This window comes from Quercus robur, chromosome 5 (assembly GCF_932294415.1).
Source record: "Quercus robur chromosome 5, dhQueRobu3.1, whole genome shotgun sequence".
NCBI lineage: Eukaryota > Viridiplantae > Streptophyta > Magnoliopsida > Fagales > Fagaceae > Quercus > Quercus robur.
Genome location: NC_065538.1, coordinates 76803401 through 76875489, shown reverse-complemented (window position 1 = coordinate 76875489; position 72089 = coordinate 76803401). Strand labels below are relative to the sequence as shown.

General features: G+C 35.5%; 5 protein-coding genes across 8 annotated transcripts; 4 read left to right on the top strand and 1 right to left on the bottom strand.

Moving 5' to 3' along the window:
* The first annotated feature begins 21087 nt into the window (after positions 1 to 21087).
* On the top strand, positions 21088 to 23164 carry LOC126727174 (pentatricopeptide repeat-containing protein At4g21170-like). The gene is given in 1 exon segment (XM_050432720.1): positions 21088 to 23164. A coding segment is annotated over 1 exon segment (1716 nt). The 5' UTR covers positions 21088 to 21131; the 3' UTR covers positions 22848 to 23164.
* A 9007-nt stretch (positions 23165 to 32171) lies between these two features.
* On the bottom strand, positions 32172 to 36797 carry LOC126727176 (vacuolar sorting protein 3-like). Of its 4 annotated transcripts, none has more exons than XM_050432722.1 (6): positions 36695 to 36797; positions 36267 to 36555; positions 35993 to 36048; positions 35521 to 35660; positions 35218 to 35322; positions 32172 to 32647 (listed from the first exon to the last, which is right to left on the bottom strand). In XM_050432722.1, exons 1-4 carry the CDS (start codon positions 36724 to 36726, stop codon positions 35537 to 35539), a joined length of 501 nt encoding a protein of 166 aa, XP_050288679.1. In that variant the 5' UTR covers positions 36727 to 36797; the 3' UTR covers positions 32172 to 32647; positions 35218 to 35322; positions 35521 to 35536. The 4 variants fall into 4 exon arrangements, 2 of the variants coding, with proteins under 2 accessions (XP_050288679.1, XP_050288680.1); XM_050432723.1 differs by having other exon boundaries at positions 35241 to 35322; XR_007656171.1 differs by lacking the exon at positions 36695 to 36797 and having other exon boundaries at positions 36137 to 36688.
* A 9520-nt stretch (positions 36798 to 46317) lies between these two features.
* On the top strand, positions 46318 to 47315 carry LOC126728739 (uncharacterized). The gene is made up of 2 exons (XM_050434525.1): positions 46318 to 46743; positions 46920 to 47315. The coding sequence occupies exons 1-2, from the start codon at positions 46318 to 46320 to the stop codon at positions 47313 to 47315; spliced, it is 822 nt and encodes a 273-aa protein (XP_050290482.1).
* A 1730-nt stretch (positions 47316 to 49045) lies between these two features.
* On the top strand, positions 49046 to 49972 carry LOC126728738 (uncharacterized). The gene is made up of 2 exons (XM_050434524.1): positions 49046 to 49346; positions 49488 to 49972. Exons 1-2 carry the CDS (start codon positions 49046 to 49048, stop codon positions 49970 to 49972), a joined length of 786 nt encoding a protein of 261 aa, XP_050290481.1.
* Positions 49973 to 57799: 7827 nt separating this feature from the next.
* Positions 57800 to 61934, top strand: LOC126727172 ((3S,6E)-nerolidol synthase 1-like). The gene is made up of 7 exons (XM_050432717.1): positions 57800 to 58091; positions 58186 to 58450; positions 58761 to 59133; positions 59247 to 59465; positions 59721 to 59859; positions 60486 to 60734; positions 61436 to 61934. The coding sequence occupies exons 1-7, from the start codon at positions 57891 to 57893 to the stop codon at positions 61733 to 61735; spliced, it is 1746 nt and encodes a 581-aa protein (XP_050288674.1). The 5' UTR covers positions 57800 to 57890; the 3' UTR covers positions 61736 to 61934.
* Positions 61935 to 72089: the final 10155 nt, after the last annotated feature.

Sequence of the window (72089 nt, the reverse complement as noted above, 5' to 3'; positions counted from 1 at the left end):
AACACAAATTTTGAATTTTTTCGATAGAAATCAAGAGAGTTATTGTCCTTTGAATATGTCGCATCGAGTTACTCAAAATACGGATTCCAATTTTGTAACGTTAGAGGGGCATAAAAATAGAAGTCTAATGATTCACACATGAATTTGGCTAGCAAATATTGTTCCTATATCGGAAGATCAATAACCTCGAAATCAAATTTTGGGTAAAAAATATGTTATTGGCTAGTTATTCATGAGACATGATCACTTAGAAAATGTGTTGAAAAGTAACTTTTGGTCACCGTTTCGACTATAACTTTTGAACTATAAGGAATTTTTGGACGTAGCCCGAATGTTTTAGAAAGTAAACACTCGAAACTTGAATTTGAGTACAAATTTTGAATTTTTCCGATGTAAATCAAGATAGTTAGTTTCCTTTGAATATTTCCCACCCATTTACCCGAAATATGGATTCCACTTATGTGCCGATGGAGATGCGTAAAAAAGGAAGTCTAATGATTTGCTCACGAATTCGGCAAAGAAGTATTTTTCCTATATCCTGAGATCAATCATCTCGAAATAAAATTTAGGATAAAAAATACATTAGTGGCAAGTTATTCATGAGAAGTAATCGCTTAGAAAAAGTGTTGAAAAGTGACCTTCGGTCACCGTTTCAACAATAACTTTTGAATGGTAAGGAATTTTTGTACGTGGCTTGAATGTTTTAGGAAGTAAACATTCGGTGCATGAATTTGAACAAAAATTTTGTATTTTTTCAATGGAAATCGAGAGAGTTAATGTCCTTTGAAGATGTCCAACCGCGTTACCCAAAATATGGATTCCACTTATGGGCCAATGGAGGGGCGTAAAAAGGGAAGTCTAGCGATTCGCTCACAAATTTGGCTTGGACGTATATTTCCTACATCGCGAGATCAATCATCACGAAATAAAATTTTGGGTCAAAAATGAGTCAGCGGCAAGTTATTCACTAGCCGTAATCGCTTAGAAAATGTGATGAAAAGTGACCTTCAGTCACCGTTTCGACAATAGCTTCTGAACGGTAAGGATTTTTTGGACGTGGCCTAAACGTTTTAAAAAGTACACATTTGAAGCTTGAATTTAAACACAAATTTTTTATTTTTTCGAAGGAAATCGAGAGAGTTATTGTTATTTGAATTTGTCCCACCGAGGTACCCGAAATACGGATTCCACTTATGTGCGGATGGAGGGGCGTAAAAATGGAAGACTAATGATTTGCTCACGAATTTGATAAGGATATATTTTTGCTATATCATGAGATGAATAATCTTGAAATCAAATTTCAGGTAAAAAATATGTAAGTAGCTAGTTATTCACGAGCCGTAATCACTTAGAAAATGTGTTGAAAAGTGACCACTGGTCACCGCTTTGACAATAAGTTTTGAACGGTAAGGAATTTTTGGATGCGGCCAGCATGTTTTAGAAAGTACACATTTGGAGCTTGAATTTGAACAAAAATTTTGTATTTTTTTCGATAGAAATCAAGAGATTTTTTGTCCTTTGAATATGTCCCATCGAGTAACCCGAAATACGGATCCCAATTATGTGCCGATGGGGGGCATAAAAATGGAAGTCCAGTGATTCGCTCACGAATTTGGCAAGGAAATATTTTTCCCATATCATGAGATCAATCATCTCGAAATAAAATTTTGGGTAAAAATACGTTAGTGGCGCGGCATTCACGAGCAGTAATCGCTTAGAAAATGTGTTGAAAAGTGACCTTTGATCACCGTTTCGACTATAACTTTTAAACGATAAGGAATTTCTGGACGTGGCCTAAATGTTTTAGATCGGAGCTTGAATTTGAACACAAATTTTGTATTTTTTCAATGGAAATCGAGAGAGTTATTGTCCTTTGAATATGTCCCACCGAGTTACCCAAAATACGGATTCCACTTATGTGCCAATGGAGGGGCGTAAAAATGGAAGTCTAACGACTTGCTCATGAATTTAGCTAGGAAATATTTTTCCTATATCGCGAGATCAATCATCTCGAAATAAAATTTTGGGTAAAAATACGTTAGTAGCAAGTTTTTCGCGGGCCGTAATCACTTAGAAAATGTGTTGAAAAGTAACCTTCGATAACCGTTTTGACGATAACTTTTGAACGGTTAGGAATTTTTGGACATGGCCTGAATGTTTTAAAAAGTACACATTGGGAGCTTGAATTTGAACACATATTTTGAATTTTTTTGAAGGAAATCGAGATAGTTATTTTCGTTTGAATATGTCCCACTGAGTTACCCAAAATACGGATTCCACTTATGTGCCAACAGAGGGGCGTAAAAATGGAAGTCTAACGACTTGCTCACGAATTTAGCTAGGAAATATTTTTCCTATATCGCGAGATCAATCATCTAGAAATAAAATTTTGCGTAAAAAATACGTTAGTGGCAAGTTTTTCGCGGGCCGTAATCGCTTAGAAAATGTGTTGAAAAGTGACCTTCGGTAACCGTTTTGACGATAACTTTTTAACGGTTAGGAATTTTTGCACATGGCCTAAATGTTTTAAAAAGTACACATTGGGAGCTTGAATTTGAACACATATTTTGAAATTTTTCGATGGAAATCGAGATAGTTAGTGTCGTTTGAATATGTCCCACCGAGTTACCCAAAATACGGATTCCACGTATGTGCCAACGGAGGGGCATAAAAATGGAAGTCTAATGACTTGCTCACGAATTTAGCTAGGAAATATTTTTCCTATATCGCAAGATCAATCATCTTGAAATAAAATTTTGGGTAAAAAATATGTTAGTGGCAAGTTTTTCGTGGGCCGTAATCGCTTAGAAAATATGTTGAAAAGTGACCTTCGGTAACCGTTTTGAGATAGTTAGTGTCGTTTGAATATGTCCCACCGAGTTACCCGAAATATGGATTCCAATTATGTGCTCATGGAGGGGAGTAAAAATAGAAGTCTAACAATTCGCACACGATTTTGATTTGGAAATATTTTTCCAATATCGCGAGACCAATAATCTTCAAACCAAATTTTGGGTAAAAAACATGTTAGTGGCAAGTTATTAACGAACAGTAATCGCTTTGAAAATGTGTTGAAACGTGACCTTCGGTCACCGTTTCAACAATAACTTGTGAACGGTAAAGAATTTTTGGGCGTGGCCTGAATGTTTTAGACACTTTCAGAGCTTGAATATGAACACAAATTTTTTATTTTTTTGATTGAAATCAAGAGAGTTATGGTCCTTTGAATATTTCCCACCAAGATACCCAAAATACGAATTCCAATTATGTGCCGATGGAGGGGCGTCAAAATAGAAGTCTAACATTTAGCACACGATTTTGGCTTGGATATATTTTTCCTATATTGCGAGATAAATAATTGCGAAATCAAATTTTGGGAAAAAAATATGCTAGTGGCAAGTTATTCACGGGCCGTAATCGCTTAGAAAATGTGTTGAAAAGTGATCTTCGGTCACCGTTTCGGCAATAACTTTTGAACGGTTGGGCATTTTTGGATGCAACCAACATGTTTTAGAATGTACACATTCGGATCATGAATTTGTACTCAAATTTTGTATTTTTTTGATAGAAATCAAGAGATTTTTTTCCTTTGAATATGTCCCACCGAGTAACCCGAAATACGGATTCCACTAATGTGCCGATGAAGGGGTGTAAAATTGGAAGTCTAATGATTCTCTCTGAATTTGGCACGCAAATATTTTTCCTATTTCGTGAGATCAATCATCTTGAAATAAAATTTTGTGTAAAAAATACATTAGTGACATGTTAGTCACGAGCAATAATTGCTTAGAAAATGTGTTGAAAAGTGACCATCGGTTACCGTTTCAAAAATAACTTTTGAACGGTAAGGAATTTTTAGACCCGGCCTGAATGTTTAAGAAAGGACACATTTGGAGCTTGAATTTGAACTTAAATTTTGTATTTTTTCGAAGGAAATCGAGCGAGTTATTGTCGTTTTAATATGTCCCACCGAGTTACCCAAAATACAAATTCCAATTATGTGCCAATGGAGGGGCATAAAAATAAAAGTCCAACTATTTGCACATGATTTTGGTTTGGAAATATTTTTCCTATATCGCGAGATCGGTAATCTCCAAATCAAATTTTGGATAAAAAATATGTTAGTGGCTAGTTATTAACGAGCCATAATCGCTTAGTAAATGTGATGAAAGTGACCTTCGATCTCCGTTTCGACAATAACTTTTGAACGGTAAGAAATTTTTGGACGCGGCCTGAATGTTTTAGAAAGCAAACATTTAGAGTTTGAATATGAACGCAAATTTTGTATTTTTTTTTATTAAAATTAAGAGAGTTATTGTCTTTTGAATATGTCCCACCGAGTTATCCGAAATACGAATTCCAATTATATGCCGATGGAGGGGCATAAAAATAGAAGTCTAATGATTCGCACATGATTTTTGCTTGGAAATACTTTTCCTATATCGTGAGACCAATAATCTCGAAATAAAATTTTGGGTAAAAAATATGTTAGTGGCAAGTTATTCACGAGCAGTAATCGCTTAGAAAACGTGTTGAAAAGTGACCTTTGGTCACCGTTTCGACAATAACTTGTGAACGGATAGGAATTCTTGCACACGGCCTGAATGTTTTAGAAATTAAACATTCGGAGCTTGAATTTGAACACAAATTTTGTATTTTTTCGATAGAAATCAAGAGAGTTTTTTCCTTTGAATATGTCTCACTGAGTAACCCGAAATACGGATTCCCCTTATGTGCCAATGGAGGGGCGAAAAAATGGAAGTCTAATGATTCTCTCATGAATTTGGCAAGGAAATATTTTTCTATTTCGTGAGATAAATCATCTTGAAATAAAGTTTTGGGTAAAAATACATTCGTGGCACGTTATTCACAAGCATTAATCGCTTAAAAAATGTGTTGAAAAGTGACCTTCAGTCACCGTTTCCACAATAAGTTTTAAACGGCATGGAATTTATGGACGCTGCCTAAATGTTTTAGAAACTACACATTGGGAGCTTGAATTTGAACCCAAATTTTGTATTTTTTCGAAGGAAATCGAGGGAGTTATTGTCGTTTGAATATGTCCCACCGAGTTACCCAAAATACGGATTCCAATTATATGCCAATGGAGGGGCGTAAAAATAAAAGTCTAACTATTCACACATGATTTTCGCTTGGAAATATTTTTCCTATATCGTGAGACCAATAATCTTGAAATAAAATTTTGGGTAAAAAATATGTTAGTGGCAAGTTATTCAAGAGTAGTAATCGCTTAGAAAATGTGTTGAAAAGTGACCTTTGGTCACCGTTTCGACAATAACTTGTGAATGGTAAGGAATTTTTGGACGTGGCCTGAATGTTTTAGAAATTACACATTCGGAGCTTGAATTTGAACAAAAATTTTGTATTTTTTCGATAGAAATCAAGAGAGTTTTTTCCTTTGAATATGTCCCACCGAGTAACCCGAAATACGGATTCCACTTATGTGCTGATGGAAGGAAGAAAAAATGGAAGTTTAATGATTCTCTCACGGATTTGGCAAGGAAATATTTTTCCTATTTTGTGAGATGAATCATCTCGAAATAAAATTCTGGGTAAAAAATACGTTAGTGGCAAGTTATTCATGTGCAGTAATCACTTAGAAAATGTGTTAAAAAGTGATCCTCAGTCACCGTTTCGACAATAACTACTAAATGGTACGGAATTTTTGGGCGTGGCCTAATGTTTTAGAAAGCACACATTGGGAGCTTGAATTTGAACACAAATTTTTTATTTTTTTGAAAGAAATTGAGAGTGTTATTGTCATTTGACTATGTCCCACTGAGTTGCCCAAAATACGGATTCCAATTATGTGGCAATGGAGGGGCGTATAAATAAAAGTCTAACGATTCGCACATGATTTTGACTTGGAAATATTTTTCCTATATCGCGAGATCAATAATCTCGAAATTAAAATTTGGGTAAAAAATATGTTTGTGGCTAGTTATTTACGAGCCATAATCGCTTAGAAAATGTGCTGAAAGGTGACCTTCGATCATTGTTTCGACAATAACTTTTGTACGGTAAGGAATTTTTGGATGCGGCCTGAATGTTCTAGAAAGTACATGTTCGGAGCTTGAATATGAACACAAATTTTGTATTTTTTTGAAAGAAATCAAGAGAGTTATTGTCCTTTGAATATCTCCCACCGAGTTGCCCGAAATACGGATTCAAAATTTGTGTTGATGGAGGGGCTTAAAAATTAAAGTCTAACATTCTCACACGATTTTGGCTTGGAAATATTTTTCCTATATCGCGAGATCAATAATTGCGAAATCAAAAGTTGGGTAAAAAGTATGATAGTGGCTAGTTATTCATGAGCCATCACTTAGAAAATGTGTTGAAAAGTGACCTTCGATCACCGTTTCGACAATAACTTGTGAATGATAAGGAATTTTTGGATGCGGCCTGAATGTTTTAGAAAGCACACATTCGGAGCTTCAATATGAATGCAAATGTTGTATTTTTTTCGATTGAAATCAAGAGAGTTATTTTCCTTTGAATATGTCCCATCGAGTTACCAAAAATACGGATTCCAATTATGTGCCGATGGAGGGGCGTAAAAATAGAAGTCTAACGATTCGCACATGATTTTGGCCTGGAAATATTTTCCCTATATCGTGAGACCAATAATCTTGAAATAAAATTTTGGGTAAAAAATATGTTAGTGGCAAGTTATTCACGAGCAGTAATCACTTAGAAAATGTGTTGAAAAGTGACCTTCGGTCACCGTTTCGAAAATAACTTGTGAACAGTAAGGAATTTTTGTACGCGGCCTGAATGTTTTAGAAAGTACACATTTAGAGCATGAATTTGAACAAAAATTTTGTATTTTTTTGATAGAAATCAAGAGAGTTTTTTCCTTTGAATATGTCCCGCCGAGTTACTCGAAATACGGATTCCACTTATGTGCCGATGGAGGGGAGATAAAATGGAAGTCTAATGATTCTCTCACGGATTTGGCAAGGAAATATTTTTCCTATTTGGTGAGATGAATCATTTCGAAATAAAATTTTGGGTAAAAAATACGTTAGTGGCAAGTTATTCACGTGCAGTAACCACTTAGAAAATGTGTTGAAAAGTGACCCTCGGTCACCGTTTCGAAAATAACTTTTAGACGGTAAAAAATTTTGGATGCGGCCATAATGTTTTAGAAAGCACACATTGGGAGATTGAATTTGAACACAAATTTTGTAATTTTTTGAGGGAAATTGAGCGAGTTATTGTCATTTGAATATGTCCCACCCAGTTACTCGAAATATGGATTCCAATTATGTGCCAATGGAGGGGCGTAAAAGTAAAAGTCTAACAATTCGCACATGATTTTGACTTGGAAATTATTGTCCTATATCGTGAGATCACTAATCTAGAAACCAAATTTTGGGTAAAAAATATCTTAGTGGCTAGTTATTCACGAGCCGTATTCGCTTAGAAAATGTGTTGAAAAGTGACCTTCGATCACTGTTTTGACAATAACTTGTGAACGGTAAGGATTTTTTGGACTCGCCCTGAATGTTTAAGAAAGCACACATTCAGAGCTTGAATATGAACTCAAATTTTGTATTTTTTCGATTGAAATCAAGAGAGTTAGTGTCCTTTGAATATGTCCCACTGAGTTACCCGAAATACGGATTCCAATTATCTGCCGATGGAGGGGCGTAAAAATAGAAGTCTAACGATTTGCACACGATTTTGGCATAGAAATATTTTTCCTATATTGTGAGACCAATAATCTCAAAAGAAAATTTTGGGTGAAAAATTTGTTTGTGGCAAGTTATTCACGAGCAGTAATCACTTAGAAAATGTGTTGAAAATTGACCTTCGGTCACCGTTTCGACAATAACTTGTGAACGGTAAGGAATTTTTGGACGCGGCCTGAATGTTTTAGAAAGTACACATTCAGAGCTTTAATTTGAACACAAATTTCGTATTTTTTCAATAGAAATCAAGAGATTTTTTTCCTTTGAATATGTCCCATCGAGTAACCTCAAATACGGATTCCACTTATGTGCCGATGGAGGGGCAAAAAAATGGAAGTCTAATGATTCTCCCACGAATTTGCCAAGGAAATATTTTTCCTATTTTGTGAGATGAATCATCTCGAATTAAAATTTTGGGTAAAAAATACGTTAGTGGCAAGTTATTCACGAGCAGTAATCGCTTAGAAAAGGTGTTGAAAAGTGACCTTCGGTCACCGTTTCGACAATAACTTTTAAACGGTAAGGAATTTTTGGATGCAGCCTGAATGTTTTAGAAAGTACACATTGGGAGCTTGAATTTGAACACAAATTTTGTATTTTTTTGAAAGAAATCGAGTGAGTTATTGTCTTTTGAATATGTCCCACCTAGTTACCCGAAATACGGATTCTAATTTTGTGCCCATGGAGGGGCATAAAAATAGAAGTCTAACAATGCACACATGATTTTGGCTTTGAAATGTTTTTCCCATATCGCGAGATCAATAATCTCGAAATCAAATTTTGGGTAAAAAATATGTTAGTGGCTAGTTATTCACAAGCCATAATCGCTTTGAAAATGTGTTGAAAATTGACCTTCGATCACCGTTTCTACAATAACTTGTGAACGGTATGGAATTTTTGGACGCGGTCTGAATGTTTTAGAAAGCACACATTCGAAGCTTGAATATGAATACAAATTTTGTATTCTTTTGATTGAAATCAAGAGAGTTATTTTTCTTTGGATATGTCCCACCAACTTACCCGAAATACGGATTCCAATTATGTGCCGATGAAGGGGCGTAAAAATAGAAGTCTAAGGATTCGCACACGATTTCAGCTTGGAAATATTTTTCCTATATCGTGAGACTAATAATCTCAAAACAAAATTTTGGGAAAAAAAAAATGTTAGTGGCAACTTATTCACAAGCAGTAATCGCTTAGAAAATGTGTTGAAAAGTGACCTTCGGTCACCGTTTTGACAATAACTTGTGAACGGTAAGGAATTTTTGGACGGGGCTTTAATCTTTTGGAAAGTACACATTCGGAGCTTGAATTTGAACACGATAGAAATCAAGAGAGTTTTTTCCTTTGAATATGTCCCACCGAGTAACCTGAAATACAAATTCAACTTATGTGCCGATGGAGGGGCGTAAAAATGGAAGTCTAATGATTCTCCAAGGAATTTGGCAAAGAAATATTTTTCCAATTTCGTGAGATTGATCATCTCGAAATAAAATTTTGGGTAAAAAATACGTTAGTAGCAAATTATTCATGTGCAGTAATCGCTTAGAAAATGTGTTGAAAACTGAACTTCTGTCACCGTTTCGACAATAACTTTTGAAAGTTATGAAATTTTTTGACGCGGCCCAAATGTTTTAGGATGTACACATTTTGAATTTGAACCCAAATTTTTATTTTTTCGAAGGAATTCGAGAGAGTTATTGTCGTTTGACTATGTCCCACCGAGTTACCCGAAACACGGATCCAAATATGTGCCAATGGATGGTCATAAAAATAGAAGTCTAACGATTCGCACATGATTTTTGGCTTGGAAATTTTTTTCCTATATCGCGAGATCAAAAATCTTGAAATCAAATTTAAGGTAAAAAATATATTTGTGGCTAGTTATTCATGCGCCGTAATCACTTAGAAAATGTGTTGAAAAGTGACCTTCGGTCACCGTTTCAACAATAACTTTTGAACGGTAACTAATTTTTTGACGCAACTAGATGATTTAGAAAGTACACATTCGGAGCTTGAATTTGAGCACAAATTTTGTATTTTTTCGAAGGAAATCTAGAGAGTTATTGTCCTTTGAATATGTCCCACTGAGTTACCTGAAATACGGATTCCACTTATGTGCCAATCGAGAGGCGTAAAAATGGAAGTCTAATGATTCGCTCATGAATTTGGCTAAGAAATATTTTTCCTATATAGCAAGATCAATCATCTCAAAATAAAATTTTGTGTAAAAAATACGTCAGTGGTAAGTTATTCACGAGTCATAATCGCTTATAAAATGTGTTGAAAAGTGACCTTGAGTCACCGTTTCGTTTATAACTTTTGAACGGTAAGGAATTTTTGGACGTGGCCATAATGTTTTAGAAAGTACACATTCGTAGCTTGAATTTGAACAAATATTTTGTATTTTTTTGAAGGAAATCAAGATAGTTATTGTCCTTTGAAAATGTCTCACCAAGTTACCAGAAATACGGATTCCAATTATGTGCCGATGGAGGGGCGTAAAAAAAGAAGTCTAACGATTCGCACATGATTTTGGCTTGGAAATATTTTTCCTATATCGCGAGACCAATAATCTCGAAACCACATTTTGGGTAAAAAATATGTTAGTGGCTAGTTATTCACAAGCCGTAATCGCTTAGAAAATGTGTTGAAAAGTGACCTTCGATCACTGTTTCGACAATTGTGAACGGTAAGGAATTTTTGGACGCGGCCTTAATGTTTTAGAAAGCACACATTCGAAGCTTGAATATGAACACAAATTTTGTATTTTTTCGACTGAAATTGAGAGAGTTATTGTCCTTTGAATATGTCCCACCGAGTTACCTGAAATATGGATTCAATTTATGTGCCAATGGAGGGGCGTAAAAATAGAAGTGTAATGATTCGTACACGCTTTTGGCTTGGAAATATTTTTCCTATATCGCGAGACCAATAATCTCGAAATAAAATTTTGGGTAAAAAATATTTTAGTGGCAAGTTATTCACGAGCAGTAATCACTTAGAAAATGTGTTGAAAAGTGACCTTCGGTCACCGTTTCAACAATAACTTGTGAACGGTAAGGAATTTTTGGACGCGGCCTGAATATTTTAGAAAGTTCACATTCGGAGCTTGAATTTGAATGCAAATTTTGTTTTTTTTTTTTTTTTTTTTCGATTGAAATTAAGAGAGCTATTGTCCTTTAAATATGTCCCACCGAGTTACTAGAAATACGGATTCCACTTATGTGCCGATGGAGGGGCGTAAAAATGGAAGTCTAATGATTCGTTCACAAATTTGGCGAGGAAATATTTTTCCTATATCGCAAGATCAATCATCTAGAAACAAAATTTTGGGAAAAAAATACGTCAGTGGCAAGTTATTCACAAGCCATAATCGCTTAGAAAATGTGTTGAAAAGTGACCTTCGGTCACCGTTTCGATAATAACTTTTGAACAGTAAGGAATTTTCTGACGCGGCCTAAATGTTTTAGAAATTATACATTCAAAGCTTGAATTTGAACACAAAATTTGTATTTTTTTGAAGGAAATCAAGATAGTTATTGTCATTTGAATTTGTCTCACCGAGTTAACTAAAATACGGATTCCAATGATGTGCTAATGGAGGGGCATAAAAATAGAAGTCTAACGATTCGCACATGATTTTGGCTTGGAAATATTATTCTTATATCGCGATACCAATAATCTCAAAACCAAATTTTTGGTAAAAAATATGTTAGTGGCCAGTTATTCTCGAGCCGTAATCGCTTAGAAAATGTGTTGAAAAGTGACCTTCGATCACCGTTTTGACAATTACTTGTGAACAGTAAGGAATTTTTGGACGCAGCCTTAATGTTTTAGAATGCACAAATTCGAAGCTTGAATATGAATGCAAATTTCGTATTTTTTCGATTGAAATCGAGAGAGTTATTTTCCTTTGAATATGTCCCACCGAGTTACCTGAAATATGGATTCCATTTATGTGTCGATGGGAGGGCGTAAAAATAGAAGTCTAACGATTAGTACACGATTTTGGCTTGGAAATATTTTTCCTATATCGCGAGACCAATAATCTCAAATAAAATTTTGGGTAAAAAATATGTTAGTGGCAAGTTATTCATGAGCAGTAATCACTTAGAAAATGTGTTGAAAAGTGACCTTCGATCACCATTTCGACAATAACTTGTGAACGGTAAGGAATTTTTGGACACGGCTTGAATGTTTTAGAAAGTGAACATTTGGAACTTGAATTTGAATGCAAATTTTGTTTTTTTTTTTTTTTTCGATTGAAATCAAGAGAGCTATTGTCCTTTGAATATGTCCCACCGAGTTACTAGAAATACGGATTCCACTCATGTGCCGATGGAGGGGCATAAAAATAGAAGTCTAACGATTCACTCACAAATTTGGTGAGGCAATATTTTTCCTGTATCGCAAGATCAATCATCTAGAAACAAAATTTTGGGAAAAAAATACGTCAGTGGCAAGTTATTCACAAGCCATAATCGCTTAGAAAATGTGTTGAAAAGTGACCTTCGGTCATCATTTCGACAATAACTTTTGAATGGTAAGGAATTTTTTGACACGGCCTGAATGTTTTAGAAATTATACATTCAAAGCTTGAATTTGAACACAAAATTTGTATTTTTTTGAAGGAAATTAAGATAGTCATTATCGTTTGAATTTGTCTCACCGAGTTAACTAAAATATGGATTCCAATTATGTGCTAATGGAGGGGCGTAAAAATAGAAGTCTAACGATTTGCACATGATTTTGGCTTGGAAATATTATTCCTATATCGCGAGACCAATAATCTCAAATTCAAATTTTTGGTAAAACATATGTTAGTGGCTAGTTATTCTCGAGCCGTAATCGCTTAGAAAATGTGTTGAGAAGTGACCTTCGATCACTGTTTCGACAATTACTTGTGAACAGTAAGGAATTTTGGACGCGGCCTTAATGTTTTAGAATGCACACATTCGAAGCTTGAATATGAACACAAATTTTGTATTTTTTTGATTGAAATCAAGATAGTTATTGTGGTTTGAATATGTGTCACCGAGTTAACTGAAATATGGATTCCAATTATGTGCCGATGGAGGGGCGTAAAAATAGAAGTCTAACGATTCGCACACGATTTTGGCTTGGAAATATTTTTCCTATATCGCGAGACCAATAATCTTGAAATCAAATTTTGGGTAAAAAATGTGTTAGTGGCTAGTTATTCACGAGCCGTAATCGCTTAGAAAATGTGTTGAAAAGTGACCTTCGATCACCGTTTCGACAATATCTTGTGAACGGTAAGGAATTTTTGGACACGGCTTGAATGTTTTAGAAAGTGAACATTTGGAACTTGAATTTGAATGCAAATTTTGTTTTTTTTTTTTTTTTTTCGATTGAAATCAAGAGAGCTATTGTCCTTTGAATATGTCCCACCGAGTTACTAGAAATACGGATTCCACTCATGTGCCGATGGAGGGGCATAAAAATAGAAGTCTAACGATTCACTCACAAATTTGGTGAGGCAATATTTTTCCTGTATCGCAAGATCAATCATCTAGAAACAAAATTTTGGGAAAAAAATACGTCAGTGGCAAGTTATTCACAAGCCATAATCGCTTAGAAAATGTGTTGAAAAGTGACCTTCGGTCATCATTTCGACAATAACTTTTGAATGGTAAGGAATTTTTTGACACGGCCTGAATGTTTTAGAAATTATACATTCAAAGCTTGAATTTGAACACAAAATTTGTATTTTTTTGAAGGAAATTAAGATAGTCATTATCGTTTGAATTTGTCTCACCGAGTTAACTAAAATACGGATTCCAATTATGTGCTAATGGAGGGGCGTAAAAATAGAAGTCTAACGATTTGCACATGATTTTGGCTTGGAAATATTATTCCTATATCGCGAGACCAATAATCTCAAATTCAAATTTTTGGTAAAAAATATGTTAGTGGCTAGTTATTCTCGAGCCGTAATCGCTTAGAAAATGTGTTGAGAAGTGACCTTCGATCACCGTTTCGACAATTACTTGTGAACAGTAAGGAATTTTTGGACGCGGCCTTAATGTTTTAGAATGCACACATTCTAAGCTTGAATATGAACACAAATTTTGTATTTTTTTGATTGAAATCAAGATAGTTATTGTGGTTTGAATATGTGTCACCGAGTTAACTGAAATATGGATTCCAATTATGTGCCGATGGAGGGGCGTAAAAATAGAAGTCTAACGATTCGCACACGATTTTGGCTTGGAAATATTTTTCCTATATCGCGAGACCAATAATCTTGAAATCAAATTTTGGGTAAAAAATGTGTTAGTGGCTAGTTATTCACGAGCCGTAATCGCTTAGAAAATGTGTAGAAAAGTGACCTTCGGTCACCGTTTTGACAATAACTTGTGAACGGTAAGGAATTTTTGGATGCAGCCTGAATGCTTTAGAAAGTAAACATTCGGAACTTGAATATGAACACAAATTTTGTATTTTTCAAAGGAAATCGAGAGAATTATTTTCGTTTGAATATGTCCTAATGAGTTACGCGAAATACGAATTCAAATTATATGGAAATGGAGGGGCGCAAAAATAAAAGTCTAATGATTCGCACATGATTTTGGCTTGGAAATATTTTTCCTACATCGCGAGATCAATAATCTCGAAATCAAATTTTGGGTAAAAAATATGTTAGTGGCTGGTTATTCACGAGTTGTTATCGCTTAGAAAATGTGTTGAAAAGTGACCTTCGATCACCGTTTCGACAATAACTTGTGAACGGTAAGGAATTTTTGGATGGTGCTTGAATGTTTTAGAAAGTAAACATTCGGAGCTTGAATATGAACGCAAATTTTGTATTTTTTCGATTAAAATCAAGAGAGTTATTGTCCTTTGAGTATGTCCCACCGATTTATCCGAAATACAGATTCTAATTTTGTGTCAATGGAGGGGCTTAAAAATAGAAGTCTAACGATTCGCAAACTAATTAGGCTTGGAAATATTTTTCACTACTGATCCTTTCCATTAGAGCTACACCGGTATTGTGTTTTCTTAACATGGATTCAGATTTCATAGAATGATTACAACGAGTGAGTTTGACGTCGGAGGAGGGTGAGGTCATAGAGATTCGTTCTAAGCATCGTAAACAAATTTTAGAAGAATGCTCCTTGAGTCTATTGGGTATGTTCCTCACGACCAAACCAATAAATCTTAGGGCAACAAAAAATTTCTTGAGGTCAGTATGGAAGATGGGCAGTGACTTGAAGATGACAAATGTTGGGGACGGACTTATACAGTTTAAATTTGCCATCGAGAGCCAATTAGTATGGGTGCTTAACAATGGTCCATGGAGTTTTGATAACCATTTGTTATTACTTCGCCGATGGGAGAAAGGGATGACGGCTTTCTCAGTTAACTTTCAATATGTGCCGATTTGGGTCCAAGTGTGGGGATTGTCGTTCGACCTTTTTAACGATGAAGCAGGCAGAGATATAGGGAGGGAAATTAGCTGAGTCATTGAGGAGGATTGTAAGGCAATTGCATCGGACCAAGTGAGGTTCCTCCGTATCTGAGTAGAGATGCCAATAGATAAACCAATACGGCGCAGGGCCCCTGTGCTTAGTCTAGAAGGTGACCAAGTTTGGGTGGCATTCCAATACAAAAGGCTTCTGGGTTTATGCTTCCACTATGGTTTGCTAGGCCATGAATCTAAGTCATGCACAATCAGGCCTAGGGAGGGAGAGGAAACTCCATATAGGGAGTGGTTGCGTGTTAGTTTTCGAAGGCCAAAATCTCAACAGACACGGGCACCACCAACCCCACCACGCCGGGACCAAGGAGATACAAGTGATGGAGCGCCACAGCCGTCCGGCCACGATCCTAAATTGATAAATCCTCCACCTGTAATTCATGTGATTAATGGTATTGATGAGGGGGTAACGGACATGCAGCCAGCCTTAATAACGAATAAAGAGACATTCGTTTCTGTTCCAGTTGACTTTGAAAACGGTCCTATCTATTATGATGCACACCGAATTTAATGGGATAGAGCACAATCCCGAAAATCATGGAGCACGACTTATGAGTGTTCCTATCTCCTACGTGGATAATGTGGAAAGCAAAGAATCTGAAACCCTAACAAACACAAGCATGAGGGAGTCACGTGACACAAAAAAGAAACCTAATGCGAAAAATCTTCCACGGTTAAAAAAAATTCCATGCCCAAAACTTGACTCCTCTAGTAAACCCGTGGTCTCTGAAGGCTTCGTGGGAAAGAAGAGAACTTGTGAGGCAAAGAATGAGGTTGTTGAAGAAAGGAAGCGTACAAACACATGCACAACGGCGACGGCTGCCATTTAGCCCCGCTGAGCACAATGATTGTCTTGAGTTGGAACTTCTAGGGGCTTAGGAACCCTTGTGCAGTCACTGTCCTCTCTCACTTGGTGAGGGAAAAAGCTCCCAACGTTTTGTTCCTCATGGAGACGAAGCGTACAGTAGATGAGATGAAATTGATACAAGCTGAGTTGCACTATGATGGTATGTTTGCAATTCCCTGTATTCATACAGCCGGTGGACTAGCCATGTTATGGAAAGAACAGCAAGTAGATTTACACGTCCAAAATTACACTCAAAACCATATTGATGCCCAAATTAGGACTAACCCATTTGCACCATAGAGAATCACAAGTTTTTATGGCAGACCGGAGGAGTATCGAAAGCATGAATCTCGGAGTTTGTTGAGACACCTTCATACGAGAAACTCACTGCCATGGTTATGTTTGGGAGAGCAGATCCTGAGACCGCTTCGTTTGATGGAGGAATTCTGAAGTGCATTGTTGCATTGTGGACTAATTGGTCTTGGCTTCAATGGAAACAGGTTTACTTGGAGGAATGGTAGAGGGGGTGACGCGTATGTACAAGAAAGATTGGATTGTGCTTGCGCAACAACTAAATGGAGGGATATCTTTCCAAATAGTAAGCTTTACCACCTTCAGGTAGCATATTCGGACCATGACCCAATAATACTTAACACCTAACCGTATTCACAGGGTGCCCGCCGGAAAAAAATACTAAAGCGTTTTGAGGAGAAGTGGGCCTCTCACCCGGAGTGTGAAAATGTAATTTTTGAAGCTTGGAATGGAGTGTTGATCAAAGGCAGCCCCATGTTTCAGCTCTTTGAGAAGATCAAAAAATGCCGAATGGCTTTAGTGGCGTGGGGAAGAAACTTTGGAAACACCAAAACAAAAATTGAAGAGAAGCACAAACAATTAGAAGCACTAACTTCTATGAATACGGCAAACAATATTGAATTAATACAAAAGGTGAGGGATGAGATTCAGTCACTACTTTTCCAAGATGAACTATTCTGGAGGCAAAGGTCAAGATCAATATGGTTATCAGCAGGTGATAAGAATACAAAATATTTCCACCAAAGAGCTAGTCAAAGGCGACGGAAAAACCAGATTCATGGTTTCTTAGATGATAATGGTCAATGGTGCACCTCTGAAACAGATACAGCTAGGGTGGCTGAGGCATATTTTTAGAATTTATTCACATCAACAAATCCAACAAATCTGGAATCAGTGTTAGACTCAGTGGATAGAGTAGTAACTCCAGACATGAACCACACACTACTCCAACCATACACTGCTGAAGAGATCAAGCGGGCTCTTTTCCAAATGCACCCTTCCAAATCACCAGGACCGGATGGTATGTCCCCTTTCTTTTTCCAAAAATATTGGCACATAGTTGGAAGGGATGTTACTATTGCTGCATTATATGTTTTACAGTTTGGTCATTTTTTGCAAAAAATGAATTACACCCATATTGTACTCATCCCAAAAAAAGAAAAAAAAGAACCTAGATCTATCCCAGATTACCGGCCTATTAGCCTAGGCAATGTAGTGTCCCGTATTGTATCTAAAGTGTTGGCCAATAGGCTAAAATTAATCCTGCCAAATGTAATATCTGACTCCCAAAGTGCTTTTCTTCCTAACCGGTTGATTACTGACAATACCACAGTAGCTTTTGAAGTTTTACACAGGATGAGGAACAAGAGGACAAGAAAGAAAGGGAAGATGGCAATAAAATTGGACATCAGCAAAGCCTATGATCGGGTGGAATGGGCTTTCCTCCAACAAATTATGCTCAAATTGGGAATTGATGGGAGATGGGTGCGGTTAGCAATGGAAACAGTCCACACTACATCATACTTGGTCCTTATTAATGGTGAACCAAAAGGATATAACACCCCATCCCATGGTATAAAGCAAGGCGATCCACTCTCCCCATACTTGTTTCTTCTGTGTGCAGAGGGTCTATCCTCATTGATCAGGAAGGCAATAGAGTCACAGCAACTACATGGCATTTTATCTTGCACAAATGGTGTTTGTATATCTCATCTGTTATTTGCAGATGACAGCTTTATTTTTTGCCAAGCTACAGTGGAAGAGGGCTAACACCTCCTTGAAATTCTTGGGCAGTATGAAGCGGCATCGGGGCAGGCAATCAATAGACATAAGACCTCTATCTTCTTTAGCCGGAACACAAGCCAAGCTATAAAAATAGACATCCAAGGCCTCTTTGGACCACGAATTATGGAGGATTGTGAGTCCTATCTTGGTTTACCTATGGTGGGAGGTAAATCAAAGGCACATTTAAAGATTTACAGGAAAGGATAACAAAAAGAGTCATGGGCTGGAAGGAAAAATTTATTTCAAAGGTAGGAAGGGAGACACTCATCAAAACAGTTGCTCAAGCTATTCCGACTTACTCTATGGGTATTTACAAACTCCCAAAAGCTTTATGTGACAATTAATTCTACTTTGGCAAAGTATTGGTAGGGGCAGACAAAGGATGAGAAGAAAATCCACTGGATAAATTGGAAAAAATTGTGCAACCCAAAGGAGAGGGGTGGTATGGGTTTTAGGGATATTCATGCCTTTAATTTAGCTTTGCTGGCAAAACAGGCGTGGAGGCTGATTAATCAAAACCACTCTTTATTTTTTCGGGTCTACAAGGCTTGATACTTTCCAAATTGTTCGTTTATGGAAGCTGAGTTGGGGAATAATCCATCCTATGTATGGCGAAGTCTACTGGCTGCAAGGGATATACTTAAGGAAGGCGCACAGTGGAAGGTGGGGGATGGCCAATCTATTAGTGTGTCTGCTCACAGGTGGCTGTCCCATAAGCCAATTTTCCTTGGTGAGCAACAACACAACCTGATGGTAAAGGATCTGATTGATGCCCATACTGTCCAACGGGATAGGGAAAAAATACATGACCTCTTCGCACATTGGACACGTATGGAAATTTTGTCCATCCCATTGCAAAGTAATCCAACTCGTGATGTACTGGTTTGAAAGGAAAACAAATCCCACTCTTTCTCAGTAAAGTTAGCTTATCAAGTGGCTATCAGATTGCAGGAACAAAATCGGGTTGAACACTCCACAGCTGGTAGGGACCGAACTCATTGGAGGAAAATTTGGAAGTTGAATGTGCCCCCAAAGGTCCGTAATTTCATCTGGCATGCCTGCTCCAATATGCTGCCTACCAGAGAGAGCCTACATCGGAGGAGGGTGAATGTGGAAGCCTGGTGTGAACTGTGCTGTCAACAACCTAAATCTGCAGGTCACTTGCTGTGGGAGTGCCCTTTTGCAAGAAACGTATGGGCCTTATGTCCGGGGAAAATCCAGAAATGCCCAAACGAAGCCAGTGACTTCTTCTTGCTGTTCAAAACGTTGGTACAGAGACTCTCTATGGAGGAACTAGAAATATGGGCAGTGGTGTCTTGGGGAATTTGGAATGCACGGAATAGAGTATATTTTGAGAGAGTTCAACCCCACCCGAAAGCCATCTTGGCAGGGGCTGTTGGGTTCTTGCAGGAATACCAAAACCTCAACAACGCACAAAGGAATAGTAGAGAGAGCTAATCAGATGTTTTCACGTTGAAGATCATTTCTTAGGCTTGTTGTGATATTTGTGATTAGGGGTTAAAACTTCCCCTATTTCGGATGTGCCTGAACAGGGCTTATATACTTATTTTGTGTACTGTTTTCATAATTCAATAATATTTCTATCTATTACCTCAAAAAAAAAAAAAAAAAAAAAAGATAGTTGACTAGTTAAGTGAATGTCTACAAAAGTTAGAAGAGATCAGCTCAAAGAGGTATGAGTATCAATGTGGCATCAACCTAATCGATTTGATGCTTAAGTTAGTGGTGTATTTTGGTGGATCAATTAAACAAAATTGAGATAACATTTTCTCATACCTATTCCAAAATTGGATCGCTTTTTATATATACATTCTCTAATGAAATTTTCTTTGATTTTTGTCAAGTTTTCTGTGTCATAATGGGCTTATAATGAGGGGTATAATTACTTCCATCACGGCCAAGATTCCAAATATATAACCACTACTATTAGTTCTCATAATAGGGGTAATGGTTTTTTAGATGTCGTGTTTGGTCCTTTGCGCGCGGGTTTGGGTGTTTGTCCCCCTCAATTCGACTTATAAGGCCTTGGCCTCGTTTCTCAGTTTTGCATTTGTGCTACTTCTTAAGTTCAAGTTTGAAAAAGTAGTAAGGTCACAAGATTGGGACATTAAACTAGTCGTCAAAGTCAAATGTTTGCGATGATGTAGTATGAGAGAATATTTTTTGTATTTGACCAACAAACAATATGATGCGAATTTTTTGTATTTTTTTTTGTTTTGTTTTTTGAAATGAATAGACAACATGATGTGGAACCAAACCTTTATGTGTGGATGGAAGATGTTGTTCCAAAATTTCAGTTTGTAATACTGGCTAAGAGCATCCCCAATAGGCTCTTTAAACACAAAATGCTCTCTATTATAGAGAGTAAACCCACAAAATGACTCTCCAACAGACTCTTTATACCTGAAATTTTTTTTGGCTCATGAACAGTAGCTCATCAAGTCTGATGGGTTATTGTTCATTCTTCATTTTTTTTTTCTATTAATAATAAGGTATTGAATAAAAAAAATGTTGGAAGATGTGTAGTTGTTAAAAAAAGAATAAATAATGAATAAAAAAAGAATATTTAAATGAGATAGAAAATCTGTTGGAAAGTGTATTTGAAAAAGTGGGTAGTTAAAAGATAAAAGTCAATGTTCATTTCCCAAACAGTACAAAAATTTGTTTAATCTGCTGGAGATGCTCTAATGTAACCAATTTTTCTTAATCTTAATAAAAGTTATATCTTTTATGTCTTTCATTTCAAAAAATGTATATAAAAAATAAAAATAAAAAGAGAGGTTGAACCTTCGAGTGGGCCAACATCGGATGGGTTGGACAACGACTACTAAAGTGCAAGAAGTGAGCCTGGGCTAACCAGCCCAACCAATTATCCAAACTACCTTAAAAACATGACTTCCTAAAACCATTTGAAGCAGAACAGACCAAAGTATTGAGAACTCAAATGCTTCTTCACAGATCTCACCCTCTCCTCCTCAAACCATTTTCGACTTCAACAACTGCTCTCACTTGGAGAACCCAAATCAAACAAAACCAGCTTGCCTCCCAAATCTCATCCATTCTCTTACAAAGGCACAACTGGGTCCCTCTTCTCCAAGACCTCAATCTCTCCAGACTAAACCCATCACTCTTCCTCCAAATCCTCCACAGAACTCAGAGCAACCCTCAAATCTCTCTCAGCTTCTTCAATTGGGCCAAATCAAATGTTGGGTTTCAACCAGACCTCAACTCTTACTGCCAGCTCATCCAACTCTCGCTCAGCTCGGGTCTTGTCCAACCCGTGAAGACCCTCTTGGATTCTCTGATTCAGTCTCACCCTGCATCAGTGCTTGTACAGTGTCTTATTCGAGTTTGTAGAGGTAGAGATTCTCAGTCTAAAGTGTTAAGCTTTGTTCTTGAATGGTATTCTCAAAAGGGTTTGTTTGTTGAGGGGTTAGAAGTGTTTAGGGAAATGAAAGTTCATGGCTTTACACCTTCAGTTTGTGCCTGCAATGCACTGCTTGATGCTTTATTGCGAAAAAATGAGATTAAACTTGCTTGGTGTTATTATGGTGCTATAATTCGTTGTGGGGTTTTGCTGGACCGGTCTATGTGGTCACTGGTTGCTCAGATTTTGTGTAAAAATGGGAAATTTGAGACAATTTTTAGATTGTTAGATTTGGGTATTTATAATTCTGTTATTTATAATCTTGTTATTGATTGTTATGGTAAAAGTGGGGATTTTGGAGCTGCATTTGCTACCTTGAATCAGATGTATGAAAGAAAAATTGATCCAGGTTTTAGTACTTATAGCTCAATTCTTGATGGGGCGTGTAAATATGAGAATGCTGAAGTCGTTGAGAAGATAATGAGCATTATGGTGGGGAAGGAGCTGCTTCCAAAGACTCTTTTATCGGAATATGATTTAATAGTTCAGAAGTTTAGTGATTTGGGCAAGACTTTTGCAGCAGAGATGTTCTATAAGAGAGCTTGTGCTGAGAAGATTGGATTACAGGATGCTACTTATGGGTGTATGTTAAGGGCATTGTCTAAGGAAGAGAGAGTAAAGGAGGCAATTTCGGTATATCTTTTGGTCTCAGAAAGGGGTATTACGGTGAATGATAAGAGTTATCAGGCCTTTTTAAATGTTCTTTGTATGGAAGATTAGTTGGAGGAAGGTTGTGAATTGTTAAGGGATGTCATAAGAAAAGGGTGTACTACTTGTTCAATGGAATTGTCTAAATTTGTAGCATCACAATGTAGTAAAGGTAGGTGGAAAGAGGCAGAGGAATTAGTGTGTGTAATTTTTGATAAAGGGTTATTACTGGATTCTTCTTGTTGTTACTTGTTGGTGAGGCGTTACTGCTCCAGCAGACGAATTGATTCAGCTATTGCATTGCATATTAAGATGGAAAGATTGAATGTGAGTTTGGATATAGCAACTTATAATGTGCTTCTCAATAGACTTTTCGGAGCAAGGAGGATTGAAGAAGCAGTCAGGGTATTTGATCACATGAGAGGGAAGAATTTGGTGAGCAGTGAAAGTTTTACAATTGTGATTCGTGGGCTTTGTCGCATAAAGGAACCCAGAAAAGCTATGAAATTTCATGACGAAATGTTGAACATGGGGCTTAAACCTGCTCAAGCAACATACAAGCGTTTGATATCGGGGTTTAAGTAACAACCTGTTTTGGAAGACATCGGGGTTTAAGTAACAACCTCTTTCGGAAGACATTTGCAATTTGTCTGGTTCTTGACATTATGGTTGGAGTCTGTACCAATTTTATTGTAACCATCCCTTGTAAATTGGCCAGCATAACCTGCAGACCATGGACTATAGTTATTATGATGCCATGAGTCTCTTTGTTTCTTTTCCAGAATGCTCATAAGATTCAAATTAAAATATCCAAACATCTCTTGAGATGTGAGACAAAGACGCTTACATGTATTCTAAGAAAGAGAGAATGAAAAGTTCCACTTCCTCGGTTCCTGTATATAGCCATGATTGCAGTACCAAGTGAGGCACATGTTAGCTTGTTCTTTCTGGTTCTTGCTTAATTCAATTCATTGCCTGTTGGGACAAAAATGGGCATGCTCATAATCACTCAATGAGACTGATAAAACCTCGGATTATTTGCTGTATTTGATACCTTCCTCTTATCCAAGAGAAAACTAGCAAAATAATCACTAAAATTTTTCTTATGTTGAAATTAGAATTCAGATTCAGAAGTGACTTAAAATTATACGTGCGTCTCCAAGAATTTAAACCCACGATGCTGTCTCCAATTATGTACGTGAAAATCTTTGCCCTCAACAAGAACAGACAGTTATAATGTACGTATAAAAACAGTTGCCACACAAGGTAAACTGCAATGCAAGTAGGAAAGGACCATAACAACAGTTTTTTTATGCCAACAACTTGGATTAACTCATTCTTTCTTACTGGTGCATTAATTGCTCTCCTTCGAAATGGGCTTTACTTATCGGATTTCCTCATTTTGAACTCTATTTTTTGGTGTATTTTTAGTTATCTACCTCAACATTCTTATTTTAGTTACACTTATTTTATGAATATATTTCTTTCTAAGAATCCAATGTGTTGTTGATATTGGTCTCACTCTTCAAGCATAAGTTGGAATGAGGTGGGTTCGAACTCTATATCTTCTATTCAATGACAAGAAACTTTACTAACTGAACTAATTAGAACCTGCGGCTACTATAACTTCAATACAGAATTAGGATATATATGTAATCCCAGATTTGAATAAAAAGAGAGAGTGGGTTTAAAAGATTTTAAAAAAAATTGAAAGGTTAAAAAACTCTCTAACTTTCATCTTGGCGCAATTCTGCAAGACTCTCCATAGTCCATATGTGATTTATGACGGGATGCAAATGTTTCACGTTTTAGTCAATATCAAGGACCTTTCAGTCAATAAAGGTCTTTCGAGAGATTTCAAAGAAATGTATAATATAGGTGGGAACTGGGGAAAATAAAGCAATAACTGCTCCTCGCTTTCAAAATCGTGATTCTCACAAACCAGAATCTTTGTATGATATATGTGGGAACTGGGGAAAAGAAGCAATTAGGAAACCCGTTCGTTTGTTCAGCTTTGTTGTCTCGTGGAGCAAAATCCTTAGCGTGCCCTTTTTCATTGGGTCCTATTAAAGGTCCCCCCACCTACCATGGTCGATTAGCCGTCTATAATGGTTTGAATAGATGATTGGGGTATCCGTATCCCCACAAAATCACACAAGCCAGAAGCATTGAACAAGTTATGGGACTTGTTCGGAATACAAGCATGTCAATTCTTCTAGTTTTGCTATGTTGCTTTTGTTTAGATTCTGGCTCTGCCACAGACACCATTACATCTTTTCAACCCATCAGAGACTCTGATTACATAATCTCCAATGGGGGTGCTTTCAAATTGGGATTCTTCAGCCCTGTAAATTCTACCAAACGCTACCTCGGAATATGGTATAATAAAAAGTCTGTTCTACCTGCCCAATGGGTAGCTAACAGAGAGAAACCCTCAAGGATTCTTCTGGGGTTCTTACTATATCTGAGGAAGGAAATCTTGTAATATTAGATGGACAGAAGGAGATTCTTTGGTCATCAAATGTTACAAACTCTGTTGCCAATTCAAGTGCCCAGCTTTTAGATTCGGGGAACTTAATATTGCGAGAAAGCACTACAAGGACAATCGTATGGGAGAGTTTCCAACATCCTTCTGATACACTCTTGCAAAGGATGAAATTTAGTACTAATGTAAGAACAGGTGAGAAAGTGCAATTTTCATCATGGAAAAACCCTTCTGATCCATCCATTGGAAGCTTCTCCTCTGGTATTCAACCGCAAACTCAAAGTCTTGTTCAAATATTCATTTGGAAAGACGGTAGCCCATTTTGGCGCATTGGCCTGTGGAACTCCATGAGCACTATTGGAATACCAGAAATGAATTCTATATATCGTGACGGATTTTGTCTCACAGAGGATCAAGATGGAACATATTATTTCAGTTGTTCTTATGTGAGCAATTCTTTGTTTCATTATGTCATGACTACAGAAGGAGATATACTGGCAAGATATTGGAATTTTGAGAAGGACGATTGGGGGATCTTGTGGAATGCTGTGAAGAGTAAGTGTGATGTTTATGGTATGTGTGGGGCCTTTGGAAGCTGTAATTCACAAAGTTCGCCAATTTGCAGCTGTTTACCTGGGTTTGAGCCAAAGAACACAAAAGAATGGAACAGAGGAAATTGGACTAGTGGATGTGTGAGGAGGACACCGTTGTCATAGTGTGCGGTGGTGAACAGTAGCATTGAATCCGTCAAAAAGGATGGGTTTTTGAAACTGAAGACGATGAAGGTGCCAAAATTTGCAGATTCATTACCTGCTCGTGAAAGTTTTGGAGGTTTATCATCTACTAATAATGAACACTATTGCAGACAACAGTGTATAGAGAATTGTTCTTGTACAGCTTACGGGCCAAAATGGCCAACTGGCCCTAAAATCGTAAGTATATAGTTAGTAGGCTCCGTTTATAAACATAATAAGTTACTAGCATCTCGAGCCTTAAAGGCTCGATTTTGGGCCTCAAAATCGAGCCTTTGAGGCTCGGTTTTCTATTATGATCTGGCCAAATCCCACGGGGCATGTCCACATGGAAAATTGAGTCTTAAAGACTCGATTTCCACGTGAACATGCCCCGTGGGATTTGAGCCATTCTGACGTGGGCAAATCCCAAGTGGCTTGTCCAGGTGGAAATCGAGTCTCTAAGACTCAATTTCCACGTGGACATGCCCCCATGCATTAACACATTGATCTCAAGTCTTAGAGACTCGGTTTGCTAAAAGTGAAACCGAGTCTCAGAAATTCGATTTTCGAATGCAGTAACTCTCTTCTTTTAATCGTGTCTGGTCATGTTTGGTCATGTCTAGGTCCCACAGTTGCAGCTGGTTTTGTCTGGTATGGGGTTTCTCGGGAGTCAGTAGAACCTTTGCAGTTTTCACATGCTCTCTCACTCATTGTAGGTTTCTCTAGTGTCATACACATTCAGCTAGTTGTGGCCTTCCTCTCTTAGTCATTTTCATTACACATTCAGCAGCAGCTCTCACTATCTGTCTGTCTCTCTCTTTCACTCTCATACAAAACTCACCCCATTACAAACTTCAAATCAAACTCACCCCACATCCTCATGTCAGGTAAGGTTTCTCAATCTCTCTAGTTGTTAGTTACATATAATATATATATATATATATATATATATTGTTAGGTTTTTTTATGGGTATGTATATCATGACTAATTTTTTTGTTTGGTTTGATATTGTTTTTTATATTTTTGATAGAATGATTTGAAGGTTTGTAATGGGGTGAGTTGTGTGTTTAGTTTTTTTTTTTTTTTTTTGAGTATAATTAATGATTTTTTATTTTTTTATTTTGGAAACAAATGATAATGATTGAGTGTGTTTGTATGTGAATATGCAAATGTGGGGTTTGTAACAAGTTATATTTGCTAGTGTATATATTTGCTAGGATTTTATAAAAAGTAAAAAATATATTTAGGTATATATTTGTATTGTTAGGCTTTTATCATGACTATTTTTGCAAGTTAGTGTATATATTTGCTAGGATTTTATACAAAGTAAAAAAAATTGTAGATATATATTTGTATTGTTAGGCTTTTATCATGACTATTTTTGCAAGTTAATGTATATATTTGCTAGGATTTTATAACAAGTAAAAAATATTGTAGATATATATTTGTATTGTTAGGCTTTTATCATGGCTATTTTTCTTGTTGTTTGGTTTGATATTTTTATTTATATTAGTTAGAGCTGAGTTGAAATTTTGTAATGGGGGTGAGTTTTGTTTTTAGTTTTTTTATTTGTTTGAGTACGAAATGATAATAATTGAGTGTGTTTGTATGTGATGTGGGGTGAGTATATGCAATTGTGGGGTGAGAAGTTGTAATTTTTGTACTTTGAGTAGATAGAAAAGGTTTTGTAATTGATGTTAAATGAAAGAGATAAAATATGTCGCTAACATATTATACTTGACTCTCTAATAGGTTCACAACATCTGAAGAATATTGGTATAAATGTATACTACGGTGGACCCCTTGACAATCCTGGGGGGATTGAGGGATTTCCATTTACAGGGCCGGGTATCCAATGCTACCCCATGATGATACGTCATAAGTTGAAGACGTTGAATGATTTGAAGTTGAAAATAATGGACGAATTGAATTTGAACTCTGCTTGGTATGACATCAAGATTATTTATCGTTACCCACAAGAAGTCCTACATGAACGGATAAATTACAGGTATATGGCGATTAAAGAAGACAAACATGTGAAGATGATGTTTAATAGGATCCAGAAAATGCCCCAAGTAAATGTTGCTGAGTTGTACATAAGTTCAGAGCCGCTTGCGGAAGTTGATACTGAGATGGTGCAACAAACAACTACGTCTTTACAATTTACAGCCCTTGATGATGGATGCACTGCAATGAGAGGGTATACAATGGGAGGTTATATGCTCCCATCTCAAAATCATGTTGTCAATACTGGTGAAACCCTCCATTGTCAAGAGACACACTTAGAGGAGGATGACGAAGATGAAGACTATGTCGAAGACGAAGACGAAGACGAAGACGAAGATCATGTTGCGAATGATGGTGTGGATGAGTACGAAGAGAGGATTGAGCAAGGCGACTTTGAGAACGATGTGGATGACCATGAAATCGTTCCCCATTTTGAAGAGGAAAATATGGAGATCCATGATGAAGGTGATGCAGACGATGATATTAGCATTCAGCGTGATACAAATACGACCACTGGCTACAGACCTCCTGCCGACTCATTCTACGCAAATACTTGGGAAAATATGTTTGATCCTTCACCTCTATTAGAACCATTTGTTTGTACTTGGAAAGATGAGATGCATTTTTCTAAAGGGTTGACTTTTGCAAATAAATCGGCGGTGAAGCGTGCATTGATAATATACGCAGCAAATGATAATAGAAATTTTATAACTCGGAGGTCGAGCAAAAAAAAATTGTGCGCCACATGCGCTGATGACAACTACAAGTGGTACATTGGGGCATTCATGAAGGCTAAACTTAATGGTCTGTGGGTGGTCACATCTTATGTGGGTCCACACACTTGTATACCCTTTGGCCTGCAAAGAGACAGTAAAATTATGGATTCTAATTTTGTTGCATCAGAAATTGTGGAAAAATTGAAACAAAATCACACTGCTCGTATTGATGAGCTCTGGGAGATCATACGTACTAAGTATAATCATGAGCTTTCTTACTATAAAGTATGGGACGCAAAACAAAAGGCAATTGCTAAGATATTTGGGGATTGGGAGGAGTCTTACCAAAGGTTGCGGAAGTTGTTGTTGGCATACTTGTATCAGGACTCAGGTACCCAGTACAGCTATCACACCATACCTAGGCCATACGAAGGTATTGCGTTACTGTGCTATGTATATTGGGCATTCGCTCCATGCATTGCTGCATTCAAATATTGTAGGCCAGTAATCAGTTTTGATGGGACTCATTTGTATAGTAAATACAAAGGGGTGTTGATGATTGCAATGGCAACTGATGCTAACCAAAAGGTTTTGCCTCTCGCCTTTGCTGTTGTGAACAGGGAGTCAGGGCCTAGTTGGGGTTGGTTTTTAGAGTGTCTCAGGACTTCCATAGAGCATGTCATACCTAAGGATGGCATTTGCATTATTTCTGACCGACATAAAGGTATCAGATGTGCCATTCGAGAGTAGCCTAGAGGTGAGGACGGAAGAGAACAGGTATATCACCGATATTGCCTTCAACATGTTGCTAGCAACTTCAACACAAAATTTGAGGACTCGACTCTAAATGCATTGGCCTTGAAAGCTGGATATGCGACTCATGAAGCGAAATTTGAGTCCATAATGCAAATCATTAAGGAGGCTGAGATTAATTTACTGAGGGGTGTAGACCCTACTGATCGCCACATCCTACACTATATGCCATACACATATCTAATGAGTGAGGATGTTGAGAAATGGACCCAGTCATAGGATGGTGGAAGACGTTACGGGGCAATGACAACCAATATCTCTGAGTGTTTTAATAGGGTACTTAAAGGTGCCCGCGGTTTGCCCATTGCTGCAATGGTTGAGTTCACTTGGTCCAAACTTGTTGCATATTTCTGCGATCGACATCAAAAAATTACTTCTGATCTCTCTCAAGGTAAGGTGTGGAGTGATTATGCAATGGAGATCTATAACAAAAATGAGCAGAAAACTGCAGGACACACTCTGAGGAATTTTAATCATGAAATTGGTGTATATCAAGTGGTTACCCCGTACAACGACCATAGAGGTGAAGGGGGAAACCACAGTCATAAAGTGCACGTACTTGAGCAAACATGTGGTTGTGGAAAGTAGCAAAACTTGAAGATCCCTTGTTCACATGCAATTAAGTTCTTAAAGGTCTGCACCTCGATGCGACTAGTTATATTGACCCATGTTACAGTTTGAACAACGTCATTCAAACATATTCACATCATTTTGTGGTGCCAAAATCAGAGTCATTATAGAGGGACGTTCGCGGACCACGGTGGGTGCCTGACCCACAGCTATTGCGGGGCAAAGGTCGTCCTGTGAAGTCAAGATTAAGGAATGAAATGGATGGGGTACGACGAGAACGGGGAAGCCGGAGGGAAGATCCGAACTTAAGGGAGATTCAGCCAAGGCAACGATGTGGAGTGTGTCATCAAGAGGGGCATAACCGCAGATGCTGTCCCAATTCCCGTGGGGCTTCGACAAGTGGTAGTGCTGCAAACTAGGCAAGTGTTGTCACTGTTTTTATATAATATGCTCAGAATGTCATATGATTTTTGTTCTTCACATTTGGAAACTAACAACTGTATTTTTATGTTTGACAAGCGAGCAGAGACTGGATTTTGGAATGGCATTGTACGTGGACTTGTGGTTATGTTCGGTATGGACAAGTGCTAGGTGACTATGTAGATTATGTTGTATCAGTATGGACAAGTTGTAGGTGACTATGTAGAGTATGTTGTATCAGTATGGACAAATGCTAGACGACTATGTAGACTATATTGTATTGACTTAGTTGTTATTTTGTTTATTGCTAAATGTTGTTGTAATTGAACATTTGCTATCCATTGTACTCGTTACATTAGTTGCGTTGTGCAGCTTTTGCCTGTAATGCAATGATATGGCATTGGCAATGTAGCTACTACTTTGGCAACTTCAACCACAACGGCCTTGTTTGAACCGATGATAATGTATTGAATGTTTTTGTGTGCTAAGAGGGCAACTATAATGCCCATGAATAGTAACTATTTGAATCTGATTGTTTGCATCTGGATCTATTTTACTATTGCAGGGGAAGGGAAAAGTAATTCTGGTTTACAGCTGCAGGACTGCAAAAAAAATAAATAAATAAATTTCCCAGTGGAAATCGAGTTTCTAAAACTCGATTTCCATTTGGGTGGCATATTCGTAAATAAACTACAACACCAATTTACAAAAATGCCACTTAAATGGAAATCGAGTTTTAGAAACTCGATTTCCACTGGAAAATTTTTGCACTGGCATTTCCCCCTAAACAGTTTTGAACTCTCAGGTTGGCACCAAAAATCCAATTAAAAATTGAGTCTTTGAGACTCGATTTCCATTTGAGTGGCATTTTCTTAAATTAGGCTGGCAGTTTATTTACGAAAATGCCACCCGAATAGAAATCGAGTTTCAAAAACTCGATTTCCAATGGAAATCAAGTTTGAGAAACTCGATTTCTGTGGGAAATTTTTTTGGCAAAATCCCAGTGGAAATAGAGTCTCAAAGACTCGATTTCTATTTGAGTGGCATTTTCGTAAATTGCTGAAATCGTTTATTAACTCAAACCTACTTGCTTTTGATTTAGAAATTAGTTTTAACTTCAATTTAAAAAAAGAAAAAGCAAAGAAAGAAATTAGTCTGAACCGACTTATCAAAAAAAAATTTTTTTTCCTCTCTCTCTCAATAAGGAGACATTGACAACTAAAGTTTTGTACCGTCTTTCATGGGCACCATGGTCATCATATTTTTGCAGGGGAATTATTAATGTTGTTGCACACACTCAATTCAATTTTTTTTTTTAATTCGAGAGTCAAAATTATTCTTGTTGCGTTGGTTTAACAGCTTAACTCTTAATGTGGTAAATACATACATATATATATATATATATATTTATAGTATCACTTTGAAACATATATTAAGTATATTTTTGTATCACTTTGAAACATTTTATCGTTAGTGTGTTCAAGTGTTAATTTTCTTCATCGAGATCCTTATATCTCAAATCTTTTGTCTATTGTATTTTGTATACAATGTCTACATGTTAACGCTACCATCACTATCACTATCATTACCACAACCACCATAATTACCATCAGAGTTATCACCAATTCACCAACCACAATAGCAATTGTCAAGGCAACGCTCATACCAAATACTTGTTGACACCAGAACCACCACACCAACTAAATCATAACTTGAATTGCACCACCATATGATTACCAGCACCTGTAATACAACCAAAAAAAGAGGACGAGCCCCAAGGGCAATTGAAGACATCCCATTACCAGTTAAGGCTTTGTCACCCCAGACTTCAATTGCCTCTTCAAAAATTTATATCAGACTCCTATATAAATAGTTAAGAACTCCTACACTCCAATTCTCTAGTAATTGCAAGTTCATCCCTATTTTCTCATGAGCTTGTTATTAATAAATTGCGTAAAGAAATTCCAACTGTATATAAATAAGGTACTTTCTTACCCACTCCCACAAATCAACCCAGGGGAGGTACGGTTAATTCACTCTCCGGTTATGCTGGACTGACTTGAATCCCCAGTAATCATCACAAAAGGATGGCCCTTGAATTCTTTCAAAGAACTTACATTAGCTTATAAAAATCTATATAATCACATCAAAGTTATTACAGTCTCCAAATGAAATTTTTGTTACATTTCTCATATATAAGATTCAGGACAATTGAGTTCAAAAACAGCAAGCAACCTATTGCAATTTTAAAAGTATGGTTAAATTCAATCTCCTTAGAATCGAAAAGAACCAAGGACGGAAATGCTTTCCAACTATAATTATCATCTACATGTCAAAGGAATTTCAATTTTCCATTGCCCACAGAAGCTTTTGCATCCAAACCCGACGCTTTCTGAGCACCCTTTAAATCAGAACATGATCCAGAAGCACCTAAAGTGACAGCAAAATAAAGATACACAGTGCATAGGAAAGCTAGGAGAATTAGAGCTATTAAGAGGAAGCGGTGCCTTTGAAGGAGTGTTGGCCAGCTTAATGAATCATCCCGCGAGAATTGCTTCCTGAATGATGGTGACCTACGATGAGGAGAAGATAGAATGCTATCAAGAACCATGGCTTATGCACTACCTTCGTCAGCAAACCTGAAATTTTTATTCAAGAGATGACAGGTAAACAGGTTTGATCCAGACAGGATTTTATAGATAAGGTGAACAATCAGGCAGGCAAAAGATGCAAAAGTGTATTGCTTTCTTTTTGTAAGTATAAGTTTATTGCTAGCTTTAGAAGAATGATGTTATAATTTCAAAGGGCAGCAGAGTAGCTCTCTCTCTCCCTCTCTCCGCATGTTTGTGTGTGTTTATAAATGATACATGATGAATAAACAGAACTATCACCAGGAGAACAATTATGATAAAAGGGTGATATCTCAATGTCTATGTATCACTTTAGCAGTATAATCAGGTTGCTTACTGATTAACCAATCATCAACAAGGGTTAATAGAAGGCTACTGGGAGTTAGATAACACTGGAATCAATGTGATACAGATGTCTACACTCACCATGATGAATCAACCAGGCTAAGTGCTACACTACATGTCATTTTCTAAGCAAGTGAACAATAACTATGTCTGTTTGGTTAGAGCTTATAAGCTCAGCTTTTAACTTTTATGTATAGCTTTTTAAAATCTCACTTTTTCAAAATACAAGTATAATTTCACACACTTTCAGCAACAAGCAAATAAGATGTTCCCAAACGGACATGTCTAAAATTTTTTAGGCAGCAAGTATATGAAAACTGCAAAGAAATCATGAGGCTCCATATGAAACTACCACTTCAAGCAGGTCACTGCAAATGCAAAGATAAAGATATACACCATATGGACACATTATTTTCATATACAAGAAAGAGAAATTTTGTGTAGGAATCTTGACTAAGGAGCGTGGGCGAAAAGATTCCACCAAACAATTTCTTCATTTAAGCTAATATCAAAGAACTCTTCATTACTTCTTTTGCTCCAACCTTTAGATGCACAACGAACCATAGTTAGGATCATTTTGTGAGACAAAATCAGAAAACATGTGGATTTCTGTAAATTTCAGCGCATTTAAATACTAAAAGGTTGGAAGAGCAAGACAACCATGGATAACTACTGATGGTCCAGTGCAGCTTGGCTACAAATACTGGTGGGCCAATGAGACCCAAAACAGAAACCAACAAGCAATAGGATTGGGTATAGAGAGAGTTTGGGTTCGAAGGGGGGAGGGTGGGGGTGAAGATGAGAGAGGCAGACATGGATAATATCACAAGCAAGCTATGGTAATTTCGTAAGGCAGCGGACCCTGACACTAAGCATCATCTTCTTTCACGATAAAGTTGCACTTACAATAGTCAAGACTAGAGCCATAGGTTAACATTCACTACAAAATCCAACCTTCACTCACTTGAAGAAATGTTTCTTCAAGTGCATAAGCAAGAATGGCAGCAAAAGTGATTGCACAAAAACTATGAGAGAGGAGTAGTTACACCTAAGTTCTGAATTCACCTGTATTATTATGAATAAATTGAACTGATCAAGATATGTATTTAAGAGAATATTTACACATACCCCAACTGAATCACAATATAACATATTTGCATAGTTCTTAAATAACTTGAACATCATCAAACTTATTCCGTAATAGTGCAAAAGTCCAAAATGAACCTAAACAAAATAAAAAATTACATCGCCCAAAATCTATCATAGTATACATTAAACAACCCCCCTCAAAACACTTTTACTCAACAAAAGAAGAGAGTTGTAAAAATATTTTAAAAGTATACAAGCAAGGGAGCAAGAGATTTCTTATGACTTGCTTGGAACATATCAATTTTCCTTTTAATATAATATGGTTACCAGCCATAAATTGCAAAACATGTAAATCTGATTTGAAGCAGAGCACTGCAGAAAAATTAACTAGAGACACTCTTAGGTGTATAATCAATTCAAAGAACATAAGCCCACCCAACCAGAAGTAATTACTTATGAATTTGATATTAAGTTGGAACCTTCCAATCATATAAAAATAGCAGGTAATTAAGTTGGAACCTTCCAACAATGACTATTTTGATATAAGAACAAAAGGTTAGGAACTAAAATGACACATTTGATAGGTTAGGAACCATTTTGAAATATGGGGCTAAGGTTAGGACTAATATGGTAATTAAACCTTTCTTTATATACAACTATTGATGACAATATGCAGAGTAGCATAACTGGTTGGTGGCCCCTTTTCAGGTACAATTATTTGTAAAGTATAAATTATCATTTCATAGCATTACTAGACTCAAAGGGAACAAAAAAATTTATTAATTCTACAGCAGAAAAGTAAGTCCTTTCACACAGGCATATCTATACTCATTGTTGATGAGAAGATCAAAACAGTCGCTAGCAATAATTTGAACCCCACATTATAGAAAATACAGTCTATATCTGTTTGTGAGTGGCCCAACAAGAGTTCAACTTACAACTTCAACAACAAAAATCTCAAAAATCATATGATATATTGCAGAGTACTCACAAAAACACAAGACCCAGAAAATGCTAATGTGTTTATACTTCACCAAACAAAAAATAAAAAACAAAACCAAAACCCCTAGAGACAGTACAGCATAGCATCAAGGTGTTCCACACAAAATACTGAAAATACTAGTGGCCAACACAACAACAATTACCAAATTGTGTTTAGAAGAGTTACTGTTTGATCCATCCTTCTTTCTAAGATGGTGAGGCCCTATGAGCTTCATCCTCAACTTGCTTGGAGAAATGAACACATGAGTCTGCAATTAAGAAACCAAAACACTATAACCTGTCAATGTACAGCTGATATATAAAGTTCCAAAGCCAAAACTTGCAACAAAGCAAACCCAATAAGTACTTAAACCATTTCCATTCCACACCCCATTACAGTTCCTATTAATATATAATTCAATACATTATTGCATCTGTTCCAACAAGTTCGTCCAGAATTCACATACCTTGTTTGTGCACGGTTCACCCTTTGAGGTCTTGCTCTTGCTGGTGAAAGTTCAATACTTTCTTCAGTACTGGCAGAAGTAGAAGCAGAACCCGTTCTTCATTTTCAGTCACTTCCTCTTCATTTTCTTCAGTACTGATTCTGCAATTTAAAAAATCCAACAAGACTAAGAATGTAGTACAAGAGAAGCCACTAGCTGCTATAATCCAGTTAATGAGTTATCTCAAAAGTAATAGCTTCAGCTTAATTACATAATGCTTAGTACCCTAAAACTTATCTCCTGCCATTGGCTCCATATAAGACAGAACAGGATAAATTCTTTTATTCAAATATTCTGAGTGCAGGACACAAGTATTGTGCCCTCAGGTGTGTTACACGCAAATTTTCCTATACAAGAAGTGCCTTTTAAAACAAATCTAAAACAAATTTGAAATGGAAAAGTAAAAAGTCTGTAGTTAAAATTTGAAACTTACAATGCCAAAATTTGGAGCACTAATGCCTCTTGACCCAGTTTACTGTAAAGAATTGCCTGTCAAAGTCAGGAATAATATTTAGCAATAAGCAAAGACCATTTACCATTTGGCACTAAAAATGTATCAATGCCATTCATGCCTGACCTAACAACAGTTTGAAAGAAATGATGCAAATCATTAGGCAGTAAACGATCTGAATAGTACATAATCAGAAGAGTCAGCCAAGTCAATAGGCAGAACCAACAACAAAGTAATTATAAGAGTTCCAATGGACCTTTTCCAACCATAACTCCGATCCTTCGATCAAGTAAAGAACTTCCTCTGGATCATACAAGTCTGAAGACGACAAAAATATCTGCAGTCTTTCTCGAAGAGGACTTTCAAAGATCGAGTTCATTCTATTATCAGAAATTACTGTCTCATCTACCCTTCCAATGTCACTGTTTTGATAAGTATTTTCAGTTTGAAAGGCTTCAATTGCTGATTTGGCAAGTGATAGAGCATATAATGTATGGAATTGAGTATCATCACAGTCCTGATCTTCAATCAACCACTGGAGGTACCTGTGAAATTAAAAGAGGAGAAAAAAAATTCACGGTCTGAAAGGCACATAAAATAAGAAAGAAGCTTCAGAAGCATAGGGGGAAAAGGGGGTTGAGAAAAACATGAGGAACAATATTTTGTAACAAAAATAAAAGATACCAGATAATTGTGTTATGAAAGACCCATATCATATATAGCTTTGAAACAATCTCACGGATGAGAAAAATAGACTTATGGAAGAGCAAACTGTACCGTTAGTTATATGAATCCTTTATCTCTTATTGTTATAGATAGTGAAACAACACTACCTGAACGGTAACAAATTTATGGCAAGGAAACTTCAGTTCTTAAAGACTATAGTTGTATGACTTACAATTTTAGGTCATACAACTATAGTCTTCAATAATTTAATGTATAGTTCAAGAAAAAGATGTCTTATACCCTTCCTACAACCTTAAAAATATACACCTTTTAAATTGAATTTGACATGAATTTAAGCTGTGTAAGGTTGAATTTAATCAACCATGTGTTGGCTTTATTCCGTGAAAAATTTGCTTGTAATACAGCACTTAGAAACCCTATATTTAGGTGGGAATCATGTAAGGGTAGTGTGTGAGAGAGTGTGAAGAAATGCTCAAGACAGTGCAGTGAAGTAGAGACTCACGGCTGGGACTTGCGGGAGGCTCGCGGCTTGCAAGCCGCCAAAAGTTGCACACGCGCAGAGCATGCAGGGGAGCTGAACAGTCATGCCAGCTGGAGCACTACAGGACAAAAATCCAGACTGGCCACTCAGTTAGCTCGCGACTTGAACTCGCGACTCAGTCAAGTCGCGAGGTCAAGTCGCCAACCAACCCTATTTTGGAAAAACTGACTCTTCGCATTCCATTCTTACACCAGTATAAATATCCCTCATTCCCACAAAATATGTGTGGCTATTCAGAAAGAAAAACCCTAAGAGAGGTTTCATCAAAACACCCACCCAATTAGAGAGAGCTACTCATTCTTAGAGAGAAATTTTTGTAGTCTCTTCTCATTTCCTCTCTCATTGTAATACCTATTGAGAGGAGATTTCTATCCAAACACTACCCACACCCATTTAGAGTGTTGAGTGTTTTTGGAGTTTTGGGAAGCATTGGAAGATGCCAAGGATGGCAGATGCTATGGTCAAGTAGCGGAATCCGGTAAGTTAGAAAAGAAAAAGGTTCGGTGCAACCTCGTTGGAGCAAGAAGCTTGGAGGGCTTAGGTACATCGGGTTGATTAGGCTTGGAGGGTCTATTGCTGTTCATGTATCCCAACTACATTTTCTAGTGGATTATTGACCGCTTGGAGGGCGACAGGGAGGTTCTACGCCGAGGGCTTCGGTTTCCTCTTCGATAACATATCATGTGTTGTCATTGTGTTTGCATCTCTCTTCCCTTTATCTTTGCCTTTTATTTTCTGCTGTGGATGTAATTTTAATTGGCTTAGAGTGTTTACCAATTCTGTATTAAGCTTTTATTTCATGTTCCGCACATTAATTGATTGATATAAAGCTTGAATTGGTTATTTTGTAAATTAGGGGTCTAAACGTTCAAGGGTGTTTTTACACTATTTGAGCTTTCAGATGACTCGCTTGTTTCACATGTGCATATGAGAGTGGGACACAGTGGTTGTTAGGAGTACTAATACTTCACATGAATTGACAAGAGCGGGGGGCCAAGGCTGTTTGAAGTCCAGTTCAATTTTTTGAAACGGTGGTACACAGTGACAATGAAGTTTCTTTTGAAAACTGGAATTTCTCAGAAATTGTTTATTTCAATTTCCTAATTCTCCAAAAAAAAAAAAAAAAAAAAAAAAAAAAAACCTGAAAACTGAGTTGTCGGTTAAGCTCAGGCAAGAGGCACGGCCTAATTGACATATATGAATTATATAAAGCTAACTACAAGAATATATATATATATATATATATATATATATATAAATATATCAAGAATCCAGTTAATTTATACCCTTAAAATGTACATTAATTATTTATTTTTTAAAAAAATTATTAAAAATTGAAAAACTGTAAAAAGAAAATGTTAATCACTTTTTCGTTTTTTCATAAAACGTTTATTAAAGTAGTTTATTGATGAATGCTGTAGGAATATAGGTTAGTAAAACCTATATATCAAAGCGAAAGACAATTGAAATACCCATATATAAAAACCCATATATCACAAAATTTCTTCAGAAAGCAGGAATGTCTAGTCCTATACGACTCGGAATATGGAATATGCATGGTTGTCAAAATCACAATCTAGATCATAGGATTGCATGATTTTATGATCTCACCTCACCAAAACGTTTAGAATCGCACAAGGATCGTTAAAATTGTAGGATCATATGGGATCCTACCTGTAACGACCCAAGGAAAAGCGCTAGCCACATTTGCGCTATACCTTAAAAGGACTAGTCACAATTAAGGCTCCTTGTAGTTGTTAATGAAACCCAGATCTACCCAGTAAATACCTAATGTGGGACTCATCACACACCCACACACATCACGCAATCAATCAAATTGAGGTATCACAATCTCCCCCACTTAAATCCCTAATGTCCTTGTTAAGGCCCCACTTTGTGGGATAGTGTCTCTGAGCCCAAACGGAATTACCGAGCCCACTCTGATACCATATGTAACAAACCAAGGAAAAGCGCTAGCAACATCTGCGCTATACCTCAAAAGGACTAGCCACAATTGAGGCTCCTTGTAGTTGTTAATGAAACCCAGATCTACCCAGTAAATACCTGATGTGGGACTCATCACACACTCATACACATCACACAATCAATCAAGTGCAAAAGAAGAAATTGATTTGAAGAACTTGTCCTCGAATGATGAGTGGTTAGCAAAGGGTGTCGACCAAAAGATGATGGTACAAATTTTGATGAACATAATGAAGTAACAATTCTAAAGTCTTCCTTTACAGATTTAAAAAATAAATAAATAAAATTTACACGTGTATATTGTGAATGTGTGATCACTATTATATCATTTGGTTATCAATATTAGGTGATGATGAGGGTTCAAGGGCTGCTACCAAATGAATAAGTGTGCTAGTATTTTGGTACTTGGTTAGTTCCTAATTAAACATTCACTGAACATTTTAAATACATTGTATCAAAACTTAAATATATTTGTTTCGTTAGTATAGACATAGCGATGTACGACATACAAATCACACCATATGATCAAAATCTTTATTTTTTTATGGAAGAATTCATAATTTACATGATTATTCAATATACAAAGTCACTATCAATGTGTTTTTTGCTTTAAATCTGAAAATAGATAGGACCTTTTGATCCACGACCCGATCTTACGATCTACAATTCTACCTACCTCTTGCAATCCTACATAGGATCCCAATTTTGACTACCTTGGGAATATGTGGCTACCTTAAATTCTTTAAGTATTTTGTGTTGAGTTAAGATAGCTTGACTCGGTTATTTGTTGGCAAATGGGGAAAACCTCGCAAGGCGAAAACCCCATCGGGTGATTTTAAGGTCACCACTCCCAAAAATCCTCTAATCAATAATCAAGCGGTTACAAATATAAGAAATCTTACCAACTAGCTTGGCCTATCCCGAAATATCAACCTACATTTGAACCTTCGCTCCAATATCCAATTGGACTTGATGCACAAATCTCTAATCTGTGACTAACTCTTTGTATGGATCCCAGTACATGACTAACTCTAGCAACTTAAACATATGTTGTCGGCTGCAAAGTTCTTCACTTCCTCAACAAATGAAGATCAAGAAGTACTTTGTTACAAAACCCTATGGCGTACAAACGCAGTAGCTTCTCACAGAGAAAATAAATCTCTTGGTCTCTGTATATATGTATGACAACTTTTAAAATAAGCCTGATATATGTTTACGATTGTGAGAAAAGAAACCCTAAACAAACATATAAGCTTGGGCCGAATTTTAAATCTGGAACACTGAAAATCGTAAGTCTCGATAGATCGAGTTGCTGTCGAGTTATCTATCAAGCTTCACATTAAGTCTCAATAGCAAGCATCTGTTGAGCTATATGTTGAGACTTAATGAATAGCTTTTTTTCACTTGTTTCTGGGATCAATCTTCATGTCTTTAATACTTGACTTAAACAACATGTTTCTTGAAGTACTAAACTCATCTTAGATCTACCCAACTACAAGTAGAGTGCATTTTGTCAAAGGATTAGCCAAATACATAAAATATGACCCTAACACTTTGTGTGTTCATACTTTTGTGTCTTGTCTGTGTGATAAATGGTACGTCATAGTCGTAGATGATATTTTCACTTGCCTAACACGGTCTAATCCTATAGTGGCTTTGATTTACATTTATTGTTCGTCTTTAATTTGGAGCATCATTCTTCTTCATCATGTATAATACTATGTCCTTCACATTAATTTTTGAAATGTGTAACATTCTCACATTAAGATTTCTACTTGTCTAAGCGAAAGATAATTGAAATACAATCACCTAATTAATGAAGGTAACTATTCTTCAAGTTGAAAAACCAATTGAGATATATGTATCTAGCAATGGAGTCAGAACTTAGAGTTAGGGGGGGCGGCTTTATTGCTGGTTGTGTACAATGATTTCGACCTCCGACTCTGTTGCTGCTTAGCTGATGGTTGTTTAAATTTTTTTTAAAGGGTCAGATTATTTGTTTTGGGTAAAATTGGTTGACTAGGCTTAATTTTTTTAAGTTTTACTATTTTTAATTTTGTTGTTGGACTAATTTTTTTGGGCTTGTATATTTTGTTTTAGATTTGGTCTTTAAAATGAGCAAAATGCTAGAGTTATAAACTTTTTTACAAATTGTTGATGTGATGAGTGGTTATTGGTATGTAAAAGAATAATCTAAATGGTGGGCCCAAATGTGAATCAATAAGAATTTGCTACCTTAGCAGTTTATAAAAATGTTGTAGAAAAATTTGTGAATATAATAATACTCTTGAAAGAATCAATGATATTGTTAAGGAGGAAAAAATGTAATTTTATAAAACAAAATTGCTAAAATTAGTACCCACATATATAATAATATATATATATTTTTTTAAAAAAAATTGGGGGGGAGGGACCATTGCTCCCCCAAGTCCAACCATGGCTCCGTCCATGTATGTATGCATTTGCTGAATTCAATGCTTGCTACAGTGGTCGATGTCAATGGATTAAATTTTGTTATGTAGGTCAACTTTGGAAAACTATTTTTTATTTTTTATTTATTTTGGTGAAAACCTCAATAAAAAAATAAAATAAATAAAAAAAGGCAATACCTACAGAAGTCAGAGGAATATGCCTCTCATAATACATACTCAAATTGTCATAAAACAAAAGCATACATATGCATACAAGTAGACTATCAAAAGACACAATGTCATGATCAAGAGCTAGAGCTCTTATGGCCAAAGCATTGCCACACTTGTTTGTTTCACAGAAGTAGTGACTTATCTTTACTTTAGAAATCTGGCTGATGAAGGTCCAACAATCCAATATTAGAGAAACATAATGTAATTTACAATTATACTCCTTAGTAATCCAACCATGCACAACTTTAGCATCTAATTCAATTTCCACGGCTACAATGTCCAAATTTAACACATTAATAACCCTTCTCCAAATGCCCACAATTAAACAATAATAACTATTACTACCTAAGGAATTAGGGCAAACTCCTTTAGTTTACGATTTTCTAAGTACAATTAAACATTTTTTTTAAAAGAGTTTTTTTGACAAAGTCCAATAAGTCTATAATCCTTGGCCCATATGATATGAGTGGGTAGTTATGTTGGGAAGTATGATCGGGGATGACTTGGGAATTGACAAGACATGTAGACGTGGCAAAACGGGTGGTTCGAGTCGGGTCAATCGGGTTTGCGGGTCAAAACGGGTCATTTTTAAATGGGTTAATCAGGTTGCAGGTCGGGCCGAGTCGGGTTGACCCGTATTTTTCAAACAAGTTTTTTTTTTTTTTTTTTAATTACAAAAACTAATCAATGACAACCTGTTTAGAGAGAATGAATAAAATCAATTAAGCAAATGAATTGCACTTAATACCACTTGTTAATATCCTTCCAATTCTGACAGATTTGAGCATGACAAAAATTATTTATAGTCATAAATTCATGATGGAAAAAGTCTTCAGTGTTAATAGTTACTGTCAAAATGCATATAATTACAAGTTTACATCTTCAAATAGAGATAGATCTTAAAACAAAAAAAAAAAAAAAAAAAAAAAAAAAAAAAAAAAACCAAAACAAAAAACAATTAAGCCAGCAAAGTAGCAAGTTATCGGTCTTCTTAAGTGCATATGTTCCTGTTGCATTTAAAATAATAGTAAAGTTAGATTATTTAGAAAGATAAACTAAAAAAAAAAGATTTAAAAATAAACATAACATATTAAGTAAAGAAGAATAAGTAAATATTTGATAAGAATTACACTTCAATCTCAATCTACTCAACATTAGTAGTAGATTCAACATTGCAAATATTCACACTTGAAAATTGTAGCTCAAGTGTGAAAGCAAGTCGTCAGCATCTTCATCTACAATACAATATTTTAATATAACTTAATGTACCGTGAAAGCAAATCAATAAAGAATTAAAATTGTATAATTATGACTATAAAAAATTAAATTACCTTCAAGTCCTTATAGCCAACTTTTAGTACACAACATAGCTTCCACATTCTCAAGCAAAACACGTGATCGATACGGAGTAAGAATTTTTTTCCCAATGCTAAAACTTGATTCAGAAGCAACAGTGGTTATTAGAATGCTCATGAGATCTTATGCCATTAAAGAGAGCTTTGGAAATCGAGTTTAATGCTCTTTCCAACAAGAGAGAACTTCCAACTTTGAATTTTTCTTTTTGTTAAGTCTAGGCTCTTCTAAATACAAGTCCAACTGAGATTTTTTCTTGTTTTGGCACCACGACCACTTTCATAATGTTCAAATTCCTAATCATTAAAAAAAATTGCCATGAAAAATAATACCTCACAACATTACAATCTTTATTATTAAAAAAAATAGCACAACATATACCAAACAAAATGCAATTCACTTACATCATCTTTCTTGCTTTGTGAGAAACTAAAAAAGTGTGGAATGTGTGAAAGTGTGGAAAGAAGGGCAAAGGTGCAAGAGACAAGAGTAGAGGAACTGAACTGAGGAAGCTTTGGGGCCCTTTGTGGTTTAGTTTGTCACGTTTCAACTTTCACATTTGTGCAATGTGCCTTTGGCTTTGGACTACAGCTAGTATTAAAGGAGATATATATATATATATATATATATATATATATTAATGGTTGTCTTGACAGTCTTGTGTTGTCTTTGTCTCATTCTCTCATGTCATGTATGTGAAGCTTAGCTCTTATTAGTTGTGATGAAGCTCAAATAGTCATTCTCTTATGTCATGTCTTGTCTATTGTTTTACTTGTTTTTATCTATAATATATTGACTATTGGTTTTGGTACTTTGTGCTTTATGAACCTAGTATCAGGACGTAGTCTAAGTATTTTTTTAGCGAATTTTTTTTAACAGGTCGGGTCATAGGTCAACCCGTTTTTACTTGTGGTAAAAAAAAATCGGGTTCGGGTCAGGTATTTTTTGGGTCAGGTCGGGTTGGGTCGGGTCAGAAAATTTTGATCCATATTGCCACATCTAAAGACATGTCTCCACAACAAGTAGTCCATATTTCTTTTGATTTTTCACCACATAATAAAAAGTAGCTAGCAGAGTCAGCAGACTGTTTGAGTGTTCCCTTTCTATGGGGGAAATTATTTTGTATAGACAATGTAATATAGTCTCCTCTCATGAAAACATCGATCCCATTCCCACCCTGATATTTCTCTATTTTTTAAACTAGAATTGAGTATGGTACATTAAGAGCACCCACAGTAGATGTGGGATATGTGCCAAATGCTAAATATTTGGCACATATCCCACATCAAACCCAATTTAAGCCCATTTATCAGATGTGGTATATGTTAAATTTTTTACAACTTGCTACAGTAAAATCACAAATATACAACTGTACGGACCGGCTGTGGTATATTGGTTTATTATTTTTTATTTCTCTTTCAACCCTCATTTCCTTTCATTTCTCCTTCAGCCCACCGCCTCCATCTCCATCTCCACTCTCCCATTCTTTTTCTTCTTCCCTCTTCCCTGTTGCTCCATCTCCTTCAGCTCACCATCAGTTTCGTTTCTACCATCACTAATCTAACCACATAAATCCGGTTTTTTTTCCCCTTTTGGTTCGCTTTGTCCTCTGTTCTACCGGCGTCGATCTGGTTCTGAGTCTCCGTTTTGGTTGTGATTGCTCGCAAATCTGAAAGGGATGTTTGTGCTTCCACCGAAGATTCCAGCAGCACATTGATCTCGAAGGAACTTTCAGTCCAGCTGGAGCTTGATGAAAAACGACTCAAAAGCGAAACGGAGCCAAAAGGTTGCATCGATAGGTTGATTCCAACGGAGCCAAAACGGAGCTTGATTCCAACGACTCGTCCACCATTATCATCAGCGTGGGCGTAGGCCTTTGGGTTGTGGGTTTGGTTTTTTTTTCCCCCTTTCGGTTCGCATCCTCTCTGTTCTATCGGCGTCCTCTGGTTGTTTTTGTCTCCGTTTTGGTTGCGATTTCTGATTGTGGGTCTGGTTGTCGGTCTGCTCTTTGAATCAATTCTTGGCGCAAGAACTTTGTGAGTGGACTTCCGGTTTCGTGAAAGAGGCCCTGGTGAAATTTGTGCACGAGAAACACGACAGGAATAGCTCACCGTACAGGTATTTCATCCGTCTTCTCTGTGATTCTCTCGGTATTTCAATGTCTAGTTTTGATTCTCTCTATATTCTGTTCATATGTGCTGTTTGGTGTGTTATGAATTTGTTCTGCCTAAAGTTTAGTAATGATATATGAAATTGTTTATATGAATTTGTTTGCTATATGAAATTCCTAATCCCCATTATCATCAATTTCACCATCATTTTTGTTGTTGTTGAGGCTTTGCCTGTTTGATTTACCTTATCTAAAATTTTAGCAACTTAGCATGTGTTAAAACACAGCAGAAATGAAGTAATTTACCATATAATCCCTAAAACCATGAAAATATGAAGGATGTACAGAAATGAATTCTTTAGGCATGCAAAGAACAAAATCAAATTACAAGCTTAATGGCCTTTTTTTTTTTTTCAATATAAATGATGATATATATGTTAAATTATTTGTAAAGTAATATTGTTTTAAACTTAATTTGCAAAATAGTCTTTTTCTTCAAACTCATCTTTTGGAGAGGTGAGTTCTACTTCTTTTATGTTGACATGGCTAATGTGATGCAGAACTTGTCTTTCCTTAATACAAGTTTCCTTTAAAACAGTGAAACTGGTCTTTCTTAAAGATGAGTATGCTTGGACTCGCATGCAGAAACTATTCTCCTTCACAAAAAGTCTATTTTGCAAAATAAATTTACAACATTGCTACTTTAGAAAATAATTTTTGAAAATGTTTTATTTAACAAAAATGGCCCAAGCTTCACCATTTGAAGGAAACCCTTCGGGCTCCTTTAATACGTGGTTTTATTGTTTCATATGATGTAAGAACTGTTAAATATATATCAAGTGAAGAAAGAAGTTCTAGTTCCAATTACTTTCTTGACAATGACATAGGAATGGATGGTTGAGCTGACATGATACATTGACAAAGTTTAGTAATGATATATTTTGTTGTAATTAACAAACCAGAACAAGCAGTCTCCATATCTATTTAGAGCATGGACTCAAGGAATTATTCATCATTCATTGATCTCGTACGGGGGAATATTAATCTTGAGGATGAAATTTTCAATGTATCTGAAAGTAGTCCCCTGTTAGTCGAAGATTCTCCAGTGAATGATGAAGTTGCCACTTCTAAGAAAAAACAAGCACGTGGTGTCAACTTCAGTGTTGAGGAAGATAAGCTGCTTGTAGTAGCATGGCTCAATACCAGTGTTGATCCTGTGTATGGTAATGAGCAACATAAAACAACATTTTATGGTAAAGTTGCCAAATACTTTATGGACCACAAGACTGATTCTACACGCAGTGTTGCATCCCTAACAACCCGATGGGGAACAATTAATAGGGAAACAGTTAAATTTGTTGGGTCCTTAGCTAAAATTGAAGCAAAGAATGAAAGTGGAACCACGGCTCATGACAAGGTATAAATTTTGCAATGGTCTTTAATTTTTTTAGGTTTACAACACAAATGAATTGTTTGAAGAAACTAATTATGTTATATTTATTTAATTTTTTTTAGATTGAGAAAGCAAAGGAATTGTTTAAAGAAATTCACGGTTCCGTTTTTCAATTTGAACATTGTTGGCTAATCTTGAAGGATTATCCTAAGTGGGCATCTACTATGCCTAGGGGAGATTCAAGAAAAGAAATGCCTCAAACTCCAGATCAAGGAGTGGGGGTTGATGGCATTATGGATTTGGAGAGGCCAATAGGTAGAAAAGCTGAAAAGGCTAATCGAAAAAGAAAAGATGATGGGCAAGATATTGCAACGGAATATTTGAAAAAGAAAATGAAAGTTCTTGAAGAAGGTTGTGTAGCCGAAAAAGAAAGAGTACGTATCAAAGCGGAAAAGGTTCGCTTGCAAGAGTTGAAAGAGAATGAAAGAATTATGATGCTAGACACAAGTGGCATGAATGAAGACCAAAAAGCTTTTTATGATGGACTCAAAAAGGAAATCCTTGCAAAACAAAGATCAAGTCATTCGTTGGGTTGATGATGTTGGTGATATCTTGTTCCAACCTTATTTTGGTAGTAACTAATTCTAGGCCGTGATATGTATTTTGTGGCATTTTTTGATTGTAGCTGACTTTAGGCCTTGATGTGTATTTTGTAATTTTACCAAAAGGTCTTGAATCTTTTATTATGTGATTTTGTTGTAGATTCTAGTAGGCCACTGTTATGTAAGTAATCCTAACATTTTAGCTTATATAAAATGTTATGTATTTTTCTATTTTGTTATGGTTTGAGTATTTGCCATGGAATTTCTGCTATTGACTTATTATTATTAGTTTATGGTTTTTTGATTGTCAATTGGTAAGTTGTACAGGCAGTGAGGATGATGTCAATACCGTCAATATTATGACATTTTGATTTTTGATATATAAGAAAGAAAAATGTATATTATATTTTAACTGTATAAATGAAAAAAAATCTAAGCTAATGTCTAGAATTTATTTGGCAGTACTATCTGTAATTAGTTAAACCTTATATTCTTGTCCTACTTGGTTTAGGGATTAAATTCCTTTTCCTACTAGGTTAGTAGAGTTAGAACTGTTTTCTTTCCTTACTAAGATAATAAGTCTGTACTCTGTTTAAACCTATTAAAAAAAAAAAAAATCTAGGACTTGATTTAAAGAACCTGGAGTTCCGTATTGTCTTACTGTTTGCTAACTTTAGTAATAAAATTTCTATTGGAATTTTCTTCTAAATGCTGATTTCAGTTAACTCTAGGTGACAATTCACAGGTTTTGTTCTCTCTTACTTGGTGTTGACTCCAAGCAAGCCTAGGTGTTGATTCTTGAGTTTGTTTTATTTTCTTCTCTTGTTGAAGTGGTGCTACATCAGTTTTTGTATCAAAGCTTGTTCTTATACATAATTCTATCTAGATTTGTTGTTCTTTGTGTGATAATGTGTAGACTTGATGTTTGTTTATTTATGATTGGAGCTCTGGAGAGCTGCCTCTTATTAATATTACCTCTCTAGTGATATTTTGGATTGTATGTTAGAGCAGAAATATGTACATTTTGATAATAAATTATGTTAGTTTGAGGGATTGGAGAGTGTGTTTCTGGTAGTTGTTCTAATGGCCATTGATTATGAATCATATCCCTAGAATAACTTTGAAAACTAGAACGAGATCAAACAAAAATTGTTTAGTATGTTCATGACTGATAAAATAAGGCAAGGATCATAGGGTTCTACCAACAGTGGCAGAGGATTAGAATTGAAAATTGCAACTAACATGTGTGTGGATTGTGATCAACTTATGTTCAAAATAAATTTAAATGAATATTCCTAAATTTTTAATATTGACTTGTTTTGTTTACATTCCTATAAAATATATGGCATCTATATTGATAATTGCTTTCTAATGTTTTCTTATAGTTTATCTCCATGGGTTGTTCTTTTTTTCGTAAATTGCTTGATGATGACTCAGATGAAGATGAGATAATTATAAAACTTCTCACGGGTTCGACACCACAACGTAAGCATCGTCGGTATATCGAACATAATCATTTGGAAGGCCATAGAAGGTTTTATGATGACTACTTTGCCGAAGAACCTATATATCCTCCCAACTTATTTCGAAGGAGATTTCGAATGAGATTTCGAATGAGACGTTCTCTTTTTCTCCGAATCTTATCTAGGGTAGAAGCTTATGAACCTTACTTTACCCAAAAAAGAAATGCTGCCAAAAAGCTTGGTCTATCTCCCCTTCAAAAGATGACCGCTGCACTTAGGATGCTTGCTTATGGAGTGGCGGCTGATTTTATGGATGAATATGTGAGAATAGCAGAAACCACTGCAATAACTAGTTTGAAAAAATTTGTTGCAGCAGTGGTTGCTATTTTTTCAGAGGAATACTTGAGGTCACCAAACAATGAAGACATCACTAGATTGTTAGCTCATGGCCAAAATCGTGGATTTCCAGGCATGTTGGGAAGTATTGATTGCATGGATTGGAAATGGAAAAATTGTCCAACTGCATGGAAAGGGATGTATTGTGGTCATATTCGTGAGCCAAGTATTATTTTGGAAGTAGTGGCTTCATATGATCTTTGGATATGACACTCATTTTTTGGGTTACCTGGATCAAACAATGATATTAACGTGTTGGAGCGGTCTCATGTATTTTCTGAACTTGCACAAGGACGTGCTCCTGCAGTTAATTACTCAATTAATGGTGATGATTGCACAATGAGATACTATCTTGCCGATGGCATATATCCACAATGGTCAACATTTGTGAAGACAATCCCAAGGCCACTAGGAGCAAAAAGAAAATTATTTGCAAAAGCTCAGGAGGCATATAGGAAGGATGTAGAGCGTGCATTTGGAGTGCTTCAAGCACGATTTGCTATTGTACGTGGACCTGCACGGTTTTTCTATCATGAAACACTACAAGACATTATGAAAGCGTGCATAATTCTTCATAACATGATTATTGAAGATGAGCGAGATGAAGTTGAAGCAGTGGACTTAGATTATGAACAAATTGATGAGATTTCATGTACACCAATGTCACGTGAGCCAACAAATGAATTTACGGAATTCACTCAAGTTCATCAATGCATTAGGGATCGAGAAGTTCATTCTCAACTCCAAATGAATCTCGTTGAGCATTTATGGCAATTACAAGGAGAGTCATGAAAACTTTTGGTTTTGTTTATTTGTCTCATTTTCTTTATGGAGTTGCCATTAAAACTTTTGATTTGGTTTATTTGTTTCATTTTGTTTTTATGAAGCTACCATTAAAACTCATTGGCTATGTTGTTTTGTTATGTTAAGTTTAGTATTAGCCAATTGTTTTGTTGTGTTAAATTTAAGTACTATTTGTCATCAAAGAAGTGGCAAGCTCAACTATGTTTAATTCAATGGGTTTTGTGTGAGTTAATGTTATTGGATATGAGTTATTTGTGTAAGTTATTTGTGTGAGTTAATGTTATTAGATATGAGTTATTTGAGTTATTGGATATGACAGGTTCTAAGTATTTGAGTTAAAATGTTATTGGATATGAGTTATTTGAGTTGTTGGATATGACAGGTTCTGAGTTATTTGAGTTATTGGATATGACAGGTTCTAAGTATTTGAGTTAAAAATATGATAGTTGAATTAAGAGTATTTTCAGTTTTCAGGATTTTGTTATGCATGTAATACTGTGGCTGATGCTCACAATTGGCCAAACTTTGTACAGGGCAGTAGGTGTGGCTGGATTACATCCCAGCTAACATTGTGCCTCTAGTTTCATTTGATGCCCATTGAGGTTTCCTCAATAAAGCCCAGGTTGGCTGGTTTCTAAAATATATATATATATATATATATATATATATATATATATATATTTAAGAGTATTGTTTCAAGCCCAGCAGGATGGCCGGTTTCTTAAAAAAAAAAAAAAAAAAAAAAAAAAAAAAAAAATTGAAGAGTAGTGTTTGAACCCAGGCAGGCTGGCCGGTTTCTTTAAAAAAAAAAAAAAACAGTGTTGTTTGAAGCTCAGGCAGGCTGGCCAGATTCTTAAAAAAAAAAAAAAAAAAAAAAAATTGAAGAGTATTGTTTGGAGGCCAGGTAGGCTGGGCGGTTTCTTAAAAAAAAAAACAAAAAAACAAAAAAAAATAAACAGTATTATTTGAAGCCTAGGGCAGGCAGGCCGGTTTCTACCAAAAAAAAAAAAAAAATCCTGAATGCATGAGTTTTGTTTGAAATGTTATCGTTGGGATTTGAAAGAGAAGGAAATGTTACCGTTGGAACAAGTAATAAAGAAATGATAAAATAAGAATTAAAATATAATATTTAAATGAAGTGGTAAAAATATAGAACATCTGATAAATGAGATGTTGTAAAATGATGTGGTAAAATAATAAAGTAGGCTTTTAATGTGATAAAATGGCATAATATTTACAATGGCTGCTACGGATGCTCTAATATAGTCTTCTCTTTGCCATGTCATTAATCTTCTGAAAATCAATTATGTAAACGCATTAAAGTTACTATCTTTAAGAATAATGAGTCATTAACTCTCTCCACCCAACCAGCTTCTTCTTCTTTGCTACTCTCTGTCTCTCTCATATCTCTCCAGACCTCTCTGAACTCACCTCCTTCTCCTGCACTATGCCACACAACTTATTGAAGCTACATGATAAATTTATCTTGTTTAATTAATTCAGAGTTATAATATAGTTTTAGATATCAATCTAAAACCAATAAAGGCCTAAAATAGATAAATACGTTAAAAAAGAGAGAGTAAGAAATGGAATTAAAGGGATTAATGGATTTTTAAAGGCTCTCCCTTTCTTTCATTCTTTAATTATGCTATTTTGTCTGGCCTAGGGGCATAGTCAAACATATTTATTTGGGGCCAACTTATAATACTAATTTATTAGCTTATATAAACTTCTATAAACATGTACAAACATGTACAAACACAGACATCTATATACATATATAATTTAGTATTCTCCATAGTGGATCCTTAAAGTTTTCATTTTTAATTTAAGTTACCAAATTATCAACCAAAGTAAGTAAAAAATTTTCAATTGAACTAATGAAGTATTCAAAGACATGAATAATTTAAAATTTTAACAGACACAAGAAAACATTTTACAATAAAAAATGAATTTGAGAAAAAAAAAAAATCTCTATAACACTAGACCAATTGGACAACTTTCTTAAGAGTATTATTGGACTAGCTCAAATATTTGGGAGGCCAAGTCCCATTTTTGTAGGCTAATAATTAAAATGTTAAATATTTATAGATAGTTAAAATATTTTTAAATTTTTTTGGCCCATTCATATATGTAGCTCCGCCCCTGCTCTCGCCCTTATGCTCTAGAAGAAATACAAGTGGATGATGAAGGATAACTATTCCAATTCCACCTACCCTCCCCAATCCCAACTCCAATATCTGAAATAAAAGTTTACACAATTTGGCTACACTTGAGACCTTTTTAATCCCAGTGTTTTCTATATATATATATATATATATATATATATATATAACGTAGCTGTATATTCTTCATTAAATAACTTAATGCTCTAGGAGAGAGAATTTTTGTTTTCTTCCTTTTTGAGGGCAACACTCTTTTCGTAGTTGGTCAGAGAGAGAGAGAGAGAAGACGATTTTTTTTAATGCTCTATCACTAATTTTTAGAAACTGCATGACATTGCCTCAAATTTGTTTTTTACCATTAAATTTGAATGAAATCAAAAGTCCAAAAAAGATATAACTCTTTTAAAGTTATATAAGTGTGCGTTGAAAAAATTTATTTTTGCCAATTTATTTTATTTTTGCTACTAGTCATGGGTCTCACTATATTTTTTGATACTATTTATAGTTTCACTATACTATTTCAGCTAACTTTTATCTTTATTTATATTACTTTCAGAAAAAAAATTTAATTTCAACAAAATAAACAAATTTCAAACAGATAGTTTAACCTGAACTTATCGTGCCGTCCAAATTTGTGGTTTTGTAACCAATTTGTTGTGGCGGTGAGTTTTGGGAGTTGCAACTTGCAAGGAACTAATTAATGCAACTACATAAGGCTTTAGGAACAGTGCCGGCTCAACCATAGAAGCAATTGATGCATTGGCTTAAGGCCCCCAGATAAAAGAAGGCCCCCAATGCAAATTAATTCCGGCTCCTTCACCTAGGAAAAAAATTTAAGGCGCCACTAATAGAAATAAATTGATATGTAGAGCGAAAATTAAGGACGCTTGAAGAGAGAAAATTAGGCCCCTTGGTAACCGACGGTTTATAAAAAAAAAATTAAAGCCCCCTTTCCCAAAACATAGAAATTGAAGAGATAATGTTCCTATTTAAAATTTGAATTAATAGCTTTGTAAATAACTTCATTGATAGAAACTAACATTTATTACTTGAATCTATAGGAAAAAACAAACAGAAAAAAAAAAATTCTCTCCTCATCTTAAATCTCAAGAAATCAAATATAGTACCGATTAGTATTTTTTTTCCCTGCTTACCTTGCTTCTCTCTAGTCTCCATCTTCATTCTATTTTTATAGCATTCTTCGTTGTTGGCTAGCTACTCTTCTTTGATCTTCATTCAGGTTTGCTTCTATTTGCTCTTCCTTCCCTTTTATTCTTCTTGCTACAAGGTTTTTTTTTTTTTACTTGTTGCCGAGTTTCACTGATTTGGGTTTCTCTCTTTTTTTGTTAAGGAATTGGAATGAAACACTATCTAGTCATAGGGTCCGTTTGGATTGAGTTTATTGTTGCTGAAACTGAAAATTGAAAACTAAAAACTGAAAACACTGTAGCAAAATAATTTTTAAATGTGTAAATAGTACTGTGGGACCAATTTTTAATATTTTTTAATACATGAACAGTGTATGTACAGTGTATGAACAGTATATACACTGTTCATAACAGTACTTTTTATCTCTAAAGTCAACAAATGCAGAAAAAAAAAAAAAAAAAAAAAAAAACCAAAACAAAACAAAACACAACACTGAAAACGTGGACTCAGGATTCATTTGAATTCAAACGTCCTCATAGTCAACACCCAGAACATTTTACTAGACTTTTAAAATTTTTAATATTTTTCTCCGAAGTACAAGTTGTACATGTTTATTGTTTATAGCTGGAAAGCATTCCACCTTTTTCTATGGTATGAGTTATCATGTCAATCAGCAAGAGTTTTCAAAAGTTAGAATCCATGTGAATTGCAGAATTTTTTTTTTTTTTTTTTTTTTTGAGAAACGTGAATTGCAATTTGCAGACTATAGTTACATCAAGACTATAGTTACATGTTTACATAAGCATTCAACTTTATTTTAGTGCTTCTATTTTCAACCTACATCAAGTCTATTTTTTTTTTTTTTGCCTTTTTTTTTTCCCATCCATTTAGAAAGTCATTAATTTGTTACAGGTAGAGTGTTGTCTTAATTTAATAAAATTATAAGTTTAGGATAATATATTTTGTATTAAAATTAATTTGTTAAGCTATGTGATAAATAATTTTTTATTCCATAAAATTAATAATTTTTCTATTACAGATCATGCTTTATTTTAATTACAAATTATTACTAAAAAATTAAGTGACATTAAAAGAAAATGTTAATAAAACTTAAATGTAAAAATTTAATTAGTAATTTTGTATCTCAAAGAGAATGATAAATAGATACTAAATATTAAAAAAATTAAAAATTAAGTAAATATTATCTAATTAATATTTAAATAATTAAAAAAAATTCTACCTAAAGTTTTCTCCTAAGGCCCCCAAATTTGTTGAGCCAGCCCTGTTCAAGAAGCCGCTATTCCAAAAGAAGGTAGTGCTAGCTCAACTAGACATTAGTTGCCACTTCCGAATATGCAGGCACTAGTAATGATGTCCATACACAGTACCTCAATCACTGGTGATAGCCATAAATATCATCATTAATTGTGGTTGTTTGCTTCTGCCGGACCTAGCTATTGTGTACACTGTACACATGTATTTTTAGATTGGTCACATTTATTGATTCAAAACCTCAAAAAGTCAATGTTCCACCTTAATTCTGAGGAGGGTGCGTGTTATAAATATTATTATGACCCAAGACACTAACCCTAAGTCATTCTAGGGTTAGCACTTAGCAAAGGGTTCTCAAATAAATTATAAACTCTACTTGGATTTATAGTAATACCATATTAATAAGGCGCAATTGCACTTTTAGTCCCTACATTTTGAAATTTTTCCATTTTAGTCCCTACATTTTATTTTTTCCACTTTTAGTCCCTAAAACCAATTTACGCTTTCCGTTTTAGTCATTTCCGTCAGTCAACCAACGGAAATAACTGAGGTGGCAGCCGGAACAATTAAAATATTATAAAAAATGCCACATCACCCTGACAAATCAGCATATATATTTTAAAAATTAATTTATTAATTTTAATTAAATAAAAAAATTAAAAACATAATTAAAAATAATAAAATCAAACCTAAACCCAGAAAATCAAATCCAAGAACACAAATTCAGAATTAAAAACAATGAAATCAAATGCCTATGAACACAAGAACACAAACCCAGAAAATCAAACCCAAGAACATGAAATTTATACCTAAATAAAAAAAATTAAAAACAGATAGTTTAAAAAAGAAATTAAATTAAAAGAAAAATTTGAGCTCTGTGGTGTAGTGGTGTTGGTTTAAATCGTATAAAGACAAAAGAAAAATAGTCGGAAATAATCCCAACCAAGTGAAATCAAACCCATACCCCACTCACAACTACTCCACAATAAAGTAATAAACAACCCACAATGCTCCACCGCCGCAGTGATCCATGCCTCCACGCAAAGCCGCCTCCTACTCTCCTATGTCGGTACCACCGCAAAACTAAGACTGAGCCTTTATCCATGGCAGACCCACCTCCTCCGCCTCAATATTAAATTTATACCCTGACAAATTTTGAGCTCTGTGGTGTAGTGGTGTTGGTTGAGGTAGATTGATTGAAGCACTGTGGTTGATGATGGGTTGATTTATGGTTCATGGGTTTTGATTTGGGGTGGTTTCCGATGGGTTTTGGGGTTAGAATTTAGTATGGGTTTTGATTTAGGAATGGATTTAGGGATGGGTTTTCCTTTTGGATTCAGATTTTGTGGGTTTCGTGCATGGTGGTGGTGGGGCTTGGCTTTTCTGGGTTTGTGTTCTTGTGTTCTTGGATTTGATTTTCTGGGTTTGATTTAATTTCTTGGATTTGATTTTCTGGGTTTTGATTTTCTGGGTTTGTGTTACACGTTGGGGCTGTGTCTTGTGTCGATGTGAAGGACGGTGGGGCTTGGCTTTTCTGGGTTTGTGTTCTTGTGTTCTTGGATTTGATTTTCTGGGTTTGATTTAATTTCTTGGATTTGATTTTCTGGGTTTGTGTTACACGTTGGGGCTGTGTCTTGTGTCGATGTGAAGGACGGTGGGGCTTGGCTTTTCTGGGTTTGTGTTCTTGTGTTCTTGGATTTGATTTTCTGGGTTTGATTTAATTTCTTGGATTTGATTTTCTGGGTTTTGATTTTCTGGGTTTGTGTTCTTGTGTTCATAGGCATTTGATTTTCTGGGTTTTGATTTAGGAATGGATTTGATTTTCTGGGTTTTCCTTTCGTGCATGGTGGTGGTGGTAGATTAATTTAAGTTCATGTTCTTCATGATAACTAGGAAGAACATAATCTATCCTCTTACTTTTAATTTAATTTCTTTTTTAAACTATCTGTTTTTAATTTTTTTTATTTAGGTATAAATTTCATGTTCTTGGGTTTGATTTTCTGGGTTTGTGTTCTTGTGTTCATAGGCATTTGATTTCATTGTTTTTAATTCTGAATTTGTGTTCTTGGATTTGATTTTCTGGGTTTAGGTTTGATTTTATTATTTTTAATTATGTTTTTAATTTTTTTATTTAATTAAAATTAATAAATTAATTTTTAAAATATATATGCTGATTTGTCAGGGTGATGTGGCATTTTTTATAATATTTTAATTGTTCCGGCTACCACATCAGTTATTTCCGTTGGTTGACTGACGGAAAGGACTAAAACGGAAAGCGTAAATTGGTTTTAGGGACTAAAAGTGGAAAAAATAAAATGTAGGGACTAAAATGGAAAAACTTCAAAATGTAGGGACTAAAAGTGCAATTGCGCCTATTAATAAAGCTATCAAGGGCTTTTTACAATGGATATAGATCATCAAGATGACCACACTAAATTCTAACTTTCACTTTTTGTGCCCGTTTGGATTCGAATGAATCCAGCGTCTGCGTTTTTTGATATATATATATATTTTTTTTCAGCCGCATAATATGACCAAGTCAACTGTGAACAATGCATGGATGCACTGTTCACGGACCCACACATTCTACTTTTCAACAACTTTTTTATTAAAAATGGGTCCCACAATACTATTCACACATTTAAAAATTATTTTGTTATAGTGTTTTCAGTTTCAGTTTTCAGTTTCAGCAAAAATAAGCTCAATCTAAACGGACCCTTTATCTATCTTTTTTATTTTTATTTTTATGGACTAACAAGTATGAAATTATTTAATGGAGGTGTACGAGATAAGTCAGAAGAAATAATCTTTCATATTTTGACTTTTTATATAGCAACATAATTCAAATACATGCTCATAAAAATAGAAAAATAAGGTTTTTTTTATAAACCTTGGTTGAGCGTTGTTGAAACTTGAAACGTGAAACACATGATGTAGCTTCAAATATGTCTGCTGAATAAGGTTTTTCTTTGTATAGCATGGTTTTCCCATTCATATGACGTTATCTCAGGGTGACAATGTGACATACAACTACAGTACTACATTGGTGGTCACAAAAATAAGAAAATATTTTTCATATAAAAACAAAAAAGGAATGGTTGGAGATTGTTTTTATCTTTTCTCTTTCTTTCTTTCCTTTTCTTTTCTTTCTTTTTTTTTTTTTTTTTTGGTTAAGAAAAGGACTGGTGTCTTTAGCTTCATATTACCAACATCCTATAAATTGGGTATCTCAGTTCATCATATCAACACACCTCTCTCTCTCTCTCTCTCTCTCTCTCTCTCTCAGCTCAAAACTAATTGGGATACTCATATCAGTGTCCATGGCCTTCTTTTGTGCATCCTCTTCTCCCTCCAAACCTCAAAATGGTTTCAAAAATATCCAAAATACTGAAAAGATTACTTACCTCATCGATGATACTTGTATGCAAAAGGCACAAGGAAGCAGCATTGCCCAAGATCAAGCCGTCAATTATTTTCCCACGGAAGACTACAATTTTCTTCCAGAATATCACAGTTCCACGGTTAAGTTTTGCCTAACCATTTTCACCATTTCTTTTTCTTGTTTTTCCAGACCTAACTTTTCATAATTTAAGAGGGCTATATTGTTTTTTCCAGGATGATTTTTATGTTGAATACTTGCAAAAACTAAAGAAATTCAAAAATATACTTAGCAAGTTAGTTGAAGTTCCTTTCGAAGGTTTGAACATGGTTGATGCAATCCTGCGCTTAGGAATTGAGTACCACTTCCAAGAGGAGATTGAAACAATCCTAAAAAGGCAGTATATGATTTTTAGCGGTCATGCAGGGCATGATCATGATCTTTATGAGGCTGCACTGCGTTTTCGATTATTGAGACAAAATGGCTATCATGTTTCTGCAGGTGAGAATATATTTTTCTTTTTACCTAAATTACGTTATGCTTGTAATTATCACAGCATGGTTATAATTACATCTCTAAGGATTGGGTGGCAAATAGCGTTTGATTCTAAAAGTTGAACAAAAACATTTTTAGATAAACATTAAAAAATAAATTAAAATTATTTGCAGTTGAGCTCTAACTCAACTAACACACAGAGTAAATTTATGGGTTCAAGACTCACTTGATAACGTAGATATGTGTAACTTATCAATTGTAGAAAAAAAAAATTCCTTGAAAGTCAATAAATTGCTGCTAATTGTGTGTCACACAGATGTGTTTAACAAATTCAAGAACAAAGAAGGAAACTTCAAATTGGAGTTAGGTGAACACATAAGTGGATTGATGGAATTATATGATGCGTCAGAGGTAAGCATCAATGAGGAAGACTTACTTGATGAAGCTAAAGACTTCAGTCGCCATCTTCTCGAAGCAAACATCAAACATCTTGATCACCAACAAGCTAGATTCATTCTAAACACATTGGAGCATCCCTATCATAAGAGTTTGCCAAGGTTCATGGCTAAGGGCCTCCTTGACAATTTCGAAGGGGCAAGGGGTTGGGTAAAACATTTACAAGAACTAGCAAAGATGGACTTCAAAATCGTCCAGTCCATACACCAACTGGAACTTCTTCAAATTTTCAAGTAAGTTCAATGAGACTCTGGAATATTTTTGTTATGATTTTCTATTAATTATTTTGGAACTCAGATTGCCTATATACTTTGATACTATTCTAAATTATCATTTCTCCTAAAAGATGGTGGAAAGGCTTAGGTCTGGCTAAAAAGTTGAACTTTGCGAGAAATCAACCACTTAAATGGTACATGTGGACAGCGGCTTGCCTCACAGATCCAAGCCTGACATATCAAAGGGTTGAGCTCACAAAACCTATAGCTATGGTTTACGTGATAGACGACATGTTTGATGTTTACGGAACACTAGATGAACTCACTCTCTTCACAAATGCGGTGAATCGGTACGTGTGTTTGTTCCATATAGGAAAATTGTTAAATATTCTTTTACACTGTGTTTGATTCCACCATTTTACACCATTATATAATTGATGCAAGAATATTCATATTTTAAAAATGTTCACATTTCAACTCATAAAAGTGAATATAAAAAAAATGTGAAATAATAAATGAGTGATAATTAAAACAGTAGAAAAATATGATTTGCTTTGTTTTGCTATTTCACTATACGTGATTACTACGTTTTTCTGTGCACGTAGATGGGAATTATCAGCAACTGAGAAACTACCAGACTCTGTGAAGATATGTTTCGTGGCTCTTTATGACATTACCAATGAAATCAGCTACAAGGTCTACCAAAGGACCGGATGGAACCCTATAGACTCCCTAAAAAAAGCGGTATATATGTTGACAAAATAACTATCAAACACAATTATTTTCTAAAGAAAAATACATATTGGTCCCTAAATTTTAGTTTATTAATAATTTTAAATCTTGAAATTTAAAATGATTGCTTTAGATTCCTTAAATGACATGACCAAATTTAAACTAACATGACGACATTACTCTCTTAGATACATTAGAAATAATAAAAATGATTGCTTCAACTTTTAGAGGGACTAAAAGTGACCATTTTAAGTTTGTTGAAAACTAAAAAAATTAATAGAAAACTATTAGTTTATATTATACTATCAATGTAAGATTTACTTTGTAGATTAAACAAATATATACAATATTATACACTTTTATGCAAATGTATACATTTATTTAGTCTATAATGTAAATCTTACATTGATAGTACAATATAAATTAATAATTTTCTATTATTGTTTTAATTCTCAACAAATTTAAAATGGTCACTTTTAATCTAGAGACATAAAGTGATTAGTAAGATTTTAGGACAAAAATCGCTCTTGGCCTATCGTATAAGGACAAACATTGTATTTTAACATATTTTTCATGTGAATAGTAAAATTTCGAAGAGATTACTCATGTTACACCTTTGCAATTGTTGATTGTTACAGTGGGCCAGATTGTGTAATGCCTTCCTATTAGAAGCACAATGGTTTGCTTCTGGGACCATGCCAAAGGCAGAGGAGTACATGAAGAATGCACATGTGAGTACAGGATTGCATGTGGTGCTAGTTCACGTGTTCTTTCTCTTGGGTGAGGGAATTAGCAAGGATACTGTTGATCTTTTGGACAGCAATCCCAGCATTACATCTTCCATAGCCACAATTCTTCGACTCTGGGATGACCTCGGAAATGCCCAGGTAAGAGAATAAGATTAAATTCACAAGCAGCCACACATAATTTATCCAGTTTTAATAAGGGAGTGATCCCACCAATAATAGATATCTAGTGGTCTAAAGGGCAGTGGCATTTTAATTTTATTCTTTTATCTTTTGAAGCGAGGAATAGGACAGTCGCATGTTAGAAGTCAAAGGAAATTGAATTTCCTCTCATTTACTCCACCTTTTGTCGCATTAACCACAGCCATCCACGTGTAAGGGTCATAGTTTTCTCAGAAAAATAGGAAAAATAATATTTTCCTAAGAGTAGAGGGAAACCAGTTTTTTCCACAACCCTTTCCACACTTTGTTAAAATCACAAGTTGGGTGAAGTGGGATGAGAGAACTTCACTTTTATATAAATTTATTATTAACATCATTTTTATAATGATCATATCAGGGCATGTTAACAATTATTAAAAGCATTTCGTAAGTGAGTTTAGTATTTTATAATTTTCGTTAATTTATTTGTTAAATGTGAGATAAAAAAATTAAAAAAAAAGGATAAAAATTAGTTTATTTTTAAAAACATATATATGTTATTTATCTGGTAAAAGATGAGATAAAAAGTTAAAATTTTTCATATAATATATATATATTATATGAAAAATTTTAACTTTTTATCTCATCTTATGTTTGCAACTTCTAAGGTTAACTCACTAACTGGTTAGGATTATCTGCAGGATGAGGATCAAAACGGTCATGATGGATCCTATATTGAGTGCTACAGGAAAGAACATCAAGGCTGTTCAGTTGAAGATGCAAAAAGTCTTGTTATTAAAATGATTTCAAATGCATGGAAGCAACTCAACAAGGATTGCCTCAACCCAAATCCATTTCCAGCGTCTTTTATAAAGGCTTCTCTTAATGCTGCAAGGATGGTTCCTTTGATGTACAGTTATGACGAGAAACATCGCCTTCCAAGTCTGGAGGAGCACATGAAGTCACTGATCTTTAAAAGTGTTCCCTATAAGAAAATGTAAACAAATTAGACTTTTGGGTTTCATAACGTATTACGCTTTGGTAATGTAATAACCAATGGAAGATGTGAGGAGGCTTAAACTAGTTAGCAAAATTTCAGCTTCTTGCACTAGCATTTCCTTAAAATTTAAGTGCTAAATAAATTTTCAAATTTCCTGAATAATATGTAACCAAATCCACTATGAAGATTGTTGCAATATATATGAAAAGAGACACTATAGCCTAATTTCTCTCAATTGCTGAATCCAGCCTTGTGTCATCACAGTTATCACAGTTATTTGATGCTGTAAGTCGATAAGTCTGCCATTTAACCAATTTCTTGGCCAATTCAAGGCTGTTTGAAAATTTTACTTGATCTCAGTGGTTTCAAAACAATATTCCAAACACATAGTAGGTCATTATTAGTGTTTTTGTGGTAAAGTCCTGTCGATAATGTGGCAATTAATGGAGAAGTTGAAAGACTTTTTGGCTTTGGCAAGGTATTCTCAAAAAATTCTTTTTCGCCTTTCTCTACAAAATATTAAGGGTTTTTTTTTTTTTTCCTTGTTCTATGGTGAGGAGCGAATACCAAGAAAAACTTTATATCCTACAATATTTTGAATTTGCCAGATTTCGCTCAACTGCTCTACAATTTGCTCGACCAAAATTCTCAGACTTGCATGGTGAATATGTAGTTTTCTTCTAACTTCAACTTACACCAAACGGTTACAAATGAACTTGAATAACATTCTCAATGAAACAATTTCATTATGAGTAATTATAAATTTATATTGTACTAGCAATGTAAATCTTATATCACAAACTAAATATACTGTACACTTTTTGCTAATGTGTATAGTATTGGAAGCATTTCTTTAGTTTACAATATAAATTTTAAACTATTAAAGCATTCACATCCCAAAATTCTATCACATCTTATTTTACCATTTTAAAAAGTCACTTTATCAATTATATTATATTATTTTACAATGCTCTCAGCATCCCAACTTTTATTTTACAATACAATACATTAAAATAATATTTCTACACAATAAAATAATAAATCTCAAGACCCAAATGAGAACAGAAACCCAAATCATCTCTGCAACCACTTGCTACCACCACCACCACGAAGAACAAACCCAAACTAATTTTCATGTCCAAAACTTAGTACCCAAACTGATTTTCATCTCCAAAACTCAGTAGCCAAAGTTGAAAACCAAAGTCGAAAACCAAAGTCATCTCCAAAACTCAATACCGAAACCCATGGCCATGCCACCACCCCACAGCAACCCCAGAAACTTCAACCCCGAAACCCATGGCCACGCCACCACCATCACCACAGCAACCCCCCGCCTCCACCATCATGAACCCACATATGACCCATAATAAAAACCCCACCCCCTTCCATCACCACCACGGCAACCTTCAACTACACCACCATGAACCCATAAAAAAATCCACCTCTACCACAACCCATATTTGCAATGCTGCACCCACCGTTGCCACAACCATCCTTTCCTCGCCTCATCCACCTTTGTCACGACCCACAAACCCATTAACAAAGTAATCAAACAAACCCACATCAGCCACCACCACCTTTAATCACCCATCCCCACCACCACAAAAACCCTCCACCACATCAAACCCATGAGCTCCACCACATCAAACCCCATCTGCCACCATATCAAATCCACATCAAACTTTTGGAAAAAAAAAAAAAAAAAGACGAGAGTGTGACTGGTGAGAGAGAGATAGAGGGAGAGAAAGAGAGGAATTGAAAAAGTAAATGAATAAAATATTTTTTTTTTAATTTTTTTTATAATTAAGCTGTAGCATGATTGCAAATTTTTTTTTATAATAGCTGGTTTTTACAAATCCAAATGTGTGGGAAATTTTGAGCTTTTATACTAAATTTTTTCTACATATAACATATCTCATTCCTAATATAAATGCTCGGATTATAAATTAAGAATTTCCCTTTAATTATAAAGAAACTTATGTCATAGAATTAAACGAAATGACTACACACTATGATTGACACCATTACAGATTATGCACCATTGACACGTACTGATCACCACTAGTGTCATTAATTAGTGTTGTGATTATCAAAAGAATAAGGGCCACAATTGTAATATCAACCTAGCTAGCCCGTACACGATCATGATTAGGTGGTGGACCACACTGGACAAAGTTTGCATGTGGACAGTGGAATAGCAAGTCGAGTACACAACCATGCAATAATTGTAGTTTAGAGTCGTCTTGCGACAAACATTTCCCCAGAAATTAGGAAGGTGTACCCTGGACGAAACTTAAAATTTTGAGAGTTTATGTTACTTTCAGTATTTTTTTTAATTAAATATATAATATTGTTTTAAATATATAATAATAAGTAATAGTGAGTTTTAATTTTTACATTTTATTGTTATCACTTCAACAGCTTACGGCGCCACTATCAAATTTAAACATTATACTATTAGCATATTTAGTAGATTAATATTAAAGAACTAGTTGGTGAATATTGTGAACATGATAATTAAATAAAAAATTTACACTTGGAAATTGAATAAATCTATTATGTAATGTAGAGTATACAAATAGTTTTTTTTTTTTCGAAAGCTAACAATTTTTTTGAAAACAAACAATTATTTGTTTCAGAATGGCATTTAGTGCACATAAAAAAAAACAAAAAAAAAAACATATATGTTCAAGTGAACTATATCATTTAAGCATTTCTTAAGTATTGAGAATCTAATTACAAAAATAATATTTTAAAAAATCAAACATAAAAAACTATTCAATTTTCATTCGATGTTCAACCTTACTTAAAAGGATCAATGAAAACATATAACATATGTATTAATTTATCATATTATATATCTATTAATTTAATGACAAAAAAAGAGAAGAAAAGTCATACCTAGGGGCTAGGGCCCGCTTGTAGGACTTCCAACAAACCTTAATATCAAATTGGTGAAAATTTGAAAAGCAAACCAACTTGATAAACATGAAGAAGAATTAAAGAAGAAAGAAAAACTGAAAAACCAACCTAAAGACACTCATTAGTATTTTTCTTTATTAATTTATCATATTATATATCTATTAATTTAAGAGTCATGCTAACGAGTGTTCTTAGGGCATTTGTTAAGAATCTATTTTAGGAAAGTTTTGATATCATTTTTATAGGAAATGAAAAAAGCTGTCAAAATATTAATTACTTTTTTTTTCTTTTCCCATAAAAACTTTCTTTAACTGGATTCTTAATGAGTGCCCTTAAGGCACTTGTTAGCATTTTCCTTAATTTAATGGCAAAAATAAAGAAGAAAAGTCATACCTAGGGGCTAGGGCTCGCTTGTAGGACTTCCAGCAAACCTTAATATCAAATTGGTGAAAATTTGAAAAGCAAACCAACTTGATAAACTTGAAGGAAAATTAAAGAAGAAAGAAAAACTGAAAAACTAACCTAAGTAACTCATTAGCATTTCTCTTTATTAATTTGTCATATTATATATCTATTAATTTAAGGGTCATGCTAACGAGTGTCCTTAGGATATTTGTTAAGAATCCATTTTTGGAAAATTTTGACATTATTTTTATGGGAAATGAAAAAAGCTGTCAAAACATTAATTACTTTTTGTTTCTTTTCCCATAAAAAATTTCTTTAACTGGATTTTTAACGAGTGCCCTGAACGCACTTGTTAGCATTTTCCTTAATTTAATGGCAAAAATAAAGAAGAAAAGTCATACCTAGGGGCTAGGGCTCGTAGGACATCCAGCAAACCTTAATATCAAATTGGTGAAAATTTGAAAAGCAAACCAACTTGACAAACTCAAAGAAGAATTAAAGAAGAAAGAAAAACTGAAAAACTAACCTAAGTAACTCATTAGTATTTCTCTTTATTAATTTGTCATATTATATATCTATTAATTTAATGACAAAATTAAAGAAAAAAAAAATCATACCTAGGGGCTAGGGCTCGCTTGTAAGACTTCCAGCAAACCTTAATATCAAATTGGTGAAAATTTGAAAAGCAAACCAACTTGATAAACGTGAAGAAAAGAAAGAAAAACTGAAAAACCAACCTGATAAATGTGAAGAAGAATTAAAGAAGAAAGAAAAACTGAAAAGCAAACAATTAAGAGCATTCTCATTAAGGGTATGTTTGGATAGAACTTATTTTGCTGAAACTGAAAACTGAAAACACTGTAGCAAAATAATTTTTAAATATGTGAATAGTACCGTGAGACCCATTATTAATGAAAAAGTTGATAAAAAGTAGAGTTTCTGGGATCCGTGAACAGTGCACAAGTGCACTGTTTATAAAAGACCGGGTCAACAGTTGCAGCTGAAAAAAAAAATAAAAAAAATAAAAAAAATAAAAAAAAAAAGAGAAAAAGAAAACGCAGACGCAGCACTTTAAGTGCTATCCAAACGAACACTAAGAATGCCAAATGGACTGCTATGGCAGTTTACTGTAGCGAGATTGTAAAAAAAAAAAAAAAAAAATTGTTTAATAAAACACACTTCCCTTTTGCGCCTATCTCCTCTGGTTTTCCTCAATTTTTTTTTCTCGTTCTCTCTTTCTCCCACGCTTACGCCTCTGCCTCCTCTCCATTTTTTTTTCTTCATTCTCCCTCAACCCAAGCCGCTCTTCCCTTCCCTCAACCCACTCCGCCAAATCCATCTCCGCTTCACTACTCCCTATGACCGAACCACCATCACAAACACAGCCTCTGCTCTTCTTCCTCTGAGTGAACCCATACCGAACCCACTCTTTTCTCCCTTACCAAACCCAAAAACCATTCTTGAAACCCATATTCTCATCTCAAAACCGAAGATTCAAGGGAGGGGATTAGGCTTCCATTTGGGTTAGACTGAAGCTCCATGGGTCAGGCTTCCATTTAGGTTTTGTTTTGGGCTAGGGATTTTGTGGGTCTTGTATTGCTGTCACAAGTTTGTCACAAGTTCATCACTGATTGGGGCAAAACTTCTAGCCGATTCAACTCCAAACAGGTTAGTTATATCTGTCAATCTTTCTATGATTTTAGACTGAATCTTTAATTGTTTCTTTTTGAAATGTTTTTGTGGAATTTATCATGATGATATATTGGAAAGCATTCTTCTTCTTGTATTTTCAGAGTTGAAAGAGTGATACCAGCAATCTTGCTTCACTCCTCAAGATAACAGCATTGAACGTGAAGCACAAGTATGTGTTTGCTGAAATTCCTCTTTAATGGCCTGTTTGGAAGTTTAAAAAAGGAGGGGGAGTAGAATAAAGGGAGGGAGAGTAATTCAATTATCTTGTTTGGAAGTTTTTTAAGAAAGGAGGGGAGAAGTTAGGAGGGGTTTGGAGGGGTTTCAACCACCTCTAACCTCTCATTTTTAATTCCCTCAAATTGGAGAGATTCGGAGGGAGAGTAGAGTAGAGTAGATAAATTATTGACTAGATAAATTTCTTACCCTTTCTAAATTAATAATAGACCAATGTTGCAAGTCAATTTTCAAATAGGAGTAAATTTGTCTATTTTAATCATTTCTTCTCTTCTCCATCCTAATTTTTAAAATATTCAAACAAGGAAAATGGCTAATTACTCCATTTCCCCTTACTAATTTTAAAAACATTCAAACAAGGTGAAGGAGAACCATTCCCCTTTACTCTCCTCTCCACTACTCTTCTCCCCTCTACTCCCTCTCTAAACTTCCAAACAGGCCATAAAATTCTAGTATCATCTTTAGAGTTTTATATGTTGAACAAATTTTAGACAGATTTGCATTTTTCTCTACACACATGAAATTAAACTTTGCTCAACATATAAACCATAATAGGATTTGTTGCGATCCTTATTTCCCATTCATTTTCATTTCCTTGGTTGTTGAGAACTAATATTTACTCTAGTTTTAATTTTTTACGATTTGGGTTTGTTTCCTAGATTGAGCTTATGAAAATTCTGTCAAACATCTTTTCAGAATAGACGTCTGAGTTAAGGTATATGGAGCTTATGGTAGGCTGAAATTGAAAGAGTGTGTATTTAACAATTAAGATTTTATATCGAACAAGTGTACTGAATGCTTGACCTTGTGTGAAAGTTATTCAGTGTATTCACATTATATATCGTATCATGATGCACATATATGATTACTACAAAAATTGTTTACCCGTGCTGCCTATAGTTTTGTCTCTCAAATGATGTTTTAGCACTTTTGCCTCATGCCTCAAGTTCAGATACATTTGTTTGAACAATTAACTTATACAGTTTAAATTTGCCATCGAGAGCCAATTAGTATGGGTGCTTAACAATGGTCCATGGAGTTTTGATAACCATTTGTTATTACTTCGACGATGGGAGAAAGGGATGACGGCTTTCTCAGTTAACTTTCAATATGTGCCGATTTGGGTCCAAGTGTGGGGATTGCCATTCGACCTTTTTAACGATGAAGCAGGCAAAGATATAGGGAGGGCAATTAGCCGAGTCATTGAGGTGGATTGTAAGGCAATTGCATCGGACCAAGCGAGGTTCCTCCGTATCTGAGTAGAGATGCCAATAGATAAACCAATACGGCACAGAGCCCCTGTGCTTAGTCTAGAAGGTGACCAAGTTTGGGTGGCATTCCAATACAAAAGGTTTCTAGGTTTATGCTTCCACTATGGTTTGCTAGGCCATGAATCTAAGTCATGCACAATCAGGCTTAGGGAGGGAGAGGAAACTCCATATAGGGAGTGGTTGCGTGCTGGTTTTCGAAGGCCAAAATCTCAACAGACACGGGCACCACCAACCCCACCACGCCGGGACCAAGGAGATACAAGTGATGGAGCGCCACCACCGTCCGACCACGATCCTGAAACGATAAATCCTCCACCTGTAATTCATGTGATTAATGGTATTGATGAGGGGGTAACGGACATGCAGCCAGCCTTAATAACGAATAAAGAGACATCCATTTCTGTTCTAGTTGACTTTGAAAACGGTCCTATTATGATGCAAACCGAATTTAATGGGATAGAGCACAATCCCAAAAATCATGGAGCACGGCTTGTGAGTGTTCCTATCTCCTACGTGGATAATGTGGAAAGCAAAGAATCTGAAACCCTAGCAAACACAAGCATGAGGGAGTCACGTGACACAAAAAAGAAACCTAATGCGAAAAATCTTCCACGGTTAAAAAAAATTCCACGCCCAGAACTTGACTCCTCTAGTAAACCCGTGGTCTCTGAAGGCTTCGTGGGAAAGAAAAGAACTTGTGAGGCAAAGAATGAGGTTGTTGAAGAAAGGAAGCGTACAAAAACATGCACAACGGCGGCAGCTGCCATTTAACCCCGCCGAGCACAATGATTGTCTTGAGTTGGAACTGCCAGGAGCTTAGGAACCCTTATGCAGTCACTGTCCTCTCTCACTTGGTGAGGGAAAAAGCTCTCGACGTTTTGTTCCTCATGGAGACGAAGCGTACAGTAGATAAGATGAAATTGATACAAGCTGAGTTGCACTATGATGGTATGTTTGCAGTTCCCTGTATTCATACAGCCGGTGGACTAGCCATGTTATGGAAAGAACAGCAAGTAGATTTACACGTCCAAAATTACACTCAAAACCATATTGATGCCCAAATTAGGACTAACCCATCTGCACCATGGAGAATCACAAGTTTTTATGGCAGACTGGAGGAGTATCGAAAGCATGAATCTTGGAGTTTGTTGAGACACCTTCATACGAGAAACTCACTGCCATGGTTATGTTTGGGAGAGCGGATCCTGAGACCGCTTCGTTTGATGGAGGAATTCTAAAGTGCATTGCTGCATTGTGGACTAATTGATCTTGGCTCCAATGGAAACAGGTTTACTTGGAGGAATGATAGAGGGGGTGACGCGTATGTACAAGAAAGATTGGATTGTGCTTGCGCAACAACTGAATGGAGGGATATCTTTCCAAATAGTAAGCTTTACCACCTTCAGGTAGCATATTCGGACCATGACCCAATAATGCTTAACACCCAACCGTATTCACAGGGTGCCCGCCGGAAAAAAATACTAAAGTGTTTTGAGGAGAAGTGGGCCTCTCACCCGGAGTGTGAAAATGTAATTTTTGAAGCCTGGAATGGAGTGTTGATCAGAGGCAGCCCCATGTTTCAGCTCTTTGAGAAGATCAAAAAATGCCGAATGGCTTTAGTGGCGTGGGGAAGAAACTTGGGAAACACCAAAACAAAAATTGAAGAGAAGCACAAAAAATTAGAAGCACTAACTTCTATGAATACGGCAAACAATATTGAATTGATACAAAAGGTGAGGGATGAGATTCAGTCACTACTTTTCCAAGATGAACTATTCTGGAGGCAAAGGTCGAGATCAATATGGTTATCAGTAGGTGATAAGAATACAAAATATTTCCAACAAAGAACTAGTCAAAGGCGACGGAAAAACTAGATTCATGGTTTCTTAGATGATAATGGTCAATGGTGCACCTCTGAAACAAATACGGCTAGGGTGGCTGAGGCATATTTTCAGAATTTATTCACATCAACAAATCCAACAAATTTGGAATCAGTGTTGGACTCAGTGGATACAGTAGTAACTCCAGACATGAACCACACACTACTCCAACCATACACTCCTGAAGAGGTCAAGCGGGCTCTTTTCCAAATGCACCCCTCCAAATCACCAGGACCGGATGGTATGTCCCCTTCCTTTTTCCAAAAATATTGGCACATAGTTGGAAGGGATGTTACTATTGCTGTATTATATGTTTTACAGTCTGGTCATTTTTTGCAAAAAATGAATTACACCCATATTGTACTCATCCCAAAAAAAAAAAAATGAACCTAGATCTGTCTCAGATTACCGGCCTATTAGCCTAGGCAATGTAGTGTCCCGTATTGTATCTAAAGTGTTGGCCAATAGGCTGAAATTAATCCTGCCAAATGTAATATCTGACTCCCAAAGTGCTTTTCTTCCTAACCGGTTGATTACTGACAATACCACAGTAGCTTTTGAAGTTTTACACAGGATGAGGAACAAGAGGACAGGAAAGAAAGGGAAGATGGCAATAAAACTAGACATCAGCAAAGCCTATGATCGGGTGGAATGGGCTTTCCTCCAGCAAATTATGCTCAAATTGTTAATTGATGGGAGATGGGTGCGGTTATCAATGGAAACAGTCCACACTACATCATACTCGATACTTATTAATGGTGAACCAAAAGGATATATCATCCCATCCCATGGTATAAAGCAAGGCGATCCACTCTCCCCATACTTGTTTCTTCTGTGTGCAGAGGGCCTATCCTCATTGATCAGGAAGGCAATAGAGTCACAGCAACTACATGGCATTTTATCTTGCACAAATGGTGTTTGTATATCTCATCTGTTATTTGCAGATGACAACTTTATTTTCTGCCAAGCTACAATGGAAGAGGGCCAACGCCTCCTTGAAATTCTTGGGCGGTATGAAGCGGCATCGGGGCAGGCAATCAATAGACATAAGACCTCTATCTTCTTTAGCCGGCACACAAGCCAAGCTATTAAAATAGACATTCAAGGCCTCTTTGGAGCACGGATTATGGAGGATTGTGAGTCCTATCCTGGTTTACCTATGGTGGGAGGTAAATCAAAGGCACCTTTAAAGATTTATAGGAAAGGATAACAAAAAGAGTCATGGCTGGAAGGAAAAATTTATTTCAAAGGCAGGAAGGGAGACACTCATCAAAACAGTTGCTCAAGCTATTTCGACTTACTCTATAGGTATTTTCAAACTCCCAAAAGCTTTATGTGACACAATTAATTCTACTTTGGCAAAGTATTGGTGGGGGCAGACAAAGGATGAGAAGAAAATCCACTGGATAAATTGGAAAAAATTGTGCAACCCAAAAGAGAGGGGTGGTATGGGTTTTAGGGATATTCATGTCTTTAATTTAGCTTTGCTAGCAAAACAGGCGTGGAGGCTGATTAATCAAAACCACTTTTATTTTTTCGGGTCTACAAGGCTCGATACTTTCCAAATTGTTTGTTTATGGAGCTGAGTTGGGGAATAATCCATTCTATGTATGGCGAAGTTTACTGGCTGCAAGGGATATACTTAAGGAAGGCGCATAGTGGAAGGTAGGGGATGGCCAATCTATTAGTGTGTCTGCTCACAGGTGGCCGTCCCATAAGCCAATTTTCCTTGGTGAGAAACAACACAACTTGATGGTAAAGGATCTGATTGATGCCAATACTGTCCAACGAGATAGGGAAAAAATACATGACCTCTTCGCACATTGGACACGTATGGAAATTTTGTCCATCCCATTGCAAAGTAATCCAACTCAGGATGTACTGGTTTGGAAGGAAAACAAATCCCACTCTTTCTCAGTAAAGTCAGCTTATCAAGTGGCTATCAGATTGC

What these genes read in the sequence shown, in the direction of transcription:
- LOC126727176 (XM_050432722.1), bottom strand. Translation starts at nt 36,726, where the DNA reads ATGATATGGGTCTTTCATAACACAATTATCTG. An exon ending in CGGAGTTATGGTTGGAAAAG is followed by an intron (nt 36,049 to 36,266) that starts GTCCATTGGAAC and finishes TGACTTTGACAG; the next exon opens with GCAATTCTTTACAGTAAACT. An exon ending in GTGCTCCAAATTTTGGCATT is followed by an intron (nt 35,661 to 35,992) that starts GTAAGTTTCAAA and finishes TTTAAATTGCAG; the next exon opens with AATCAGTACTGAAGAAAATG.
- LOC126728739 (XM_050434525.1), top strand. Translation starts at nt 46,318, where the DNA reads ATGGACTCAAGGAATTATTCATCATTCATTGATCTCGTACGGGGGAAT. An exon ending in GAACCACGGCTCATGACAAG is followed by an intron (nt 46,744 to 46,919) that starts GTATAAATTTTG and finishes CTAATCTTGAAG; the next exon opens with GATTATCCTAAGTGGGCATC.
- LOC126728738 (XM_050434524.1), top strand. Translation starts at nt 49,046, where the DNA reads ATGACCGCTGCACTTAGGATGCTTGCTTATGGAGTGGCGGCTGATTTT. An exon ending in TGGTCATATTCGTGAGCCAA is followed by an intron (nt 49,347 to 49,487) that starts GTATTATTTTGG and finishes GTGCTCCTGCAG; the next exon opens with TTAATTACTCAATTAATGGT.
- LOC126727172 (XM_050432717.1), top strand. Translation starts at nt 57,891, where the DNA reads ATGGCCTTCTTTTGTGCATCCTCTTCTCCCTCCAAACCTCAAAATGGT. An exon ending in TGGCTATCATGTTTCTGCAG is followed by an intron (nt 58,451 to 58,760) that starts GTGAGAATATAT and finishes TGTGTCACACAG; the next exon opens with ATGTGTTTAACAAATTCAAG. An exon ending in GAACTTCTTCAAATTTTCAA is followed by an intron (nt 59,134 to 59,246) that starts GTAAGTTCAATG and finishes TTCTCCTAAAAG; the next exon opens with ATGGTGGAAAGGCTTAGGTC.